This window comes from Lolium rigidum, chromosome 7 (genome assembly GCF_022539505.1).
Source record: "Lolium rigidum isolate FL_2022 chromosome 7, APGP_CSIRO_Lrig_0.1, whole genome shotgun sequence".
Lineage (NCBI taxonomy): Eukaryota > Viridiplantae > Streptophyta > Magnoliopsida > Poales > Poaceae > Lolium > Lolium rigidum.
In genome coordinates, this window is record NC_061514.1 from 322027256 (window position 1) to 322097836 (window position 70581).

Sequence of the window (70581 nt, forward strand, 5' to 3'; positions counted from 1 at the left end):
GTCCATATAAGTTGGTATGTAACTGTAGCATGCATTACTCTTTTAAACTACCATTCAACAACTCAAAACTCGGTACCAACAATATCTACAATCAACATATCAGAATTCAGTACACCAATATCAACAATTAGCAACAAATTTCAGTATATGAAGCGACAACAAAGTCCTGAGGCCTTCATAGCAAAGAATATCCTTAGATCGGAATCCCAAAATCAATAAAAGGTAACTTCGAGGTATCTCGGAATGTCGTGATATTATGGGAAAGTCATTATTTTGTAAATATAAATTGTATAGCAAAAATATTTGGACGAAACAGAGTCTCGAAGATGGAAAGAAGCCATGTGGCGGGGGCACACCCGTAGGATGCGACGACCCCCTCTTTCCACCTTACGGACTCCGTTTCTCCTTTGTTTCGACACCAACTCTTCTTCTTACCCCAAAAACTGTCAATATACACCTCTTTCTATGGATCCAATCTCGCATCGAGTCTTTTCGAGGCAATATTGTTTTTTGTCCCTGTCTTTCAGATCTCTCTCCGTAAAAACATATGCCATGTCTTCAAGGGATTCGTACCAATACTATTCCCAGCAAGATGATGAAGATGAAGATGAGGGGCTCATCCCCACATCGATATGGAAGAAGAGAAAGATGAAGGACTTCTCCGATGAACATGACTACGAGCCATCTGGAGAGGAGGAAGATGAAGTTGAAGAGGATAAAGAAGAAGAGGAGGATCCTGAGTACGTCACCAACGATTTGATACACTTGTTGTAGTGTCATCAAGACATTTTATGGCATCGTTGCCGGGGAGCAAGCAAGCAAAAACACAACTGCAATTCCTATAGCACAGTCAAGCATTTTCTGGCGCCTTGCAAATTCTCAAGCTTGGAGAGGTTGCACTATTGTGAGTTCTTCTTGTCCTTTAGATTTGCAATTTTTTATTTTTATGTGTTTTGGTCTTTATTTTTTATTGTTGTTTTAGTCATTTCCTTGCAAAAATGGATAAAAGACTGCATTGGCCATTTAGTGTTAAGAACTTTCCTCCATCACTCAATCTACCAAAACCATTTGAGATTGATCCTGCTATTATGAAGTTAATTTATGATGATAGGTTCAAAGGAGGTCCTGGAGATGATCCCATGGCCCATTTGAAAAAAAAATTGAGAAAAGATGTGAAACTCTTAAATTAAGCAATATTAGCAACACTGTAATTGAAGTTAAGATGTTTCCTTACTCACTTGCTGGTGGAGCCATGGATTGGGTTTTAAGTTGACCATTGGGAACTTTTAATTCTTGGTGTAGTATTAAAGTTGCTTTGTTAGAAAGATTTGGACCACCTTCTATCATGAGCTATAATAGGGAATTGATATTCTCCTTTAGACGAAGAAATAACGAGTTACTTATACATGCATATGGGAAAGGTTTAGAGGACTTGATTATAAAATAGAACATGTCCTTAAAGATTGGATATTATTGCATTCATTTTATTGTGGCTTGACAATGAGCTCTAAATCTTATTTGAATAGTGAAAGTGGGAAAACTTTTATGGAACTTACCACTGCTAATGCTCATGTTTTACTTTATGGTTTACTACTTGAAAACAAAGTTAAAAATAGTTTGGAAAAAATAGATATACCCGGAGAACCTTTTGATGATTGTTGTGAGCTTTATAATCTTAATGTAGAAGAGAAACACGTAGAGGAAATGAAAAATACGAAGTGATAAAATTACTCGAACCTATACTAGATCTTGATAAACTAGTGTAGTTTGAATGAACTTATTACTCTCTTGCAAAAGTTTGCTAATGATCCATATTTTAATGTTCATCAAACATGGTTTGGTTCATATATAGCTAATCATGTCATCAAAGAAAAGATTGAAAGATATAATAATGAAGCTATGATACCACCAAAGCTTGGGGTTACTTGGATTCCCAAGATACAAGTTACTATTGTAAAATAAACTTATCATGCTATATTATATCTAGGATCAAGTGTTAGTGTTCTATCTAAATAATTGTATGATTTGCTTGATCTTGATAAGAAATGGAAAGGTGTGATATTGATCTCTTACTTGCTGATGATTCTACAAAGCATGTATTAGGTAGAATTGATAATATTATTATTGAATTACATACGACATTTGTCCGTATTGATTTTGATGTTATGGCCATGGGGATCAAAACCTCTAGTCCTATATTCCTTGCTGGACCCTTTTTGAGAACAACAAGTGCTGTCATTCATCCCAAAGAAGGAAATGTCAAATTTTAGTTTCCACACAAAAAAGTATATGGAACATTTTCCAAGAAATAAGATTATGGTACAGAGGCACAAATGTCCTCATGAAACTTGATCATCATGAAGAAATAAGGTATGCATCCTCTCTATATGGGTATAAAGCTTTACGGGAGGCAACCCGGTGTTTTTATTTTGTTTATGTTTTCTTTTGTTCTCTTGCTCTTGTAAGAGAGTTTTTCTTTTGTATTCTGCGGTAGCAAGTAACTTGTTTTGGTTTGTTCTCTTTAGTTAGTAACAAAGTGCCAGGTTTACCCATCTTGGATGTTTTAAAGTTGTAATAAATATGAGGAGTTTTTGAATTATGCACGCTACTGTTTGGTGCACAATTTTTCTAATTTTTCTGGTAGCTTCTAAAATTACGAAAAATACTAAAGCTCCAACTTTACGTCCCTCTTAGCACAAAAATCAGTAAAAAATTCTGACATGTTTAACAGGTCGAAATAAATTTGTTAAATATGTTGCTACTATTTTTTCTTGACATATTCTATCTTTTGTTGTTTTAAGCATTATTTTGAGCTTCAATTTGATACTTTATGAGTCCTTCGATATTTTGTGAATGATAGAAACTTAATGCACTCTCTGTGTGGGAAACATCAAGATCAAACTAACGCTGAAAGGAAACTTCGAACATTGATTGTGTGCAACAAATCTAAAGAAATACGTCCAAAAAAGCTCCAAGTTTGACCATGAATTTGAGAAGATACAATCCATAGACCTCGATGCTGATGGTTAGAACAGAATCCCATCGTCGAAGCACATCTTTTTCGTGTACACCTTATCTTGAATCAGAGCAAGCTTATGCTAATCACAAGATGGGTAGTTAGGGATGAACATGTTTAGGGAAGAGAGAGAAAATCCATGTGTCTGAGGTCTGCACGCCTTTTGCAGCTGCCAACCACTTTTCGCACCATTCTGGTCTACCCCGATGGAAACGACCGATTTGGCCTTTGTCCTCGGCCTCACTTTGGGTTGCTTTAAGGTTCACGCTAGTGAAGCCCAACCTCCCATGCGGGCAACCAATCATGTCAATTTCGTCTCTCCATGTGAGCCAACTAGCATGCAACCAAACACACCCTTAGTTTTCTTGCGATGACTTTTTTCTCTCTTTCCTATGAGTACCCATGCGTGGAACCGCTCCTTTCTAGATCTATGTGCTGGCCGCTCGCCTCTCCATCGCCGGCGACCATGGTGGCCGATGATGGGTTAGTGGGAGGTCTGGCTTCTTCTTTTCTAGTAGTTGGTAGTATTTCTCCTCCATGGCTAATAAAGCATCACACGAATCCGGCCACTCCTTTGATTCCTCTACTTCTTTTCCTCTGGATCATGTTGATGACGATGACGCCCAGAGATGCACGAATTTAGTGGGAGGCGTTCATGCATTCCATGATCTACCAAACCCATGGCAACGTTTTGTCTCGCCTACCGCCGCTCCATGTCTTCCTTTCCCTTTTCTTTCGAATAAATTGAGGCATGGCGTGTGTTTCCCTTCTATGTCCGTTCTGCTGCGTACATGGCGGCCGGAGCAAGATCTATTGGAGGTGATTTCAGAGCTAAGGCTGGTGGATCTCTATGTACTAGTGGTGTTGATCGGTCTGGTCGTCATGGTGGCGGAAAGAGGGATGATACATCAGGACCTGAAGCTCCCTGGGTTGTCAGAGCTCATCCACAAAGGTATTGTCTTGCTGATGTGATCTATGGTTGAAGAGGCGGCCACTCAGTGCTCCGGTGCATGCGTGGCACCTCAGCTCTTTCTTCCTCTAGGCTGGCGTGCGAGGATCTTCGACTTCGACGCGGCGTCGCACGCCTGCCTTGCCCCAAGTGGCGTAGTCCTGGGCGACGAGATGGGTGGCCGTGTTTGGAGGTCTCAACACTTGATCGGTGGAGAAGGACCTGATTGCTTTTTAGATTTTCTTTCTAGGGTTCTGTTTGTAAAAGGCAAGGACTATGTTGTGTTATGTTGTTATCCAAGGGCCCTCTCTGTAATATGTATGCCCACTGTTAAAAAAAAAGTTTTCTTGCGAGGAGGCCAATCGGACCGTCTGAAAAGGAGATGATCGGACGGCGGGGAGCATAGCCCAAACCCGCTGCTCTGCTCCCGTCTCCACCTTCAACTCCGGCGCCCCGTTCCGCCGCCACCGCCGCCGCCGTTGCGGGCCTCCGGGCCGCAACCGCCGACCAGATGGTAAGCTCCTCCACCCCCTCTCACCGTCCCTCACTGGACCGCCCGAATCCGGCGAGTTCGATCTGTCTCGCGAACTAAACCCATCCCGAGAAACCCTAGCGTGTGGTGTGGCCGCTCTTGCTCACGCTTTGCTTTCCGTGACCCCCGCTTCCCCATGGCGCAGGATTACCTCAAGACGGTGGTGCCGTCGCAGCTAATGGCCGAGCGCGGCGCCAACCTCGTCGTCATCAACCCAGGTGCGCTCCCCCCGCCCCCTCCGCACTAATCGCTCGGCCCGTCTTCCCGTTGTGCATTTGTCTTCGCTGTTCCGTTCTGAAAATTCACGCTTGTTTGCCTCTTATTGGTGGTAATCTTCGAGCTATGGCCACTGCCAACTGATCCAGCATCTGTCCTCTGCAGGATCTACAAACGTGCGCATGGGGTTTGCGAGTCAGGACGTGCCGTTCAATGTGCCGCACTGCATTGCCCGGCACAAGAGCGATGCGGGAAAGCTGTCGGTGCGAGACCAGGTGATGCAGATACAGGCCTTGTTCTCCCCTGTTCTTGGCCCCGTAGTTGCGTTGGAATGTCTTAATTAGCTTCGGTATGTGACTGCTGTTTCTGTTTCAGAGGCTCAACTGCCGTGCTGGGTCAACGCACAACGCAGAGCGGGAGAAGGCATATGATATTGTAAAAATAAGCTTCTCATCATCTCTTTGTATTATGTTTGCCACTCGAGCTAATTTGGCGCGACTCGTGCAGATAGCTTCGCTACTGAAGATCCCATTTCTGACGGAAGTGTCGTCTTCAGAGAACCAACCCTTACCTCCTAAGGTACTATGTACTACCTCTGTTCTCAAGGAGTTGCTTGGTCTGTCTTATCTGGTTTCAGTGCTACACTTGAGCAGTGAAATAAGAATTACCTAAATTTACTGAAGAAACATTGGCCATATGCTCCATCTTGTTCTGGTTGCTAAAAATGGCACTTTTGGACCCAAATTATTATTTTTATCTTGTATATAGAATGGGGAAAAAAAACTTATCATGGAGTGGAGCCATTTCATTGATGCTGAGCTTCTGCTCTCGCCTCCTTTTGGTTCTTAGCGACGTAGAGTTTACAAAGCATTGGAACTTAATTAGCTTGAAAATGGGAATTTTAACACGAGAAAGCATTATTGAAGCTGATGTGAAATTTTCATTGCACTTATAGATGAGAAAATACTGCCCTGCTCATTATTCCCACCCAATTGTGCATACAGTCCCGATCACGAGAAACCGATATTTATCCAGTTCGCTCAGGAACATACAGCAGGTGGGAGGAATGGAACTTCGGGACTTATTTGCCCTAAAGCCTAACCTTAAGCTGTATTCCTAATCCTAGTAAGCTGAAGCCAGGGACAGAAGAATATAAAGTATCTTAGGCTTATTTGATAAGCCTGAGGCCATTTCCCCATGGAGAACGAAGGCAACAAAAATGCCGATGCTTATGGGGCATTGTGACTTATATCTGTCGTGTCGTTCTTATAACTTATAAGTTCAACAGGCTACTTGATAGGTAAACTTAGCATCTTGCAATGGTTGCTGTAGCTATTCGTGAAAATATGGGTATTTTGTCAAATGTCTGTATTGGAATGTTGTACAGTAAGGGTGTGACATAGATTTACATATGAATACTCTAAATTGTGTTAAAATGGAATCATCAGTTCATCCACCCTCTTCCGAACTATAGAAAGTTATCTATCAGAGTTTGAGAATTATTGTCATTTCTTGCAACCATAAACTACACCTTCTTGATGCGAGGATATATATATATTAGATGATTTCGTACCAATGTTCTTGGCACATATTTCTTTTTATGTACAAAGGTCACTTCATGCCCTCTGTGTGCTGATCTGGTTATATTCACCGCTTCAGATGGGACGTGTTGATGGTATTTCTTCACAGCAGAACAAAGATGATAACAAACTTAATTGGACAGATGTGTTGGACAGAAGTATCAAATCATCAACGTCGATCGGTACTTTTCTGATCTTTGGTACTTCTATTCTTTTTCAATTTTGGAGTCATCTGTTTGTTTTTTGACCTGGAAGTCATCTGTTGTTAATAAAAGTCAAAAGCATACTTATGTTTTGGAGATATGCTTGAATTTTATTTAGAAGGATGCTGTATTTTTTGCTACCTCTGACGTGTAACATCACTCCTCAATTAGTGGTGGCCTGTGTGATTAATGCGCATGGTTGTGGTTGATTTTGCACCACATTGTTATTTTTCAAGAGTTTGGTCAGCATATATATATTTCCACATTAACCTATTTGTGTAAAACAAGGACAAATCCTAAGTGAGTTGTTATATTTATGTGTGGCCTGTTTTATCTCCTATGTGGTGTTGGTGCTTTAGTGTGGACCTTTGGATGTTACATTGGGACACTATGAATGTCTTTTGTTGGAGCTAGCTAGTTCTGAAGTCTAGGGGACTGAAGTTCAGTTATGTTAGACACTTAGATGTTGCTTTGGTATGAGATCTACATATTTTTTGCTCCTATCTCTTCTTGCATGGCATGTGACTCACAACGAGATCTCATCAGTGACCACTTTTTGTTTAGTTGCTTTGCATAGATTTAATGGAATAATTGAAATTATATTTTTTTTGCGAATTGAAATTATATCATTGATCATTTTCTGGCTAGCTGTTCCTGTAATCAAAGCTACTTAGTTATGCTCAGTTTTTTGTGTTTTGAACAGTAGATTGAAAGAAAAGTTCTGCACCATTGTAAAATAGCTTATATTCACAGAACATCTTTTGATGTCGAAAATATTGATGACCTTGGCCAGAAAGTTCAGATGCTGATGAAGATCCTTTGCAAAGCACATCTGATGGTGGTAACAGGCCTAACTCTGAAGAAATCAAGTACAAGGAAATGATATTTGGAGAGGATGCTTTGAAAATCCCTCCTTCTGCGCCATACTGTTTGAGTCGCCCGATCAGGAGAGGCCATTTTAATATTTCTCAGAATTATCAGTTACATCAGGTATGCCTCTATATTACCGATTATCCTTTTCCTAAAAAAATCAGTTAGTCGTTGTAATGTTTCTCTTGGTATGTGTTAATGCTGCTCTTAAAATGGGAATGGGAAGTTCCATTTCAGTTCAACAGCTGAGGCTTTCAATTTTTACGTTGTTAGTTCTATAAATATTTAAGCTAAAAAATGTTTCTATTAATGCTGAGTAGGGTGTATGTATTGTTTTGGCTTCATAGTAACTATTTCTTGCAAAATTGTGTCCCGGGGATAAAAATGTGAATCAGAACTGTGCTAGGATTTTGGTGAACTCAGTTGCAAATCTTTATTGAAGTTTATAGAAACAGCAGGGTGGTAACCTGCTGCAATGTACTGAAGAAGGCTTTAACCCGATTCACTTCCATCTGAAACAATTAGCAGGAACAAGTTGAATTTTTTACCTATTTCCCGTCACGCCAATGTTTCAGCTGCCAAACCTAAACAAATCTTCATGAAAACATTTCTAGCTCCAGCTGTACATTGAAAGAGTTGAGTCTCTCAACTCCGTAGCTAGCTACTTATACTTCTCTGGTTGTTTCACACAACACACGGGATACACAGTGTTTGGCCTCGGACTGTTTCACACAGCCGAGCTTTTCTTCTCTCTGTATTCTCTTCTCAAAAGGAAACATGCTTACATTGCCTTAAATAGGCCACACACGCACCCACTAACTCCACTAATCTCTCCACTAACTCATGCATGACTTAAACGTCTCCTAGAATCACTCTAGGCAGCACAGGACCCGGTCACAGCTAGCTAACAGACTCCACACGCGCTGATTAAGCATCTACACCGAGTCTCACGGCAGCTCCTTGGCCTCAATACTGATCCATGCAAAACTGCTTCACACGGACTGCATCGTCAGCTTCACGCCGTACTTTGCCTCTCTTCGTGCATGGACTCCTATTTGAAACCATCAGCGACATGTAGCTGCAAACCTATACTGACACGACTCTACATGCAACTACAAAATAAATATGCAGATACATATATCAAGATTAGACCCAACAATCAACCCCTAATCTTGATATCTTTTCTTGACTTCTCTTCAAAGCAGCGCTGTTTCGTCATCGGCGTAGCCTTTAGCCAGCAAGGCTTTCTCTTCCTTCTTCTTTTCAGGACATTCCCAAGCAAAATGCCCAAATTCATCACAGTTATAGCACTGTACCTCACTCTTGTCCCGGCGGCCTCCAGCACGGCCACGACCGCGGCCACGTCCTCCGGACATGCCATGTCCCCTCGCCATGAGGAGTTTCTCTTCTCCACCTTCCTCCTCTTGTCCCTTGAGGAGTTCTTCATGTGCCTTCAGTGACCCAATGGCCTCCTCCATGGACATCTTGTTCACGTCACAGAACAGCCCAATGGATGAAGCGACGTTGATGTACTTCTTGGAGACGACTCGCAGCAGCTTCTTCACGACGTACTTCTCCTCCATCGGATCTCCAAGCTCGCGGATACGCCCCACGAGCGTCGTGAACTTCGCTGCAAAATCATCTACGGACTCTGCATAAGACATCTTGAGGCCATCAAATTCCGAGCGCAAGGATTGGATCCTCGCCTCCCGGACGCGCTCGACGCCGACATGCATGGAGCGCAGCGCCGCCCACACCTCCGCTGCGGTCTCCTTCTCCGCAACTCGCAGCAGCGTCTCATCGTCGATGCCTTGGGAGATGATGGTCATGGCCATCTCCTCCTTGCTCCCGGCAGCCTCCTCCTTGGACGAGCTGTCCGGATCAACGGCACTCCATGCGCCGTGTACTCGCAGGATGTACTTCATCCTCATGGCCCATGCCGCGAAGTTGGTCCTGGTCAGCAGCGGCAGCGACACCTTGCCGGCGGCCGCCGCCGTCGCCGCCGCCGCGCCGCCTACACCGGCCGTCACCATGGCTCCACTCGCCTCCGCTGCGCCACGCGGCATCGTCTTCGTCCGGCTCTGATACCAAATGAAAGAGTTGAGTCTCTCAACTCCGTAGCTAGCTACTTATACTTCTCTGGTTGTTTCACACAACACACGGGATACACAGTGTTTGGCCTCGGACTGTTTCACACAGCCGAGCTTTTCTTCTCTCTGTATTCTCTTCTCAAAAGGAAACATGCTTACATTGCCTTAAATAGGCCACACACGCACCCACTAACTCCACTAATCTCTCCACTAACTCATGGATGACTTAAACGTCTCCTAGAATCACTCTAGGCAGCACAGGACCCGGTCACAGCTAGCTAACAGACTCCACACGCGCTGATTAAGCAGCTACACCGAGTCTCACGGCAGCTCCTTGGCCTCAATACTGATCCATGCAAAACCGCTTCACACGGACTGCATCGTCAGCTTCACGCCGTACTTTGCCTCTCTTCGTGCATGGACTCCTATTTGAAACCATCAGCGACATGTAGCTGCAAACCTATACTGACACGACTCTACATGCAACTACAAAATAAATATGCAGATACATATATCAAGATTAGACCCAACATACATCTTGGTTAGTTTGACTGAACCTTATTTATATGAACTATGGAACATACCTTTCTGCTTTCCAGCTTATACTTCCTGCCTGTTCCTAGTTTTGCTGTTGCTGCACTGGTAAGTGGTAACACATAAAATTGAGCAGTTTATTCTGCCAACAAGGTAGCGGTCAAGTTTAAATATAAAGCCTTCTGGTTTAATAGTGCAGGGTATTTTTTTATTGCATGTGCTTCCTGCCAATGATAAACGAGGAAGAAAGGCTAAGAATTAGGTGCATGACTTGAAACCCTGGCTTTCCAATTTAGGAAAATTGAGTTCAAAACCACTAAGCTGGATTACTTACCTTCGTTGAATTTGATGGTATCTGGCTACAAAAGAGACGAGGCACATGATAACTCCGTGTTTTTGAACTTGTTATGAAACCTATGTGTGTCCACAGTATTTCTCCATCTATATAGCATCTTAACGGTGGATGATTTGAAAAAACAAATATTATGTTGCAGGTTTTAGAAGATTTACGCACTATTTGGAACTGGATGTTGATAGAGAAGTTGCATATCAACCCAAAGGATCGAAATCTATATTCTGTAATTCTTGTTCTCGCGGAGACATTTGACAACCGAGGTATTTCTCCTTTCATGTAAAACTATCTTGATGTGTAGCGGCATAGCGGGATGTCATGTTTGATGCTTTGTTTGTTTAGGTGAAGCTTATAGTGTCGATGTTTAATCCTTTCTTTCTTACCTCTTACCAACTCAAAATCTGTTCATTCAACATGAATTTATAATGCTACGAAGAACACACTTTCTAAGATGAGAAAAATCTACACCTGCATTCTTCCATGAAATACATGCTGTTATAGAATATAATTTAACATGCAGTTATAGAATAGGATTTAACAATCTCAATTATTTGGGCCTTTGACAAACTTGTGGACATGATGTAAATAGCACATGGTGTATTCATGTAGTGATGGTGCATTCTTTTCAGTCCCTGGTTTGGTCTGACAACCTTTGCTGATTGATATTTGGCTGATCTGTGGTGCTACTGTTGTATATTGATGTATCCATGATCCATTATTCCATTAGTGAGTAGCATCGAATTGATGAATCATCATTAGAAAATCATGAACACATAGTTCACAGATGTCTCTTACACTGTTTGCTTTATCTTTTTTCAACACTTTTTACAGTTCGACTGCAAAGTGCAGTCTCAACTGCATAAGGATGATTTTCTTGTTTTTAATTGCAAAAAATTAATATATTCCATCAATGTCAGAAATAAAAGAGATGCTGTCCATTGTACTTGGCGATTTGGGGTTTAGCTCAGCAGTTGTACACCAGGTTCGTCTTTGCTATCAATCATCTATCGTTTAGCATTTACTTCCTCTTACATTCTGACTGCAAGGTTTTTTCCTTCATTTGCAATTGCTAAGCAACTAATTGGATTATTCATCACAAAATGGGACATCTTGATATTTTTTGTAACTATACTTCCAAGGATGCTAGGATAATTTTCTCAACTGCGATATTATTGTACTAGGCTAACCACTAAATGTTTTACTCCTGCATGTCAAAATATAATTACGTCTGAGTTTTTTCCTAATCAAACTTTGTAAAGATCGGTCAAGTTTTCAGGGAAAAAATTCGACATAATACCAAATAAATATAATGTGAAAATATGTTTAATCATGGATCTGATGAAAGATGTACCTTTATTAGTAAGTACTCCCTCCCTTTCTTTATATAAGGCATATGGGGATTATGGAGGACATGAAACCAAGATAACAGTAGAGAGAAATGGTATGGTACGGCTTGACACTGCTTGGCGGTGCTAGCTATTCTGCATTAACACCAGGTCATGTTTTGTTAGCGGTTTGGTGCATAAAATCAGTACTGATTAACCTTTCATTCTAGTTGGTCGACATTAATATTATGCAGCGACAGCAGGGTTTTTTGTTCTTGTGCTTTAAATCTGGTATACTGTACACCTGGAGTTAGCCCATTTCTGGAGTTGCTAATGAGAAACTACAGCTCTATACCTTCATTTTGGTTAACAGTATCTACTTAGCAGACTCCTTGTGGAGACATAACCAAGCTTTTGTATCTAATGATTTACGAATTGAAACATGAAAAATATTGCACACCATTATTTACTCTACATATGCCAATTTTTTATTAGGAAGCTCTAGCTGCAGCATTTGGGAATGGTTTGTCGACAACTTGTGTGGTCAACATTGGTGCTCAAGTTACACAAGTAGTTTGTGTTGAGGTAATAACAATAGCAATTTATATTAATTTTGACCCGTATCCTGAATGTTGGGTACTCCCTCGATCTCTTTTAATTGACTCGGATTTAGTACAAAGTTGTACTAAATCCAAGTCAATTAAAAGGGATCGGAGGGAGTACCTTTCTTTAGTTTCCTAGAAAGCGCCACTTAGATTAGATAGCATCATATCAATGTATTGTCTTCCCTGAATCTTTGCAGGATGGAGTAGCTTTGCCCCATACAGCTTTGGCACTTCCATATGGTGGAGATGTATGTTCTAAAACTAAGTTTCTGACCTAGACAACATATTTCAGTTAGTTGGGTAATCCTGTTGTTCATGAGCATTCTATACGTATAATTTGTTGCATTGGAGAAGCTGTTGTTCTATTTTCACATACTGTTATCTATTGTATCATGCATCCAGTCCCTTTATTTTCCGTAAAAAGGTTCATCTCTTGCCACATTTTTCCCACTAGGAAAGATCAAAGATGCACCTTTTAGTTTCTTCATCTATCATCTTACAAATACGAGCAACAATCTATTCCTTCCAAATATTTTCTCGGTTGAAATTCTACTTTACTTTGGTTTCAAAAAACGGTGCCACTAGCACCGCAAAGGGGAACATCTGGCAAAGTATCATGCCATCAGTGAGCCCTCCATTAGGTTTGGAAACTGACTTTAGTGTTCTTACATTCTTCCTCTTTGGCTGTGCCCATGTGCATTACTCACGTCATGCAAGTTGATGGGCAAGGTAGCACCACAGCCTGACTACATGAGGACCAGCACTGCTACCTTCTGTTTGGACTCAACAGAGTAGCCTACACAAAACTCAACTGAACCGCGAGACTCAACCAGAACTCATTGGCACTCACCACGACAAATCGTTTATTGGGGGCTTGAATCCTTGGCGCCAAGGAGAGGAAGGCCGGAAGAGCGTGTGGATTTTGGGGGTTTTGGCTTTAACATAATAAATCTCTCAACCATTACAGCGACAGTATTTTCGTTGATTTATTTGGCCTTTGTGATGACATGATCTGTCAAAAGATGACTGAAATAGTACATTTGTGTAAATATCATTCATTGTGATGGCACCTGAGCTAGTTAACATGATTGCTGCCGTCTGTTATCAGATGATCTATATACAGAGGATCTTTATATAACTGCATGAGTTGCTTTTATGGCTTTTGAATGTCAATTGCTTGTGTTGTGCACCATTATTTCATAATGTACTGCACTTCTTTTTGCCAAACTTACCAAGTACAGGCTTTTCCTTTTATTTTGTAGGACATATCCAGATGCCTACTTTGGGTTCAACATCGTCATCGCACATGGCCAAGCTTTAAAACTGAACCCATGAAGAGGCCCATGGATATGTTAATGCTCAACAAGATAAAAGAGGCATATAGCCAAATAAGGGTAAGTGATTATTATAATCTTTACTAAATATTGAAAGCTCATGTGTGTAAAGGAATTCATTGTTGGACAGTCTGCTTGTGCTTCAGTGTGTGAGCTCTGTCCTATTTTCTCGAAGCATAGTAAACCGACCTTGGGGAAACATTTAGACATGGGGCTTAGGCAGAATGAATAATCTAAGATGACTTGATAGCATGGGGTTATAATTTGCTGATGACATAGGGCCGCATATCTCTTATTACTACTGTATATGTAAGTCGCTGAATCCTCTAGGAAGACAGATATCTGGTGTGGAGCTATCCTATTTGCTTAAGTGCTGCTCGTGTTGATCATTATTATTAGTTTTGTTACCTTAACATTGTCAGACCTTTCCCTTTCATTCTTTATCTGTACATCTTTCTTCAGTTCAGACTCATATTATGTTGTATGTTCACCTCTTAGTCATGAAATACAAGCATCTATGTATTAGCTATGACGTCATGAAATACAATCATTTTCTTGAGTACAGATACAAATTCATTGTAAACGTAGACTTCATACATTTACATAGTATGTACCACCACACTGTCACTGGGAATTGTTTGAATAAAATGGACAAAACTAGTATACACAGTAAGAACTGTGTCTTTTCAGTGAGGGACAGATGCTCGAAGCCATGACCCCAGTTGCATGAGTGCCTCTAGACCAGAACTTCAATTTTTTATTCTTACACTCGAATGATATTATTTTAGTTGAGGTAGAATTCTTCTGTTAAACTTATTGTGGTCCATTTTTTTCCAGAGTGGGAGTTTCGATGCTGTTGCTCATGTTCATTCATATGAGCATGAAAAATCTGTTGGGCAGCAGAAGACAAGGTTGTCAGCTCTCAGTGTAAGTTTTTCTAATGTGCATCTTCTCCATTTATCTGTTGTGGGCAGAGGGAAAAGAAAGCCATGCAAGGCTCATCCTGCCCCTCTCTCAATGTGTAAACTCTAGTAGTGGTGGATGAGTTGTAGTTGGAAAGTAATTCTACATTTTTCTAATAAATTGATGTATCTACGAATTCAATATTGTTGTGATAAAATAGGTTCCTCCTATGGGTCTTCTTTATCCTCGGCTTCTCATTCCAGAAGAGTACCCTCCTCCTCCTCGGCCTTGGTGAGACTTTTATCTCTGGCGACTGTGCCTTCTGATATGATGATTGCTCCAGACAAGATATGTGTATGTTTACAGGTTCCAAGATTGTGATGACATGCTGGAAGATACTTGGCAAACAAATGACGGTGTTTCTGGGAATGGTGGACTTGGTGCGTGGGACAATTATCAAATGCTTCCCACTAGATTAAAGAAATTTGATAATATTGGCCTCGTAGAAGCGATTGTCAGCAGTATTCTTTCAACAGGTAGTGTCTATCTTAGTATCTTGCTTACTCAGGAAGGGTTTTTTCTAACAACATCTTGCCATAGGACGTGTTGACCTCCAACGGAAGCTATTTTGTAGTATTCAGCTGGTAAAGTATCAGTGTTGTTTTTCTTATCAATACTGCTCTGTGATGCAATAATGGAATAGTTGAGAGCAGTGGTAATTTGCTTTACAGGTTGGTGGCGTAGCTTTAACAGCAGGCCTTGCACCAGTTCTTGAGCAAAGGTTAGTCGTTACCTTGTTCCGACATTGTTTAATGGAAGACTACTGGAATAATTGTTTGAAGGAATAGAAACGTGCCATCCTATGTAGCTAGTGCACAAGTGTGCCAAACAACTGTTCTGATTTGTATTTGCTAGTTTCTTATAAACTATCAACCGGTGTTTGTTGAAAGATCATCTTTTGTAAAATGAACTTCACGGTGCTGCTGCAACAACTATTGCTAACTAACATGGCCATGTTTTCTGGGGAAAATACCACATCGCTTGAAATTTGATCAACATAATGTCCTTGAAATCAACAGTATATTTATTGATCTGACTTTTTCTTTCTGATCAGGGTTCTTAATACTATTCCATCAAATCAACCAGTGGAGAGAGTTGTGGTATGTCTTCCTTCAAGGACTTGAATCTGTAAATTTTATAAATTGGAATACGAACTCCTTCAAAATATCATGCCTAGATGGAATACGTGAGGTTTATGCCTCAGTTTTACATTCAGTGTTGCAGCAAGTCTGTAACTTAGATTCAATGATTATTTTTCTTGGTTTTAACCTCTCATCTTACACTCGTAGGTGTTACAGTCAGGGAGAAATCCATTATTTATTCCATGGAAAGGTGGCGTGGTAAGTAGCATCTGTTTTCAATCTGGCTTAATATCTTGTGTGACACATTATGTAGTAGGAACATGTATTTCTTATTGCTCGCTATTGATAAGCCAGTAAATGTCATCAAGTAAATTTATCTCAAGGACTGCAGATACACACTGGTATCCTTATAAACTACTACCTCCCTTCCAAATGCATGTAGATACATCTGTATTTAGAGTTTTAGACACATTTATTTTGGAACGGAGGGAGCGTATCCATTGTTAGCTGATAAATAATTCCCCCCTCATCATTATAGGAAACAATCCATCATCACGAGCCAAAGTAAGAACTAAGTAATATAGGCAGTGGTGGGTTCACTTTCGCATAGACGCTATGTGATGTAGCCATCAGTGTCCGAACGAGACAATGTAACTGGACTACACATGTCTTTTAGGGAAAATAGAAAAACCAACAGGGAAATGAGAATATTGGAATTAGGCTGCTATGCCATATAGTATTGCTATCTTGCATTTGCATGTCAAGTGTAAATGGTTTCTAACATCATCCCAATGTTCGTGGAAATGTGAGTAGGATATTGTTTTTAATAATATTATTCCTCCGTTTCATAATTCCGCTAACATCATCCCACGACAAGAATTATGGAACAGAGGTTGTATCTTCTAATAACTTAATCGGCATTTGAATACTTCATGTTAGTGGTTCTTAATGTTAATTGTGCAGGCTTGCAAATGAGTGATGTATCTTGCTCCTTCCTTTATATCTACCCTTTCTTGCGCTCCTATATTTCAAATCCTTAAATTGTTTTCAAATCCTTAAATCGTACCCTATGTTCTGACAGATTTTGGGCGTGCTTGATATCAGTCGCGATGCTTGGATCCATAGAGAAGATTGGATAAAAAATGGTGTTCACGTTGGGAGTGGCAGAAAATACAAGGATTCCTATTTTCTTCAATCACAAATCATGTGTTACTACAACGCATAACACGTGCTCTTTCTCATTCTTGGTCAGTTCTCCAAATTATATTGTTGCATGTTCGTGTAGTTTAGTTTCAAGGTGTTAAATTTTAGATATGTATATTTGATGATTTTGCCCCTTTTTTCAATACGATGGTAAGTGAGGGTCTCAAAGGTGGACGAGTTTCTAATTTATGCTATGGTTATTGAAGGATCTGGTGATAGATCCTAGTGCTCAACAAGTCTAAACAGAAGTGCATCGAAAATACGAGATATGAACTGACCTGCTTTTTGTTCAGCAACTTGTAGTTTATAGTTGAAATGGGTCTCGTTCAAGCTATCTATATATATAGTACCAATTCCTAAGATGCAATTTTTTTGATATTTGTAGGTGGTCTGAATAACAATCTTGGAATGTAGTTTGTGCGCTGCAATTGTCGACGTAAACTTGAATACTTCATGAATGGGAACTTCGTCGTCGGCGAGCATATGAAGGTGACGTGGAAAAGATACCTGGATGATGAAGGCCAATCTTTGGTGTCTTCCCTTTCAGCCATGAGTTGTAAGAACGGATTAGCATCTTAGTAATGCTTTGTAAACACATTAGCATCTTAGTAATGCTCTGTAAACACATGTTAATCTGAAAAATAATCATTATCTATGCTCCGTAAGCACGCCCACGAGATGACAAAAGCTTATCCTTTTATCAAGTTAGACAGAAATGGCAAGCTGCCACATGCGTATGCACCCTCGCAATATCCCAATCCAACTTGTTCAAGAACACGCCAAAAATAAGTAACATGGTGGATGGGATGATGAGCGTCCATAGTTTGACCGGTGTGGGATCCCATTAATTCCTAGTATTTAACCTCACTCCTCGATGTAATTGGGCACAAAGACATTGTTGCAGTTGCTGCCACCATGAGCCCAGCCATGCTGCCATGGAGCTTCCTCATATTCACTCTCCTATGGCAAGCTGCCATGCTCCTGGACCGGCTGTGGCTGCGGCCACGGCGGCTCGAGAGGGCGCTGCGTGCCCAGGGCCTCCCTGGGAGACCCTACCGCCCCTTCACCAGCGACGCCCCTGTGAAAAACCAACAGTCACCAATGCCACTAGGCTGCCATGACATTGTTCCCTACGTCGTGCCTCTTCTCCACGGTGCAGGCAGGACGAGCGTCTCCTGGAATGGCCCCGTGCCAACGGTGACCATCGTGGATGCTCAGCTCACCAGGGAGGTGATGTTTGGCAAGTCGGGCCATTTCGAGAAGCTCCCACGGACCCGGGTGCTGTCCAGGCTTCTCACCAACGGCCTCCCGAGGCACGAGGGGGAGAAGTGGGTCAAGCACCGGAAGATCCTCGGCCGGGCATTCCATCTCGAGAAGCTCAAGGTAAGTATTACGTTTCTTTCATGAGCTTGTTACTACTCTTTTTGCTGCTATGTCTTTGTAGATTGTTCACTGAGAGGTTGAATTTCCAGCTCATGCTGCCGGCCTTCTCTTCCTCCTGCCAAGAGCTCCTGACCAGATGGACGGAATCCCTTGCTAGCAATTTGGAGGGCTGGTGCGAGGTCGACGTCTGCCCGGAGTTCCTGATCCTCGCCGCGGACACCATCTCGCGCACTGCATTCGGCAGCAGCTACCTTGAAGGGAGAAGGATCTTGGCGCTGCAGTCCGAGCAAGTTGACCGCATCAAGGCCAGCGGCAAGATGATCTTCATTCCCGGCTACATGTAAGTTACCACCACCAGCTAAAAATATACTACTGTATATAGTACCGGTTCAACTACCCTTTTTCCTCGAGCTGTGTTTATTTATCTCTACAATCGTTATTAATTCAACTTTTTTTCCAGTGGATAGTATATATGTGAAAGTACATTTTATGGTGGTTGCTTCTAATAATATAGACTTTCTGTTGTGAATGTTCATTTTTTCTATGTACTTGGTCAAAACTTAACAAGTTTCACTTTGACCAAAAAATAATACGCACCATACCTTGGCGTAGAGCGGGTATGCAGTTAGCATAGCTGATTCATCCGGAAATAATTTGCAGGTCCTTGCCTACAAAAAACAACAGAAGGATGCGTGAAATTAATAACGAGATCGAATCTGTCCTAGAAGGTATAATTGCAAAGAAAATGCACGCTATGCAAGAAGGGGAGAGCACCGAATGTGATTTGCTCAGCTTAATGCTGGAGCCAAACATGGGGAAAACCGATGGCAACGGACGATCCACCGCAGGAATGACCATTGAAGATGTGATGGAAGAATGCAAGATGTGCTATTTAGCATCGACAGAGACGCCACCAACACTGCTCGCATGGACAATGATCCTACTGAGTATGCACCCCGAGTGGCAGGAGCGTGCAAGGGAGGAGGTCCTTGGCCTATTCGGGAAGAACCGACCTGAGTACGCCGGCTTTAGCGGACTCAGAACCGTGAGTGCATATTGAGATTACATGTTTTTTTATGCAAGCACAGGTATTAAAAGTTTTTACCAATCTACGATGCAGGTAACTATGATTCTTTATGAGGTCCTCCGTTTGTACCCACCGGCGATCGCATTCCACCGGAAAACATACAATGAGACGGAACTCGGGGGCATCACGTACCCCGCTGGAGTGGTCATCGAGATGCCATTGCTTCTCATTCACCATGATCCAAACATCTGGGGAGCCGACGTGCACGAGTTTAGGCCGGATAGGTTTGCTGAGGGGATCTCCAAGGCATCCAACGATCCAAGTGCCTTCCTCCCATTTGGTTGGGGGCCACGGATCTGCATTGGTCAGAATTTTGTGCAGTTTGAGGCTAAGATGGCAGTGTGCATGATCCTTCAACACTTTGAGTTTGAGCTAGCGCCAACGTATACTCATGCACCGCACAACAAGAAAATATTACGTCCTATGCACGGTGCACAGATTAAGCTGAGGGCACTAGTTTGAGCAGGATAGCCCTTACACACGTCCTTAACTGCAGACTTTTACTTGTGCCTAGCTATGCAACGAGTTGTGGACAATAGGCTGAGCTGGAATTGGTAAATATTGTTGGATAATTAGGTACAATTTCTATGATTAATTCCAGAATATTAAGCATGACGACAGTAACTACTAACATGTGAAACTCGAACATACTAGATGCAGTGATCAGCATGAACAGTAGCAGAGCAAACAGTACAACATCCATCGCTAAACAGATCGAGATATGTCGCACGTACCGATCTGGTGGAGGTGGCAGTGAAGGTGTAACAGACGATGTTGCAGCAGTAACGTTGTTGATGACAACGTTGTTGATGACGGGGACGACGGGTCGTAGTAGACGGCGGTAGGCAGCACCGCCCGACTTGGACGGAAGGCGACCCGTGATGAAGAGCTTGAGCAGTCGCGCAGAGCGCTTCCCAAAAACCTAATTCGCCCTCTCCCGTACAGGATCGCAAGGACGAGCGGTTCCGGAGACCTGCTCTGCGGTAGCCGGGCAAGAGATTATATAGGCTCAGAAAACCCTAGGCAACGTGGGTCACGCCCACGTCGCACGAACGTTTTGAGTCGGTTACAGATAGCCCACGATCCGGGAGCGACCCGAACCGACTAACTGCGACGCGTCCGTCTAGGACTCTGTTCGTTTTCAAGTAAGGAAAGTCTCGGCTTGAGGCTCAATCCACTCACCACGAGCGCGGCGCGCGCGTCGCGTCGTGTCGAGTCGAGACGAGCGAGGAGGAGGAGGAGCGCGCGCGTGTAGCACTCCTTTTCTCACTCACTTACTAGTGGTGGAACAACCCACCTTATAAGGTGGTCTAACTTCCTCCCAACTTTCCATGTGGGACTAAACTTCCCACCTCTTGCCACTCCCTAGTGAGCTGCCACCAACTTAGGCTCAAACTCACAAGGCTTCCACTATGTGGGCTTTGAGATTTGTAGGAAAATCTGAAATCTAGTATGGGCCATTTAAGTGTAGGCCCAATATTTCAACAATCCCCCACCAGATCTCAAATCCCCATTTAGAGATTTACCAATACTCACTGCTTGTTTATATACCAGTGTTTCAGCGGAGACTGTTAAGTTGAACTTCCACCTAGAACCTTAAGCTACATCCATTCACACTTGAACAATGGACTAAGCCTTGAATTGCAAGTTTTGCGTGAACGGGGTTTCACTCAAAGTCATGACCGAGTACATGGCTGCCGGTAGCCTACCCCGCGGGTGAAGCATATGCGTCATACTTCGTGGTCTCTTCATGAGTTTACTAGAGATCACCCAAATCTCATAGATTGCGACGTTTAACAATCGGACTCATATAGGTGTGTTATTTCAAGAATGCTCTGTAGGACAGCATCTTTGCTAAAATAGCCAACATAAACACATTAAGGCTTTTGCCAACCTGCCTTACAGCAATTGAGAGTTGTGCATCTTCACATAGAGAGGGTTACATAATACTCTCCTCAATTAAACCACTAGTTTGTTCTTCCCAGGTCCTAATTCACGGGATCTCCGATCACAAAGTTTGGGTTACCACTATGGCGTAACATCAACGGGTCTCAAACCCATCTCCCTCGATGCACTTTCTATCACATTACGTGATAGTCCCTTTGTAAAGGGATCTGCCGGGTTTTTGTCTCGTTTGAATATATGTAACAGCTTATTACTCCGGAGTTTCGCAATTTCCCGACGGACTTCAAACGTCTCTTGACGTGTCTTGATGACTTCGCGTTATCCTTAGAATTGTTCACTTTGACAATTACAGTTTGATTGTCACAATTCAAAAGGATTGCCGGAACAGGTTTTTCAACCACAGGCAAGTCCATCAAGAGCTCACGCAATCATTCTGATTCAACAGTTGTTGTGTCCAACGCAGTAAGTTCTGCTTCCATAGTTGACCTCGTCAATATGGTTTGCTTGCAAGATCTCCATGACACTGCGCCACCTCCAAAGGTAAATACATACCCGCTAGTGGCGTAGAGATCAGCTACATCAGAGATCCAATTTGAATCACTATATCCTTCAAGCATAGCTGGGTGTCCTGAATAGTGAATCCCATAACTCATTGTACCACATAGGTAGCGCATGACCCTATCAAGTTCATGCCAATGATCAGTACCCGGGTTTGACATGAACCTACTCAACTTGCTAACAGCAAAAGAGATGTCCGGTCTAGTCGCGCTCGCTAAGTACATGAGTGAGCCAACGATCTGAGAGTATCTCAGTTGATCTACGGAAATCCTCTGGTTCTTGCGTAATGTCACACTGGGATCATAAGGTGTTGGATAAGACTTGCTATCAATATAGCCGAACCGGCTCAAGATCTTCTCAACATAATGAGATTGTGTTAGAGTAATCCCACTCTCGTTCTTAATAAGCTTGATGTTCAGAATCACATCAGCTTCTCCCAGATCTTTCATATCAAAGCACTTTGACAAGAAGGACTTGACCTCGTGTATTACTTTCATGTTTGTACCAAATATCAGAATATCATCCACATACAAACATAGTATAACACCTTCGCCCCCACCATGGCGATAGTAAACGCACTTGTCGGCCTCATTGACAACAAAGCCTACAGAAGTCAAAGTTCTGTCAAACTTCTCATGCCATTGCTTAGGTGCTTGTTTCAGGCCAAATAAAGATTTCAGCAACTTGCACACCTTTCTTTCTTCATCTTTTACTACAAACCCATCAGGCTGATCCATATAGATTTCCTCTTCCAACTCTCCATTAAGAAAAGCTATCTTTACGTCCATTTGATGGACGATAAGACCATAGGAGGCAGCCATGGACAGTAGTACTCGAATGGTGGTAAGTCTAGCGACAGGTGAATAGGTGTCGAAGTAATCTTCGCCTTCTCTCGTGTGTAGCCTTTAGCTACAAGCCGCGCCTTGTACTTCTCAATAGTACCATCAGGTCTTAGCTTCTTCTTAAACACCCATTTGCAGCCCACGAGGCTTGCATCCATGGGGTCGTTACGATAGCTCCCAAGTTCCATTAGAAAGAATCGAGTCCATCTCATTATGGACAGCTTCTTTCCAGTCATCTGCATCTGGAGATGCATATGCCTCTGCAATGGACGTAGGAGTATCATCCACAAGGTACACAATGAAATCATCACCAAATGATTTTTCAATCCTTCGTCTCTTGCTCCGTTTAGGAGCTTCATTGTCATCCTTCTCAGTAACATTCTCATGTGATTGTTCAAAATACTCATTAGATGTACTAGACTCGGGAATTATCTCGGTAGAAATTCTAGCAATGCTATGCATATCTTTCATAGGAAACATATTCTCAAAAAATGTTGCATCACGAGATTCCATAATAGTATCAACATGCATATCGGGTACCTCGGATTGAACTACTAAAAATCTATATCCTACACTCCGCGGAGCATAACCTAGAAAGATACAATCCACTTGTCTTTGGTCCGAGTTTGCGCTTCTTAGTGATTGGAATATTGACTTTCGCCAAACATCCCCATGTGCGCAAATACGAAAGTGATGGTTTTCTTCCAGCCCACTCCTCGTAAGGGGTTTTATCTTTATTCTTGTTAGAACTCTATTCAGGACATGACATGAAGTCAATAAAGCCTCCCCCACCATGCCTTTGATAAACCAGCGGTGGCTAACATGGAATTCACCAAGTCGGTCGGCGTGCGGTTTTCCTCTCGGCAACCCCGTTTGATTGGGGCGAATAGGGAGGCGTCCTCTCATGAATAATGCCATGTTCCTCACAGAATTCATCAAAGATTTTAGGAAAATATTCACCACCACGATCCGACCTAAGACGCTTGATCTTTCTCTCTAGTTGATTTTCAACTTCGGCCTTATAAATTTTAAAGTAGTCTAAAGCTTCATCTTTAGTTCGCAACAAATAAACATAGCAAAATCTAGTCGCATCATCAATCAATGTCATGAAATATCTCTTTCCACCTTTTGTCAACACACCATTCATCTCGCATAGATCGGAATGTATGAGTTCTAGAGGTGCCAAGTTTCTCTCCTCGGCCGCCTTGTGAGGCTTCCGAGGTTGCTTTGACTGCACACAACTATGGCACTTAGAACCTTTGGCAATGGTGAAATTCGGAATTAAACTTAAACTGGATAGCCGAGACATTAAACCAAAATTAATGTGACATAAACGAGAATGCCAAACACTGGTATCATCACTAACATTGCCACAAATATGGTTCATAGACTTATTACTGAAATCAGAAAGCGAAAAGCGGAACAAGCCTCCGCACTCATAGCCTTTACCAATAAATTGTCCAAACTTGGAAACAACTACTTTATTCGACTCTAAAACAACCTTAAACCCATCTCTCGCATAGAAGGGAGCCGCTAACGAGATTCTTGTTCATAGTAGGGACATGCTGCACGTTCCTCAGCTGCACGATCTTCCCCGAAGTGAACTTCGGATCTACCGTGCCAACACCACGAACGAAGCATGTGACCCATTCCCCATCAAGACGGAAGAATCCCGGGCGACCTGGTAAGAAGTGAACATGGATATGTCAGCACACACATGAACATTAGCACCTGTATCAATCCACCAACATGGAGATTGAAATACCAAAAGAACAGTAAAGAGATTACCGTACCCATCAGCATTGCTAGCGGTCACCGTGTTGACTTGCCTCGCCTTTTTCTTGCGGTCTGCCCTCTCTGGACAACCCTTAGAAAAGTGGCCAGTCTCTCCACATGTAAAGCAGCTCAGATCTGCTTTGTTTATCATCTTCTTCTTCTTGAAGGTTGTAGTCTTCATAGGCTTATTGAAGGAGGGCTTGTTATTCCCTTTGTTCTTGCTTGTAGGGTTTCTTCCGCACCATGTTGGCGCTAGACTCGACCCTCTCCTTTCTCGGTATTATCCTTAGCCCGAGCTTTCTCCTCAACATCAAGAGATGCTATCGGATTTTCAACTCGATATCTCCTCTCTCTTGTGTTTGAGAGTTGTGGCAAAGTTCCTCCATGAAGGGGGCAACTTAGCGATGATGCATCCAGCCACAAACTTGTCGGGTAAGGCACACTTAAGGAGTTCAAGCTCTTTCGCAATGCACTCGTATCTCATGAGCTTGTTCGACTACGAACGATTGTTAACCATCCCGATGTCATGGAAGCTCTCCATGATGTACGAGTTCATCGCCTACATCGGTTGCACCGAACTTAGCATTCGGTGCATCCCGGAGCTCTTTACCATCCGTTATGTGCATGTACACATCACACGGACGGTCAGCAAGAATACTTAGAACGCATCCGACGAAGAGAGTATTGTTTTCCTTGAACTTGTTCCGATCTTGGTCAGATATAGTTCCTTCGGGTAAACCATCGGTAACCTCGAACACTTTCGGATGAGTAAGCCGGAGCATGGCCTTAACTCTGCCACCTCTTAAAGTGCACACCGGTAAACTTATCCGGCCTCGGTGCATCGGAAAAACCAGCCATTGTTAACTCAGGAAATTGCCTACAATTAGGTTTTTGGATTGTTGGATAATTAGGTACACTTTCCATGATTAATTCCGGAATATTAAGCATGACGACGAGTAACTACTAACATGTGAAACTCGAACATACTAGATGCGGTGATCAACATGAACAGTAGCAGAGCAAACAGTACAACATCCATCTCTAAACAGATCGAGATATGTCGCACGTACCGATCTGGTGGAGGTGGCGGTGAAGGTGTAACAGATGATGTTGCAGCAGTAACGTTGTTGATGACAATGTTGTTGATGACGGGGACGACGGGTCGTAGTAGACGGCGGTAGGCAGCACCGCCCGACTTGGACGGAAGGCGACCCATGATGAAGAGCTTGAGCAGTCGCGCAGAGCGCTTCCCAAAAAACTAATTCGCCCTCTCCCGTACAGGATCGCAAGGACGAGCGGTTCCGGAGACCTGCTCTCCTGTTCGCCGATGCACGTCGGCGCGCGGGATGGAGTAGGCTACGATGGCGGCGCAAACCCTAACTCGTGTATTCAGTATGTTTCTACGGTAGCCGGGCAAGATATTATATAGGCTCAGAAAACCCTAGGCAACGTGGGCCACGCCAACGTCGCACGAACGTTTTGAGTCGGTTACAGAAAGTACGGAAAGTCTCGGCTCGAGGCTCAATCCACTCACCAAGAACGCGGCGCGCGTGTCGTGTCGAGTCGAGTCGAGTCGAGACGAGCGAGCGAGGAGGAGGAGGAGCGCGCGCGTGTAGCACTCCTTTTCTCACTCACTTACTAGTGGTGGAACAACCCACCTTATAAGGTGGTCTAACTTCCTCCCAACTTTCCATGTGGGACTAAACTTCCCACCTCTTGCCACTCCCTAGTGAGCTGCCACCAACTTGGGCTCAAACTCACAAGGCTTCCACTATGTGGGCTTTGAGATTTATAGGAAAATCTGAAATCTAGTATGGGCCATTTAAGTGTAGTCCCAATATTTCAACAAATATACACTTCTTAATTGCATGCATACGAGTACATCTCGTTCGCTTGTCCAATGTAGCCCATCAACAACAACGGAGTTTGGAAACCTAGAGCTTAAGATCGAGAAACTAAGCCTTGTTAGAACCTAGGGCCACGCTAGTTACTTGTGTATATAATTCCATCGCCTCCTCCATGGAGAATAACGACCTATTTATGGAGGCACGGCGAGGGATTTTTTTTTATCCAACATGACCGGCGGCGTAATCTTCGGATCAGCCACCAAGGTCCCTAGGCGGGGTTACATTTCATTCTTGTACTGCGCCTTTTATTTTGTCAGATGGTTTGGATGTTTGTATACGGCTGTGTGTATCTTAGTTATGCAGATGCTAGGTGTAATACTTAAACTTAAGTAATAAAACACCATTTATCGGAAAAATAACCTTACGCCGGGACAAAAATTTGATCTTTCCTTTGGGGATGGATGAGTAAAGAGTGCGAAGAAATAAAGTACACTGTTGAATATGTATTACTACAAAGATCTAGCTAATAGTAGAAAGTCTGTGAGCATCAGTTGGCCTACTGCAGCACATGGTGGTCCACTTGAGGAGTGATGTAGCCCTACCTTCGGTCTCCACCGCATCATGTACATCAATGACAAGAACCACACTCAAGGCCGAGGTCACGGATGCATGGAAGAGAGAAGGAAGAAGAGCGCCCGAGGTTGCCAAGAAGAGACGGCGCATGAAGCGCGACTGCTAGGCCGGATTATCCGCCCCACTAAGACCGGACAATTCGCCCCCCTGTGCGTCCAAGTCAACTCGGGTCAAGGCCCATGTACCCCATCGTTTCCCTAAACTACCCCTCCTTTAGTGGCTCCATATATATAGGCTCCCACCTCCCCCTTCATTAGGCAAGGAATGAACTTGAGAGAATTAGGCTCATGCCTCCACCATCCCTTTGGGATTAAGGAAACCCCCTCCTCTGTTAGACATAAATCTATGAGTTGTATCAAGGCACTCCTTATATGATTAGTCTCTCACACTTGTGATTCTACCACCGGTCTCTCACTCGTGTGATTCTACCGATCATATACCGATCTTCCTCTCGGGGATTCTACCGCGTGTCTTTCTCTTGAGAGATTCTATCGAGATAGTGGTTCGGGCTATCGGGATTAAACCAGAATTGTATCGGGTTGTATTGCGTGCGTTCGCCGTGTTCTTCGTGTTCATCTCTCACCCCCTCTTGTTCTTGGTCAATTCATGAGATCGGGCAACCCACGTGGCCTTAGGCCCCATCAAGGAGTCGCTGTGCAGGTTTCCTTTTTTTTTTTGAAATTTGCTGTGCAGGTTTCCTGATCTAGCGTCCCCGATGCAACAAAGCAAAATAACGGTTCGATTTGATGAACTAAGGCCTGCTTCTTAGTTTTTCCTTTTTGTTTCGTCAGAATAAAAGTTGGGCGCCATGAGTTTGTTCACCATCCGATGTAAGCTAGGTTAGTTACAGTTTTTAGTTGCCTAGTTTGTCACTATAACTTGGTGTCGTGGGATGGCACGATGTTGTCCAAGTCATAGCGCTAGTAGTGGATCCCACACACGAACGCCATGGCATGGCCGGTAAGTTCGGGTGTTGATGGTCGTGTTCTTAGCGTTTCTAGTGGATCTTTGAATCCATACAAATAAGAGTAAATTCCAGGTTTTACCCCCTGATGACCCACAAGTATAGGGGGTGTATCGTAGTATCTTCGATAAGTAAGAATGTCGATCCCAACGAGGAGCAGAAGGTGTTGACAGGCAGTTTTGATGAAGGATTTACTGTAAATGCTCACAGACAAGTATTCAGGGGGTTTTGATGTAACAGATGAATAAAGTACAAGTAAATAAAATGCGAGAGAAAAAATTGCAGCGAGTGGCCCAATCCTTTTTAGCACAAAGGACAAGCCGGTTTGTTTACTTATAATGACCAAACGTTCTTGAGGACACACGGGATTTTAGTCTAGTGCTTTCGCTACATACGACTGATTAATCTTCATTGTTTTGATAAGTGTTGTGTGGGTGAACCTATGCTAATGTACCGCCCTTCCTAGGACTAATACATACTTGTGATCATACCCCTTGCAAGCATCCGCAACTACAAGAAAGTAATTAAGATAAATCTAACCACAGCCTTAAACTGCGAGATCCTGCGATCCCTCCTGCATCGATATACCAACGGGGGTTTAGGTTTCGTCACTCCGGCAACCCCGCAATTGGCAAACGAGTACAAGATGCATTCCCCTAGGCCCATAAATGGTGAAGTGTCGTGTAGTCGACGTTCACACGACACCACTAGAAGAATAACACCACAACTTAAATATCATAACATTGAATATTACTCAACCATAATTCACTACTAACATGTAGACTTCACCCATGTCCTCAAGAACTAAACGAACTACTCACGAGACATCATATGGAACATGATCAGAGGTGATATGATGATGAACAACAATCTGAACATAAACCTTGGTTCAATGGTTTCACTCAATAGCATCAATAACAAGTAGAAATCAATACCGGGAGAGTTTCCCCTATCAAACAATCAAGATCAAACCCCAAATTGCTACAGCGGTGACGATGTCCAGCGGTGGAGATGGCGGTGATGATGGTGGAGATGATGATGATGGTGATGGAGATGATGTCCAGCTCGATGGCGGTGACGATGGCGTCGATTTCCCCCTCCGGGAGGGAATTTCCCCGGCGGATTCCCGCCCGCCGGAGAGCTCTTTTCTCTCCGGTGTTCTCCGCCCCGCAGAGGCGGCTGTAACCCTTCGTGAGGATTCCTCTGTGGCTTAGGTCTTCGGTACGAAGGGTTTCGCGAAGAAAAGGAGGCGAAAGAGGCTGTGGGGGCCCCACACCACATGGTGGCGCGGCCAGGCCATGGGCCGCGCCGCCCTATGGTGTGGGCCCACCATGGGTCCAGCTGGCTCTCCCTTCTGGCTTCCTTCGTCATCTGGAAAAATAGGATTTTTGGTAAAACTTCCTTCCACAGTTGATCTTCCGAAATATTGCATCCTGACGGTGCTTTTTCCAGCAGAATCCCGGCTCCGGTGCTCGATCTCCAAATAATCATGAAACATGCAAAATAGATGAAATAACATAAGTATTGTGTCCCAATATGAAATATATCAATGAATAACAGACAAATTATGATATAAAATAGTGATGCAAATTGGACGTATCAACTCCCCCAAGCTTAGACTTCGCTTGTCCCCAAGCGAAGCCGAACTCGGTAAACGAGGACCGCATGTTTATGGAGTGAAGAGTCGATAAACAAAATACGGACAAGAAGCATCATATTCATTCACACAAGACATTATAGTAAACAACTCCCTCATATAACTCAACTTGAAACAAGTATAAGGTAGTCACAAATAAAGGTGCATAAGAAATCATAATTGGTGATGGCAAACTTTGTTCTTGGTCAGAGAACAGTTAACAGATTATACTTATCTATTGAGCAGCGCTCTCATATTAAAGCTTATGGTAAACTTGCATACTCAATCGTATTAATCATTGATGACTTTCAAAGCTATATTCATTCAGGTAAAACTTGTACTTAAACAAGAAAGAGTAAATAAATGATGAAGCAAATCACAATATAATAGTTTGATCACAACAAGTCAAATGCTTGCTTGAGATGGAGGGAAATAGGTTTACTGACTCAGCATAAAGTAAAAGACAGGCCCTTCGCAGAGGGAAGCAGGGATTAAATCATGTGCTAGAGATATTTCAGTTTTGAAATCATATAAAGAGAATAAAAGTAAAATTTTGAGAGGTGTTTGTCGTTGTCAACGACTGGTAGCGGGTACTCTAACCCCCTTGCCAAACAGACCTCCAAAGAGCGGCTCCCATGAAGGACGTTATCCCTACCAGCAAGGTAGATCATCCCTCTTCTCTTTTGTTTACACATGTACTTTAGTTTATTTAAGGATGACACTCCCCCAACCTTTGCTTACACAAGCCATGGCTAACCGAATCCTCGGGTGCCTTCCAACAATCTCATACCCTGGAGGAGTGTCTATTGCAAAATTAAGTTGCTTACTGATGAATCAGGGCAAAACATGTGAAGAGAATTATTAATGAAAGTTGATTAATTGGGGCTGGGAACCCCGTTGCCAGCTCTTATCGCAAAATTATAGGATAAGTGGATGAAGCCACTAGTCCATTAGTGGAGGCTGCCTAACAAGGTCGAAAGATAAAACACCACATACTTCCTCATGAGCTATAAAACATTGACACAAATAAGAAGTAATAAGTTTTGAATTGTTTAAAGGTAGCACATGAAATATTTACTTGGAATGGCGAGAAAATACCATGCGGTAGGTAGATATGGTGGACACAAATGGCATAGGTTTGGGTTCGAGGTTTGGATGCACGAAAGTATTCCTTCTCGATACAGGTCTTTGGCTAGCAAGGTTAAATAGCAAGCATAGGAGTTGAGGGAAACAAACAAATATACATGTGATAGAAACAATCATGCATCTTACTTGTAAGCACAAACGGTTTTAACTTTAGAATACTAATGCTAAGGACTGATAAGAAAGATAATAATATCTTCTACATGTATTTCCTCTATTCTTCTTAGACTCAAAGTGTTGTTGCTATTGACCATTGCTAAGTTTGCCAAAACCAAATAGATTTACTCAATACTCCCAAAGTGGTACCAATACTAAATTCAAGATCAATCATATAGTAGAAATTGCAAACTAAAATAAGGTGTGCAATATGTAAATGATAAGACTTCTCATTAATATTCCATAACGATAACTCACACCAAGGGATACATAGACAAACTAAAGGAGAGATACTTCCACGAGTGCAACCCATCTTATACGATAACTTCCCTACTCATGATATGACACTACTTGATAGTAAAAAGTAAAAGGTAATGATAATGTGATACCGCGGCACTCCCCCAAGCTTGGAACAAACCAAGGGGATGCCAATACCGATGATGGATTACTCCTTTGGCGATGGTGGTGATGAATCCCTCATGCGCTTCTTACGGATCTCCTTCGGCTTCGGCTTCTCAGCTTGGCAAATCTGCACTAAGTCTCGAAGAGATTCATTGTTATCTGAAGTCGGCGACGGCGAACCTGTGACGGGCATCAAGTAATATCCCAACAGTCTACGGAGTCGGTGATTCTCCTCCCTGAGTATCTCCACTTCTCTTCTTAGAGCCCGGTATTGACCACAAAACTCATCGGTGGTCCGTAGAGCTTCTTCCAGCACAGGTAAAGAGTCGAGGCCAAGAGCAGGAGGTAAAGGTCCCTGCAAGTTATGAGAGAAAGAACGTCGAGTATCAACAGATCCCACCAAGACTTGCTTACTCCCCACAGCTTGTTGCTCTTGTTTTGACGACACCCTTTTCACTTCTTCCTTCGGAGGCCCCTTGCCCTTGTTGTCGGAGGCCATGGTGCTCCTAGATTGAAATAGATCCTGGCAGAAACAGCTCGAAACAAAACACGTCGAGAAAACGATATACGGACCTCCAGGGGTCCGGGGGATTTTATAATAAAAAATTTCAGAACAAACGGAAAGTACCAGGTCGAACCCGAGTCGGAAAGGGGCGACGAGGCGGTGCCACCATAGGTCGGCGCGGCCGGGCGGGGCCGTGCCGGCCCGTGGTGGCACGCCCTCGTGCGTCCTTTCCACTCCGTTTCGATCTCGTAATTTTTCTTATTTTCCAAAAACAGCAAAAATATTGTTCGGAAAGTAAATCGCGAACTTTTCATTACCGATCATTGTTACCTATTCAAAGTCGAGTTCGCGGACTGTCAATTTGTCCTTTGATGAAAGCCTCCGGTGTTTCCACTTGAATAATATCAATATCAACATTATAAGAGTCACCTGAGATATAATGCTTGAGTCTTTGTCCATTCACCACTTGCGTAGCATTGCCTTGGAGAGCTCCTGAACGATACACCTCCTCAACAACATATGGTCCTTCCCATTTCGAGAGTAATTTCCCTGCAAAGAATCTGAGACGAGACCGATACAATAGGACTTTATCCCCAATATTAAACTCTCTTTTGATGATCCTTCTATCATGCCATTTCTTAACTTTTTCTTTAAAGAGTTTAGCATTTTCATAAGCTTCACTTCTCCATTCATCTAGAGAACTTAATTGTAGCAACCTCTTACTACCGGCAAGTTTAGGATCTTTATTTAATTCTCTAACAGCTCGATAAGCTTTGTGTTCTAGTTCTAAAGGTAAATGACAAGCTTTTCCGTAAACCATTTTATAAGGTGACATTCCCATGGGGTTTTTATAAGCAGTTCTATAAGCCCATAGTGCTTCTTTCAATTTACTAGCCCAATTCTTTCTAGATTTATTAACGGTCTTCTGTAAGATAGATTTAATTTCTCTATTTGATAGTTCTACTTGACCACTACTTTGAGGGTGATAAGCGGAAGCAATTCTATGATTAATACCATATCTAGCAAGAGTTTTTCTAAAACCTCCATGAATAAAATGAGAGCCTCCATCAGTCATAATATATCTAGGTACTCCAAATCTAGGAAAAATAATATCTAAAAGCATTTTTAAAGAGGTCTCACCATCAGCACTTTTTGTAGGTATGGCTTCCACCCATTTAGTAACATAATCAACAGCAATAAGTATATGAGTGTTACCTTTTGAAGAGGGAAAAGGTCCCATGAAGTCAAATCCCCAACAATCAAACGGTTCAATAACAAGAGTATAATTCATAGGCATTTCATTGCGTCTGGAGATATTACCAACCCTTTGACATTCATCACAAGATAGAATAAACTTCCTTGCATCTTTGAAGAGAGTTGGCCAATAAAAACCTGATTGTAGAACCTTTTGCGCGGTTCTATCTCCGGCGTGATGTCCTCCATAAGCACTACCATGAAATTTACTCAATATCTCTTGTTGTTCATATTCGGGAACACACCTTCGCAGAATACCATCCACTCCTTCTTTATATAAGTGTGGGTCATCCCAGAAATAATGCCTCAAGTCATAAAAGAATTTCCTCCTCTCGCCTGAGCTGAAAAGGTTGGAGGCAAGTACTTGGAAACAATAAAGTTAGCATAATCAGCATACCAAGGACTGTCTCGCGAGCTCACCTTTATTACAGCCAATTGTTCATTTGGAAAACTATCATTAACAGGAACGGGATCATAAGCAATATTTTCCAATCTAGACAAATTATCAGCAACATGATTATCAGCACCTTTCCTATCTACAATATGTAAATAAAATTCTTGCAAAAGAAGTACCCATCTAATAAGCCTCGGCTTAGCATCTTTCTTTTTTATCATAAGGTATCTAATTGCAGCATGATCAGTATGAATTGTAACTTTTGAATCAACAATATAAGATCTAAATTTATCACAAGCAAAGACTACAGCTAACAATTCTTTTTCAGTAGTAGCATAATTTCTTTGAGCAGCATCAAGAGTTTTACTAGCATAATGAATAACATTTAATTTTTTATCTACTCGATGTCCAAGAACAGCGCCTACAGCAAAATCACTAGCATCACACATAATTTCAAATGGCAAGTTCCAATCAGGAGGTTCAACTATAGGAGCAGTTGTTAAGGCTTTCTTTAGAGTTTCAAAAGCTTCCTTACAATCATCATCAAAAACAAAAGGTACATCTTTTTGAAGAAGATTAGTAAGAGGCTTTGAAATCTTGGAGAAATCTTTAATAAATCTCCTATAAAACCCAGCATGACAAAGAACACTACGAATACCTTTAACATCCCTCGGATAGGGCATCTTCTCAATGGCTTCAACTTTAGCTCTATCAACTTCAATACCTCTCTCAAAAATTTTATGTCCCAATACAATTCCTTCATTAACCATAAAGTGGCATTTCTCCCAATTAAGAACAAGGTTAGTTTCTTCACATCTCTGCAAAACTTTATCAAGGTTTCGCAAGCAACTATCAAAAGAATTCCCGTAGACGGAAAAATCATCCATGAATACTTCCAAAATACTCTCACAAAAACCATGAAAAATAGCAGACATGCATCTTTGAAAAGTAGCAGGAGCATTACATAAACCAAAAGGCATACTCCTATAAGCATAAGTTCCATAGGGACAAGTAAAAGTGGTTTTCTCTTGATCTTTAGCTTTAACAGCAATTTGCGAAAACCCAGAACAACCATCAAGAAAGCAAAATTGAGTATTTTTAGATAACCTTTCTAACATTTGATCAATAAATGGTAAAGGGTAATGATCTTTCTTAGTAACTTTATTAACTTTTCGATAATCAATGCACATTCTATACCCTACAACTACTCTTTGAGGTATGAGCTCGTCATTATCATTAGGCACAACAGTTATTCCTCCTTTCTTATGAACGCAATGCACAGGACTAACCCATCTACTATCAGCAATAGGATATATAATACCAGCTTCAAGAAGTCGTAATACCTCATTTCTTACCACATCCTTCATCTTAGGAATTAGACGACGCTGAGGTTCAACAACGAGCTTCGCATCATCTTCCATATTAATGGCATGTTGGCAAATAGAGGGAGAAATCCCCTTCAAGTCATCAAGAGTATAGCCAATAGCACCTCGGTGTTTCTTCAATATTTGCAATAATCTTTCTTCTTCAAACTATGTAAGTTTAGAACTAATAATAACAGGATATATTTTCTTATCATCAATATGAGCATATTTAAGATTATCAGGCAAAGGCTTTAAATCAAAAACAGGATCTTCCTTTGGTGGCGGTGTTGTACCCAAGTCTTCCACCGGTAAATCATGCTTGAGAATAGGTTGGCGAAGAAAAATCTCCTCAAGCTCATCTCTTTCTTTCCTAAAAACTTCACTCTCGCTATTCTCCAAATGTTGCTGCAAAGGATTATTAGGAACAAGAACAATAGACGCACACTGCTCCATTTTAAAATCATTACTAGGCAAATCAGCTTTATAAGGAGTTTTGGTAAATTTAGAGAAGTTCAACTCATAAGATTCACCAGCAAATTTAGTCAAAATTTTCTCTTTCTTGCAATCTATAATAGCTCCACAAGTATTTAGAAAAGGTCTACCAAAAATGATAGGACAATAATCACTAGCAGCAGAACCAAGTACCAAAAAGTCAGCAGGATATTTAATCTTACCACATAGGACTTCCACATCTCGAACAATACCAATTGGAGAAATAGTTTCTCTATTAGCCAGCTGAATAACCACATCAATATCTTCAAGTTCACAAGAATCAATTTCGTGCATAATCTCCGTGTAAAGCTCATAAGGTATAGCACTAACACTTGCACCAATATCACATAAACCATAATAACAATGATCACCAATTCTAACAGATAGCATATGAACACTAGCTTGTTTGGGTTTATTAGGACGTGAAACAATATTAGAAGCATCTTCACAGAAAATAATATGACCATCCTCCACATTTTCAGTCACAAGATCTTTAACTATTGCAACAACAGGTTCAACTTTTATTTGTTCTTCAGGTTCTATAGGTTTCTTTTCACTTTTATGAACCGCACTATTTATAACAGAGTACTCCTTCATTTTAGCAGGAAAAGGAGTTTTTTCAATATAAGCTTCAGGAATAACTCGATCAGCAGTTTCAACTACAACACATTTATTGATAGATGAATCAATTTTATCTTTATACGGTTCATGATACTTGTCAAAATTCTTCTTAGGCAATTCATAATGAGAGGCAAAAGCTTTATAAAGATTTGCAGCAACTTGAGAATCAAGACCATATGTAGCACTCATATTACGAAATTTATCGAGTATCCATAAAAGCTTCAATGCATTTATAATCATAAATTATACCGATTCTCTATCCTTGTCGTTCTCCCAACCTTCGGTATTTTCTTGGATCCGATCAAGAAGGTCCCTTTTAAACTCTTCTTTGTTGCGTGTAAATGATACGGAACAAGAAGTATCCAGACAAAGTCTTGTCTTGAAAAGAAAGTCTTGCATAGAAATTATCAATAATAACATTACCAGGAAGCTCATGAATGGGGCATTTGAGCATTAAAGACTTCAATCTCCCCCAAGCTTGGGCAATACTTTCTCCATCATGAGGCCAGAAATTATATATGCGGTTCCGATCCTTGTGAATCTCACTTGGAGGATAGAACTTAGAATAAAACCGGGGCACAATATCATTCCATTCAAGAGAATCCCCATTATCCAGTAATCTATACCAATGCGCCGCTTTACCAGACAGCGATATAGAGAATAGTTTCTTTCTAACTTCATTCATATCAATACCTGCACATTTGAATAACCCGCATAATTCATGCAAAAACAGTAAATGATCACCATGATGGACAGTGCCATCCCCTTCATAGCGGTTATCCATAACACGTTCAATAATTTTCATAGGTATTTTATATGGTATCACTTCCTCACCTGGCGCCTCATCCACTACCGTTGCAGTAGTAGTAGATTTCCCAAATAGAAATTGAAGAGAAGATCTCTCCATAATGACTTATAGCAGCAGGCAGAAATAAATCAGCACAAACAGTAATGGTTTTCCTTACCAATTCCACTTACCAATAGCGCTTCACTCCCCGGCAACGGCGCCAGAAAATAGTCTTGATGACCCACAAGTATAGGGGGTGTATCGTAGTATCTTCGATAAGTAAGAATGTCGATCCCAACGAGGAGCAGAAGGTGTTGACAGGTAGTTTTGATGAAGGATTTACTGTAAATGCTCACAGACAAGTATTCGTAACAGATGAATAAAGTACAAGTAAATAAAATGCGAGAGAAATAATTGCAGCGAGTGGCCCAATCCTTTTTAGCACAAAGGACAAGCCGGTTTGTTTACTTATAATGACCAAACGTTCTTGAGGACACACGGGATTTTAGTCTAGTGCTTTCGCTACATACGGCTGATTAATCTTCATTGTTTTGATAAGTGTTGTGTGGGTGAACCTATGCTAATGTACCGCCCTTCCTAGGACTAATACATACTTGTGATTATACCCCTTGCAAGCATCCGCAACTACAAGAAAGTAATTAAGATAAATCTAACCACAACCTTAAACTACGAGATCCTGCGATCCCTCCCGCATCGATATACCAACGGGGGTTTAGGTTTTCGTCACTCCGGCAACCCCGCAATTGGCAAACGAGTACAAGATGCATTCCCCTAGGCCCATAAATGGTGAAGTTTCGTGTAGTCGACGTTCACACGACACCACTAGAAGAATAACACCACAACTTAAATATCATAACATTGAATATTACTCAACCATAATTCACTACTAACATGTAGACTTCACCCATATCCTCAAGAACTAAACGAACTACTCACGAGACATCATATGGAACATGATCAGAGAGGTGATATGATGATGAACAACAATCTGAACATAAACCTTGGTTCAATGGTTTCACTCAATAGCATCAATAACAAGTAGAAATCAATACCGGGAGAGTTTCCCCTATCAAACAATCAAGATCAAACCCCAAATTGCTACAGCGGTGACGATGTCCAGCGGTGGAGATGGCGGTGATGATGGTGGAGATGATGATGATGGTGATGGAGATGATGTCCAGCTCGATGGCGGTGACGATGGCGTCGATTTCCCCCTCCGGGAGGGAATTTCCCCGGCGGATTCCTGCCCGCCGGAGAGCTCTTTTCTCTACGGTGTTCTCCGCCCCGCGAGGCGGGCTGTAACCCTTCGTGAGGATTCCTCTCGTGGCTTAGGTCTTCGGGACGAAGGGTTTCGCGAAGAAAAGGAGGCGAAAGAGGCTGTGGGGGCCCCACACCACATGGTGGCGCGGCCAGGCAATGGGCCGCGCCGCCCTATGGTGTGGGCCCACCATGGGTCCAGCTGGCTCCCCCTTCTGGCTTCCTTCGTCATCTGGAAAAATAGGATTTTTGGTAAAACTTCCTTCCACAGTTGATCTTCCGAAATATTGCATCCTGACGGTGCTTTTTCCAGAGAATCCTGGCTCCGGTGCTCGATCTCCAAATAATCATGAAACATGCAAAATAGATGAAATAACATAAGTATTGTGTCCCAATATGAAATATATCAATGAATAACAGCAAATTATGATATAAAATAGTGATGCAAATTGGACGTATCACCCCCTACTTTTAAAATTTTGACACTAGTTACCCCATGTAGAAAATTTTCATCCTAATTACACCATTTAGCAAAACTTTGTGATTGATCTTTCCCTAATGACTCCCGTAGGTCGTCTTACATAGTCACACAATCCTAGGGTTAAAAGGAGAGTCCAAGCCAGATCGGTAACGGAGTCCTAGACTAATATCAAAACTATGTTGTCTTGTCCTCCAAGATGTCGGATTACGTAAAGCGGTGGCCACAATCTTCGCTAGACAACCTGTGTCTTGTGTATCAACAACTAGGTCGCCTTGTTAGGCCTCCATCTATGGGCCACCCGAGATCGCCGATATGAGACCACATCGATGGTGTACTTGTTTGGTATATCCCCAACTACTGCATCCTGCTAGACTCTGGCACCATGAAACCAGCCACAAGATCTTCAACGAACTAGAATGAGTTGGCCAGCTTGAACATGGACATCCCATCAATGACCATGCTTGTGGTGGTGCAACTTGACACATTTTGATTCCTGGCTGGCGAGGTTGTTGATATGCGGAGTTATTGTGTGCTTTTGGCGAATGTTTTGCTTTTATTTCTCTTAGAAACGGAGTAATATTCAGTTTTTATGAGACACCAAACCATTAAACAAGTTTTTTAATCTCTAATGGGCTGTAGGTACCACTCCCTCATAACCATCCAACCACGGATTGTTTTTTGGATGTTTTGTTCTCTGGGTGAAGCCTGGCCCGTGTTTGCAGAAACAAAAACCACCTGTTGTAGTAGGATTGTATAGAAGGTTGTGCACTGATGTGATGGTTTTCCAATTCAATGGTTAATTCATCAGTTCAGCGTGTGAATGTGCAAGTCATTAACTTTTATTTTATTTGGGGGCACTTAATAATCTTCGGTTCTCCAAAAACTAAATAATTGTCCTCAATGTCGCATGTTGTACGCTAGTAGCTTCTGATCCCACCTATCATGGCTGGTTAGTCAAGTTAAGATTTAATCCAATCATAGAGGCGAACATGGAGCTAGTGCTAATGCACAACATACTAATTGCCCAAGTCAAAGCACCCCAAGTGACTCAATTGTACCCATTCTTGATCTCATTAGGACAAGTTCTTCCTTTCCGTCTGATTCATTATGCTTTGTAATAAGGTGACATCCCATGCACAAGTCAAAGGGTGGTAATTGATATTTTCCGGTAAGGTGTGTCTACCCTAGATAAAAATGTTAATTGGCTGAGGCAATGTTTAGAAATCAACTCCATATTTCTACCTTTCTGTATCGATGGACGCATGCATCCATGGCTATTTCAGCTGATTAATAATAAACAATAACATCAGAATGTTGCATTTAATTTTTTTTAATGGACTATTACATCGTCGTGATGACGGAATTGGAAGTGAATTTCAAATAAAGAGAAGCGATGGCGTAAAAATAAACAAGAACATAATTCTGAACAGCCGTGAGTTAGCCAATGTAAACGTATTTGTTTGACACTAAACTAAATATCATGATGCAGAAGCAGCTACTAGCTACTCCCTACTTGAATGGGCACAAAGACTTGTATGGATGCACATCCCGAGAGCAGACAAATGGCTCCCACGCTCCATGGAACTTTTTAAAATTTATTTTAAAAATGCCATTTGAATATTTTAAAATCAGAAAAAAAATCATAGATGTCGATAATGATGATATCTAAAAGTGTGCAAATAACCATTCCGAAATTTGTTGTATTTTAGGCTGATAAAAATAACAAATGTGTGCATATGGGTGCGTTGAACAATGCACATTTGCAAAACTTGAAAATTTATCAGATTTTTCATTAAGAGAATTTAGAAATGAGACTTTGCACACTGGTTGAGTTCAACATTATCCGCGCCTAGAATTTTTGTTATGAAAGTTTTGAAACTTCCAACTGTTGATTTAGATTTTTTTTCAAAAAAAAAACAGCAACCGTTGAGTTTGGGCTACATTTATGGTTACCGTGCACATCTTTTCCTTATTTGTTTGGACACAAATCATGCTGTTGCCAAACTGTCCACGACATGGAAGGTGGGAGCCATGTCTACCACATACATGTATACACACTAGCCACTCCAGCTACCACCAAAGTATGAAAGAAAATTCCACACAAAAATATGATGAGAATCTATCTTGTGATCGCATATGAGATCATGCGAAAATTCCATTTCAGGGCACAGAGAGAGATGGATGTTAGTCAGAGAAAGATTTTTGGTTAGTTAGAGAGTGATATTAGGGGAGCAGTTGAGTACACCGTCTCCACTACTAGGCTACTACTGCAACTGCAAGCACACACAAAGTATACATAGCTGCAACTTACAGGAAAGGCAACACCGCAACAGCCATCCAACCAACTAACCTCTGACTATTGGACAAGTTTCCTTTTCACTTTCTTTATGTTCAGATTAAGATGCTAATCACTTGCCACCAACGTGTCGAGTGTGCAGTGATTCTGCTAAATAGAAGGACCAGACCGACAAACCGTGGCAGAGTTTTGGAGGCAGTTGTACTTACTTAACACTAACACTTGACTGGCCCAGAGACTAGAGCGAAACGAGTGGGTGATTTAGCCCTAGGTAGAGGTCAGTCTCTTATGATGTATAGATTGTAAATTCCATGTAAATTGTTTTTAAAAAATAAAGAGGACGACATTATCACTATTTTCTTCGTAATGTGTAGCAGTTCATAATTTTAGTATCCTGTTCCACACACTAATTTTCTCAACTCCATCGACACTTAAATGATGAAAAGTGTAACTAATATTAGTTGACAAAATAATTTATCTCAGTACGGAGCTGGCATTTTGGCTCATAGGTGCATATGCACCTATTATAAAAAATAATTAAAAACAAATTTAAAAATATAAAAAATTCTAAAATAAAATTTCAGGTGTACATCCTAACATTCTATGTTCGTACATAACTTTTTGTGGGAAAATAAAATTTTGTGTGGCATTTATAAAAAAGACAAAAAATGTCCTATACGTAATCGTGTTGGAGCATCAAAATTTATCTTTTTTACATGAGACACAAAAAATATTCTTTTTTTTCGAAAACTAGTGTGAGAACATAGAATGTCTAGATATACATGCAAAAATTTATTTTAGGATTTTTTGACACTCTAAAATATATTTTCACACAACGAGTTCATATCCACCCGTGAACCGAATGGGATTTCCCCTCTCAGTACGCGCTATATAAGATTTGGTTCTAAAGCTGGTATATTTTCGATGTCTGCGAGAATTACTGGAATTCAGTAAATTTCTTGCATGATCTAGATCAATCACACACACTATTACAATATCTTGTCTACCCTTTCCCAAATTTACAGATGTCCCAAAATAACAGACTTGGCTAGCTTGCTTTCAGCACCAAGTATAGTTTGTTGCCAGTTCTCCACGGTGCCAGGCATTCACAGTAAGCTGGCTCAGCCTGGCCTTGTTGACATCTCCCACTTAATCTATTGTTAGCACCAATCACGCGCGCCACTTCACCACTTCCTTCCTCTCAACCCACTCTCTCTTCTTCTATATGCTCCAGTTAAGCAAACTCCAGCAGATCGTCACCAACCTTCCCTCCATCGCCTCGTGTCCTCCTCCCGCCCCTCCTTGTTTCTCACGCTCACTCGGCTGACCGTGCTGGGAGCTAGCGATGGGTGTGGAGGCCGGCGCCGGCGACCACTATGACCCGGCCGCGGTCGTCGTCTGCAAGGGGAAGCGCAGCAAGCGCCAGCGCGTGCACGCGGCGCCACCCCCGCCACCGGCGGATGTGGCGATCGCGGCGATCGTTGAGGCCGAGTCGTGGTCGTCCTCCGTGGCCGAGGACGATGACGGGTGGCTATCCTCCGGCGTCGATCAGGAGGCAGCCTCGGGGTGCGTCACCGAGGAGGAGGAGGACATGGCGCTCTGCCTCATGCTCCTCGCCCGGGGCGGCCGCGCCGGATCGTCGTCGTCATCTACGCTGCTTGCGGTGGCTCCCGACGCCGCTGACTCCACTGCGACGGCGGCCAAGGAGGGCAAGTTCCGGAGCCGGCGCCCGGCGGACGGGGCTGGCGCTGGGGCGGGGGAGTTCGTGTACGAGTGCAAGACTTGCGGCAGGTGCTTCCCGTCCTTCCAGGCGCTCGGCGGCCACCGCACCAGCCACAAGAAGCCCCGCCCACTCCTCCCGCCGACGCCGCAGCTCACGACTACAGTCACCGCGACGACGAGTAGTACAGCGACGACGACCAATGAGAAGAAGCGACCACGGCCGCCTGCAGCCGAGGTGAAGGCGCCATCGCCGGCCGCGAATGCCACCGCTGATCCGCCGGTGCTGGGGATCCCGGCGACGCCGCCCAAGCACGAACCGGCCGTGATCACGGCCACCGGTGTCACGAGCGGCGCGTCGAGGCAGCAGCATGGGAGCAGGGTGCACGAGTGCAGCATGTGCGGCGCCGAGTTCGCGTCCGGGCAGGCGCTCGGCGGGCACATGCGCCGGCACCGCCCGCTCCTGCCAGCCTCGTCCTTGTCCATGGCGGCAAAGGAGGACGACGAGGTGGGAGCGACGAGGAAGGAGAAGAGCTTCCTGGAGCTGGATCTCAACATGCCCGCGCCCTGCGATGATGCCAGCGTCGACACGACGTCGACGGTGTCTTTCACGTCCGCGACGGTGGTGGACTGCCATTACTAGCGAGCAGGCAATCATCAGGGAACAAAAAAGCACAATTAAAGGGTAATTAGCTTCTCCGTTTAGCATTGATCCTATACATACATACATACTCCGTACTTGATACTACCATTCATACATACCTTGCTTTTCTACAAAAGCACATTCTTTTTCCTCCCCCATTATTTCTTTCGGTCCCCTTCTTTTGTTCAAATTATTGGGGACCTGGTGATGTAAGTGTGTTGGCCAAAATATGTTTGAGAGTTGACATTATGTGATTAAATCCTATTGATTAGTTCGTTGAAATTGATTGACCAAGCAATGTACGTTGCCTTTTCTTATGGTTAGTTTCCTTGCAAGAGTTGAATTGCTGAATACTAGTACTCCCTCCGATGCATAATAAGCGTCAGAGCTTCAGTTCAAATACATATTTTCTTTCGATGAAGGGCTACTAGGTACTGAATATATAAGCAGGCATCATTCCATTTTCTTGTGAAGTGTGTGATGATCAGCTAGCTAGCCTAGCGAGTGTGGTGAGCTGACGATAATTGCAGACGAGTGTAAAGTGTCCAGCAAGCAATGCAAGAAAGAGAGCTGAAAAAAGGTGTGCTCACAACTCACATAAAGGGAGTGAGTGATCTTCTACAAGAGAGTACGTATAGATAGTTAGCTTTGGTGTTGATCTGGCCATTGCTCTACCACCAAGAAAGGAAGGCCTTACTCTCCACTGATTCTTTCCTCCACTTGTTCCCCTTGGCATGTTGCCCAACTCCAACCAAACCCAGCTCAACTTCGATGCCACATTACTCTACCTAGCACACGTTTTTTTTTTCCAATCAGATAATGGAAGAGCTTTATTGTTGTCGCCTCCTCTGCCTCGATCAATATGCACACAGTTGCAACAGCCAGTGCGTATGTGGAGTAGCACGTGATCATGGACTTGCTAATTTGTGTGTTGTACTGGAAAAAATGTGTATGAGTGAAGAAACATAGACGGCTACTTTAGAGGGTGATTAGTTGGGAGGTTAGTAGGAGTGTGGTGGAGGTGCTGAGAATCAAGGTGAGCTCGTGCGGTGGGGTATAGCTAGTTGTGGACAACCAACGAACTCATGAGGCAACATGGTAACTAACTTGGCAGGCTCAGTGAGGCTGACAGGCCGGCCCCACAACTAAGACGCCACAAAGGCACACCTGTAATGTACTGGCTCCCCACTTAGCTACTCACTCCACTCCCCTGGCTGGCCTTTCCACCATGCTATCTATCATTGTCAACGGATGAGATACTATTCTTCTCTGGAGAGTTTTTTTTTTTGGAACATGGGTACTTATGGACCCTTGTCTCCATTGGAACTTGATGTATCTGGAAGTTTATAGAGTTTGTGAGAAACAATTCATTCTTTTATCTAGCGATTGTTTAACTTATGATCGATTTCAAAAGGTAAAAATGTATACTACTCCATCCGATTCATATTACATGACAATACTATGGATGTATCTAGATATATTTTAGTTGTAGACACATCCATTTTAGTGGCAAGTAATATGGATCAGAGTAGTTAAGTTTCAAAAGGAGTCATAAATAGCCATGTCGCGAAAGACATTTTACTTCTTTGCCAAGATTCGTCACATGAGAACTGATCTTTTCCATGATTTGTATTCAAATGAGGGGGTATAAATTCATTTCTACCATGGGAGGAGCTTTTCTTTACATTGAACCGTGATATGAAAATACACATGGCTCGGTTCTCATGTCCTCAATGATCGAAGTTTGCAATTACTGAATTGGTCCAGGTGAAATCCGTTTTCACCATTAGGCCTCTCGCGACGAGATCTTCGAAATCAGGTCCCATTTGTACATGTTTCCACATTTTATGTTAAAAAAAGCAACTCTGTTGCTATGGAAAATCAAATCTTGTGTTGTAGCAAAACAAGTTCATACAAAAATTGCTTAGACTTTTTTTGGTATATTTTATAGCCAACTTAGTTTCTGATTATGCCATGGACCCAATGGGACCTAGGAGAATGCCAGAGCCTTTTGAGAGATAACTCATGACGGTGTCTTGGCTTTGAAGATACCGGGAGAAACACTTTGGTGGAGGAAGTAGTAGTGAGGATTTGTGATGCTTATTGTGAGTAATGTTAGGCGTTCATTTTATTTAGATGATGATGAAGTATTTGGGATGATTTGAGGCATATTCTGGTTCATTTATTAGATGATGATGAAGGATTTGTGATGCTCATTGTGAGTAGTGTTAGGTGTTCTTTGATTGTAGCAAAAGAATTTCCATGAGGACCTAATTTTTTGTCCATAGAATTTGCACTACAAGATTTCTATAGCATTAACTCTATGAGAGATGTCCCTGTGAATCAAACAGTTTATGTAGAAAATTCTAACAGGAACCAAATCCTACATAATTCCTATTCAAATATAAATCAAAGGAGCCCTAAATAAAATCAACAAGAATTATTTACTCATATATATCAGTAGTATTCATCTTCTTTTGAAAAGTTGCTCGAAATGGGCATTTGTATATAAGTTTGTCCTTTTGGAACTACAAAATATTGCATGTGAAAAATCATGAAAAATATTGACGCCTTTTGAAGTATGGATAGCAACTACCTTATTATTCTACAGAGAATAAACAACTAGAATTGTATGCAATGGGTTTGGTCAACATCGCCTCACCTTCCAATAACAACACAACCCACCGCACCGCTCAGTTCGCGATGCTACAGCTGCGCTGGAAACTGATGGAACATGTGCCTTCAAGGTTTCCACGTTCAAGCAGCACCTCGTTTTCACTAACCAGCAGGCTTAGGTTGGCCTCATGAGATAATCCACTGCTAGCAGCTAGCTAGACACTCATCAGGAAAAAAAAATTCAGTTAAGAAGATATGTTAGTTACTAGGAAGTAATTGTTCAAAACAAGTACCGACAATCTGACAATAAATTTTTGAAAACGATAACTCATATATTATGTGCTCCAAGAGGTAGAGACATGAATGATCGATCATGTAACGTTCATCGCATCATGTTGTTGGCGGCTCAAGAGAGATTCATAATACATTACATAATGTCTTCCATTTAGGAGATTAGCCTCAGGTTTGAAGAGATCTTCAAACAGGGGTAGGCTTCGTGCTAAGACAAGTCTCAGTTAAAGAAAACTCATCAGTAGCTACATTTTTTTTTCCAAAAGGGTCGAAAAGTAATCAAGATGTTGCATGCAATCTTTTATTGCATTTTTTTTTGAAATCAGAGTCTCATAAAGTTTACAGATGGCCCGGCCCGAAAATTCTGGGCCGGGCCAGGTTCGGGCCCGATTTTGGAGCCTGAACGTCGGGCCGGGCCGGGCTCGGGCTTGCATAGAACACAGTTTAAGCCTAGTTCGGGTCGGGCTTGTTGGGCCGGGCCAGGATTTTGGCAGTTCGGGCTGGGTTCAGGCCTAATTTGTAAGCCCGAAGGTCAGGCCGGGCCGGGCTCGGGCCTAGGAATTTCAGTTCGGGCTTTTTCGGACCCGGCCCGAAACCCGGCCCGGCCCGAGAAATGCCCAGGTGTACATCTCACTATCACAAAGGATACATCTACATGTATCATCCATCTAGTAGCATATCCCCCTCACCCTCTCATACGTAGTTTGCCAACGGCCCTAGATTAGACGATTGTTTGTTTGGTGGATGGGGGTGGGGTGGGGTGGGAGGGGGGTCATGAACGCCTGTGTACTATGGGGCCGCCTCTTCCTATACACGCCCCAAAGGATTTTTGACCCATTTTTTCACATTAACTTGTTTGAAGCAGTTTTGTAAAGTTTCAAGCAGGGATTGCCAAGTCCTCATTTTCAGCGGCGGCGGTATTGGCTTCCTCTTCCAGGAAATGATGCATCGTCACCACAAACAATTCGTAAGTCCATAACGATTTTAGTTCATCGGCGAATGATCAGAAACCGTCGACGGCGGGAAGGCTCAAGGAGAATATGGTGCGCCACTGTGGCATTTGGTGTGCCTCGCGCCTCCACACTGCTCCAACGGAGAGTAGCGCCCGCAAGGTCGAACTTCGGAGTACACCGTCGTCTCCGTGTGCCTCGGTTATTCATTGACCTGTGTTCCTTTACTTATGTGTTTTAATTTTTTGGTAGCCTTCGTGCTTAAAGTTCTATATCTTGCTATCAATCGATTGCTTGAAAGTCCACCGTATCTCTCTTCTTGGCGTTGAATCATGTAGCTTGTTATCGTTTCCTCCTTCTTGACAAGTTGGTCGGTACTTCCACATGTACATCTTCAACTGTATGCATGTTAGACATAAAGGAGGCACACTTTTTCTTTTTTTGCATAAAAAAGTGTCAAAAATCAGAAGTTAAAATGTATCCCAATTTGAAAAAATCCGACAATTTGTGAGATTCGTAGATCTTCCAAAAGAAAATAGAGTTTTCAAATTCATTCGAATTTTCAGCGCTGTGGAAGGATGACATGTGGGGCAGGTTGCATCAGTTGGTCGGCTCCAACCACCCCACGCCCACGCCGTCCGCGGTTTGATCTCATCCTCTCTCCCTCTCTTCCCCACCGCCGCACGCCACCGCTCTCCTCCCGCCGGACTCGGCCCCGCTCCGCTCCGCCGGAGATCTCGTCGCCCCTTCTCCGTGGTAAGCCCCCGACTCGCTCGCCCGCCCGCTAGGATCGCTCGATCGATTCCCCCGCTCGGATCAACCTGCCCCCTCCCGTTCCGCGCCGTCTCCCACCCCTAGCAGGGAGCCCGATTCCAAATCCGATCCAGGTCGGAGGGTCTCCGCTCCTCTCGCGCCCTGATCCCAAGGGTCGCGAGATCCACGCCGCTCCTGTACACGCGTGTTCGGCCATCTTCTTTGGTCGGGCTGCCTAGATTTGGACGAGTGCGATAAGACCTATGCCGTGACCATATCCTGCCCGAGGTCCTGTATACGCTTGTGCCGAGGTCCTTGCTGCCTGGCCGTTGTCTTCACCTTGTGCTCATTGATTAATTATCTAGAGCACTTAAGTCACTCTAGCTTGTGTGTGTAATTCTGCCGTTTCTTCTTCCTCCTGTGTACTACCCTACTACTTTGTTTCTTCCTGTACGAGGAGTAGATTCTTTGCCCCCTTTGCTTCGCTGTACAATGGCAGTACGACTTGTGCCCTATAATGTAAGCAGATTACTTACTTGTGTTTATACCATGGCCGCAAGTCCAAAATCGCTCTTCTTGGACGGTACCATTACACCGGGGCTTGGAAGCTCTTTGGATTTGGATGGATAAGATTTACCCAATGACAATATACTGCTTGTGCCGAGGTTGTATCGTTGCTGCCTGGTCGTGTTCGCTTGTGTGTCTTTACCTGCTGCAAATTAGTAATAATAACTTCGATAGCTATGGTTGGTCCATACTTGTGTGTTCCATTCCTCATACAAGTATGAGTGAATTCCATCTAGTCATTTGCTTCATAATCACCGGACTGGCCTAATAGACCTTAGTGTACTAGTACTTGCTGTGTAATGTAACCGGTTAATTACCTGATGTTTACACAATGGCACCGCCACACAGGTTACCTGCAAGTCTGATACGCTTTGGTCCCTCTTACTTGCAGTGACCAGGTTTTGTGGGCATGTCTGACAGCGAGAAGGATGCGGCGGAGGGGGGCAGCGCCGCCCGGGGCGCGGACTGGGAGGTGGTGACGCTCACGGCGTCAGCATACGCTGCGGCGCCAGGGCCTGGTGGGGGTCCTGTGGCAGAGGCGGAAGGCAAGGGCCACGGCGCAGGGTCCTCATCGGATGCGCTGCTCATGTCTGACCACTTCGTGTTCCCCCCGAGCGAGCACGAGAACCTGCCCATTGAGACCGCCCTCGAGGAGGCCCCTGCTGGAGAGGACGTCCTGCAGGAAGAGAGTACCAGCGTGGAGGACACTGGTTTCAGGACTGTTGTGGGTGGCGCTGGGTCTGAGAGAGTCCTGTACTACGATGAGGGGAGGAACCTGTCGGCTGATGAGGCGGAGATGTTGGGCGAGCATGGTTCGTTCCGCGCCGAAGACGGCGGGCATGGCTCTGCTGTTCGTGACGACGATGATGATGATTCCCAGGACAGGGCTAAGGTGGCTCCAGACAGCAAGAGCTGTTGCTCTGGTGGTGCCTCTGGCAAGTACTGGCTGAAGAAGCACATGGCGTGCCTTTATGACCAGGCCAAGGAGACCAACGCTCTCTGGTCTGTGGTGGTCGCGGCTGCCTTCGTCGGCCTTGTTATCTTGTGGCGCAAAGACAAGCTGCACATTGGCTGCCTTAAATGGCGCTCTAGCTCGACAGTGAGGTATGCTGATTCTTGAGACATTGTTTATTTTGAAATATAATACATGTTAAAACATAGGCATGAGTCAATATCCTGTTGCATGTTTTTTAAAAGAATGCACAGAGTCTAGCTTTTCCCCCATCATGTGTGCAGTTTGGCCTGGGATTTTCTTTACGCGTAGCTAACTGTTTCTTCGAGCAGTAAATCCATTTTGTGCAGTAGGGCGTAGGCCACTCCTTCTGTTATTCCGTACTCGATTTTGTCCCTGAAGACCTACATGGTTCAGTATATGCATCAATATCTTTTCTTTTTTAAGAAGCTAGTGGGGCATAGTTTTATTGGAGGTTTTTTAGAGATATACTGGGACATCGTTAGATTAGCCAGCTGAAGAACTGTTGGGATAGTTCATTTCTTACGCATTTTGGGTGATCACTTTTGTTTCGAACTTTCAGTATGAACTTCGATGTAGTGATAACTAGGGATCATGAAATAGTTAAATCCAATGATATGCAGTTTACATGTTAAAAGGAAAGTGGGCATGCTGTTTCTGAGAAGTGGGCATGTTAACCCATATTTGTCATGTGTTAGTCTGCCGCAGAGTGGTGGTGGATCCTATTTAAACATGTTTGCGAAACTTACATGCAGTCACTAGATTGGTCATCCTAGTGGCATCCATCCTTGTCTCAACATTTTAACATCTCATTGCTTCATTTTCTTTCAATTCGTATAACCTTGAAAGACCTGCCTCAAAGTGCATCGATATCTTATCTTTGTTAAGAAGTTAGTGTGATGGAGCTTTGGTTGAATGTTTTTTTACGGATAGTGGGGCATGGTTAAGATTGTGAGATTTCACTTTGGTATCATTATGAACTATGAAAATAGTGATAATTATGGATAATGAAGGAGTTATTATCCAATATTAGTGGCACCCTATTATTTAAAAAAGGAGATGCCCTGATAGTGGTGGGTGCAATTTCAGCTCTTTAAATATTAAGTTAGTTTACCACGGTAACATGCCTAATTTCGTTTGTTTTGCAATATTATGATACCCATGTGTTGTCTTTATGTCATTCAACATGTTTGCTGTTGCATTCATGGTCACAGTGTAATACTTTGTATCATTCACTAAACTTATGTGCAGTCACATGATTGGTCTTCCTAGTATCCTATGAGGACCTTCTTGTCTTTATCTTTTTACATCTCATCATTTATTTTTTAAAGTCTACCTTGGAAAGATACATTTTCATCCTGTAACAGTGATTGTTAGACTGTTTGCTTTGATGCAATGCTGGTTCAAAAAAAAAGCAACATGATAGGTATATTACCTTGTTTCTTATCTTCTAAATTATAATAGTTCGCAACATGCATTTGCAATTTTGCACCTGTGTATCCAGGAATGATCAATGTATTTTTATGTTCTGTTGCTAATTGAATATTTGTTCTGGCAGATGATGCTTCCCTGTGCTGCTTGGTCCGTTCGCCACTCTCATCTTTATCGATACACCTCTGATGTGTTTCGTGCATCGCCCTGGAGTTATAACCAAGAAGATGGCCGTGGGCCATGCCAGATTGTGACAATGACGAAATGGATATATATCTAGTGTAATAATATGAAGTTTGACGGGATTTGCTTCTGGGATGCCAAAAGTTTCTTGCTCTGTTGTGCCATCATACGGTTGCACTTTTCGATGTGGCACACTTTTTAATTTTGACAAATGGCTGTTGGAATGTGCAACTGCAAGCTGTGAAATCCAAGATAACCTTTCTTGTGCTCGAGAAATGAAACCTGGGAGTCTATTTAGTTTTATGATCCTTCCAAAGCACTCATCTTATTTGTGTTAATTGTTTAGAGTGAGAATTTATACATAACCAAATATTGTTTTTTCAGCCAGTTCTAGCTGTTGGGTGAGTGGGTGACCGATTTGGTGGAGTAATTGGTCGCCCAGCTGGACCATCTGATATTTGTGCTTTAGCACGTTGTGGACCCAGTCAACAAGAGTTGATAAAAAAAAAACTACACATGTAGCGTCGTAACTGAAACTTATAAGAAGAGTAATTATAAATTCTGTACTTTTACATATACTAGTATGTAGCATTGCAACATCACTGCGAAAAAAAGTATGTAGCGTTGCAACATCACTGAAAAAAAAGTATGTAGCATTGCAACAAAGTTAACAACAAGAACCATGATAGATCCAACTTTGTTGTATGTTTACACAACATAATATTTGTACTTATACTATGCAACCAAAAAAAAATGTATGCAGCATTGTAGCAAAAGGCCACAATGAACTATCGAAACGACTGAAGCAAAATTGTTAGATCAACACCAAATTCAACAAAAGAGTAGTAAATTTCAATATTAACCATTTTTTCATGCAAAATCTCTTTCTAACAATCATGAGTCATTTACAAAAAATACAACAATTTAACAAACAAATGTAACAATTCAACATCAACAATTTCTCGTACAAAACCTATTTGCATCATAATCTGCAAAAACGACACCAGCAATTCCAACATCATCAATGTTTGCAACATTCGTTTTGACAAATCAAACATGGCAAATTCCCCTGTGGAAAACCCTTTGCAACTTACATCCAGTGGGCAACACCGCTGGCTTGTAGCAGCTCCTCGTCCCCTGTGGAAAACCCTTTGCAACTTACATCCAGTGGGCAACACCGATGGCTTGCAGCATTGGCTCAACGCCCCTTGAAGCATTGGTGGCACCTGTTACACTCGGCTATTGACCTCGTAACATCATCACCAATGATGCAACAAGACCACCAATGGCGATTGCTTTGAGCAGCACCGCCTCAAGTTTGATGTAGCAGTGGCAGTCGAGAGAGAGGATGGTGGGACAACAGCGGCGTGTGCTGCTTGGCTGCAGCAGTGCAAAGGTGACACATGCCCTTGGTGGCGGCACCGGCAATAAGGGTACATCGGCGACCATGGAAGGAGAAATAAGGAAGAGATAAGAAAAAAAGATATAAGGTTGGTGTAGATAAAGGCAGGAAGGAAGTAACGGGAGGGACACATGTTGCGTGGCCCTAGTGGGAGGCATTGCGACAGCAAGAAGTGACCGATCTTTTTCTTGGATTGTCGCCTGAGGGTTATCTTTTTTTGTTTTTGTTTTTCTTGTTAAGCAACTATCTTTTTGTCCTTTGAGCCACAGTGCCAAGTATCAAGTATCTCAACCCTCCATATTTATAGTAAATCTATTGCTGATAATTACACAAGACATACATGCTTTATTGAGAATAGATCCAATCACGTTGCTGCCAAAAAATGAAGATCCATATAACATTCCAAATAATAATCAATTGATGTAAACTTAATCACTGTAAAATCAACATTTGTATTTACATTGGGAAGGCAGAATTTTTTATATATACTCCAGGCTATTCCAACAAACATACTTACTACAAGATTGACTACCTCCAAAATTCAGAACTTACATCTCAAAAAAAAAAAATCAGAACTTTACATAACCAGTCTCAAGCCTGTCAATAAACATATGTGATGCTATTGAATGCACCTAAAAGTAACTATCCTACGCGCCTATGTTGCCGAGCCAGAAGAACAAGGGGAACTGCACGATCGCCATAAATAGCAGGAAGTAGTGCTGCCGCGTCGAGTGCCTCTCACTGCCCCTTGTCTCCGCAAAGAGCACCCGCTTCATCGTCCTCACCAGGAATACCCCCATGCACAGGCTCATCCACGGTACCATCACGTAGTACGAGTACGCCCACAGGAGCCTCGCGGCGATGGCGAGGGAGAGTCCCGCAAACAGGTACCCACTGTAGGCCACCAGGTCAAGCAGCGGCACCTCGCCTCCGCCCATCGAGTAGAGCAGCCCTTTCAGGAACACGATCTGTAGGCCCCACCCTATCAGCCCCCTTGTGAACTGAAGGTTTATTGCTTCTGGAGTGAATCTGCATGGATGGATATCAATCAAAGTGCTTTAGGAACACCGGGTTTTTGAAGTGTGGGTGCTTTGCTGCCTAAGGAAGTAGGAGAAAGGAAACTCACTTTCCCATGAAGCCTAATGTGAAGCCCGCGAGGACGATGAAGGTACCAAATGCCATGAAAGGGATGTACAGGTCTGGCGCATTTATGTCATACATTGGAGGCTTGTACGACAAGCGGCCACCCACAGGCTCACTTATCCGAGTCCAGTGCCCCTGAAATGGCATCGCAAACACTTCTATTTCAGTATACTACAACAGATAGAAGAACCAGATAGATACCCAGTGAAGCTGGGAAGAAAATATACCCTGTGAAGGAACGGAAACAGTATGACTTTCAACTTGTTCCTGACATACTGATCATTGACATGGAAGTAATACTGTGGGTTGGAGAAGTATCTACTGATCTGCAAGAGCACAGTCCACAGCTTAGAGATGGTACACGAGCGATTCAAACACACAGGACAGGATACAAGGTTCTTAGGGAGGCTCCTTACATTGCTTTGCATGAATTCTGAGCTGGAGCCGAGGAACTTCTCCCCGTATAGTCCTAACCCAGTTTTAATTAGACCCGAGCCCGGGCCATAAAGTGTATTGTCGAACTGGCCAGGCTGAGGATTTGGCGGGGGCATCTGCATCCCAGGAGGATGGGGGTTCCTGTAGTTATCATACATGACTGCAAAGAAGAAGCAGAGTTAAAATAGAAGCCATGCCAAGTGGATAAGTAGATATATAGATATTAATGTGCAGAAGATTGTGAACATATAGATATTAGCATGCAGTGAGGTCACAACAGACTGTGTGAGCATAACATAAAGTTTTCTGGTACACTACTACCGTGGTAAATTTCATTTGCTTAAGCACTAGGCAGCTGATTGCTGGAGACTATTTAGGACCGCAAACATCCCATTCTACAGTGCAATGTAAACAAGACAAATTACAAGGAAAACAGAGAAATGACACACCATCCGGTATGTTTGCCATACCGCTACATTACAGCTCGAAATCCACCATCAGAAACGGCAATATCTGGTACGACACCCTCGATTTGTTTGCTCAACGATGGTATGAACAATAAGCAGACCCAGAACTGCTCAGCTCGGATGTCGATTAGAGCATCAACGGTCTGGTCGCCACCATGTCGTTGTTTTCCCTGTCTAACTCGCCTTGCATTCCATTTCCACCTAGGCGCTTCGCGTCTCGTCTGACCAATCAACCGAGTGTCCGGTATCTAATCACGCGGACAGAATCAGTAACCGCATTTCATCATCGACCAACAGTCGAGTATGGAAAAAAAATGCCATCCTCCAGTTAAACTTCCTACGGCCAGTCGCACCGGGCTAAGGGCATGTACATTAGTTCCGTCGGCTGATGACTATAGCAATTCTCCACGTCATGTACAGACAGCAGTACAGACACCTCTTCCAGATACGAGCAATGAAGCGGTTAGCATTTGTATCCGTGATTTGTGGAAACCGGTGTATGGGGATTTCCTTTGTGGCCACAGGTACACCGACGCCATCTCATGCAACGGGTAAACAGGCGTACTATGTCAGTAGCAAATTTTTAGGCTATCGACCGTCTGTAGAATTACAGAAACCTTGGTTCTCTCTCTTCAACCTCGCAAAAATTCAACAAATTATTTGACGAGAATAATAAGCAGCAATTTCCCTAATATTCTGCGTGTCCATGGGCAGGGAGATCCTTTGCCTCTCCGTTAGGAGGGAGGTTTGTCGTTCAGGTGTGGATTTGCCCACAGAAATTGGGCACAGCACTTGGGTGGTTCCCGCAACAAAACCGTCGGTGGAATTCGATGGGACCTACGACTCGAGTACCCGAATCCTTGACGAGCTAGCGGCGGAAGGCGGCGGGCGGGAGACGGGAATCGACAAACCTCCGATTGGCCGCTCGTCCCGCAGGAACGGACCTAGCCGATCGATAAGGGAGAGGTATCCGACAGGCAGGGGCCGCCGAGCGGATGGCGGAACGGGGTTGAGATCTGGTAATAGTAATCCGGCCCGTTCACCGCAAGCGATCGAGAAAAGGAGGGGGAGGAGGAGGCCGGCGAGGCTCACCGGTGGTTCGGGCGGACGGCGCGCGCGGCTGGGGCGGGCGGGGGCGGCCGGGAGCGGAGAGTTCCCTGGGCGGGCGGGCGGTGAGGAGGGTGTGGGTGCCGGCGAGGCGAGGATGGCGGAAAAAAGGGACAAAGGGGACACGCGGTGTTTGTCGGGTTGGAAGCCACGCGCTCCGGCCAATAGGAAGGCCGCCGGGATACTTCTGCTGAGATGTTTGATTCGAACCCAAGGTTTTTTTTTTTTTTTTTTTTTTCGAAACATAGTACATACTCACATATATATACACATATATATGTACATTCAGCCCTATGAACCACCTTCGAAAGGTTGCGTCCAAAAAAAATTTATCCGATGGGTCTTGAGATTGACGGGAATGTCTCTTCTCACCAAAGAATGTTCTGGCTTTAACGAGACAGAACGAGGTTTGAACTCTGGTGGGCTGAAGGTGCCACTACCATCCTAGCCACCCAACCACAGGTTGGTTCTCATTCGAACCAAAATCGAATTGTGCACAAGGGCATCTCTTTTTTCTTCTTCTTCCGAACAGGACTTGACATTGAAGAAAAAAAAAACCAATGTAAGAAAAAAGAATTTTTTTCTCTGGCCGGAGGCGATATAAGATATCTCAGTTGGAGCCTTTCTCCGTGCCACGCATCTCCAGAGGCAATGGTACAAACGAGGGATGCAAATTCAAACTACTTTTTTTTTGTAAGGAGGGGCCCAGAGAAACCATCCATCAGAGTGCTAGGAATACAATTTGCAGCAAGCCCCTCTCTGTAAGAACCTAGTATTCGAAGAAAGAGGCTTACACTTATATAATTGAATTTGCTTTAATATTTGTGCTGGCATATGAGTTGCACATGAGCTAAAACTTGTTTGTAACTGAAACTTAATAAAGTTACATTGACTCTGAGATTTAGTTAAGTCTAATAAGTTGATTGAGATCTACATGTGCCTTTTTTTATTCCAAAATCTAAAAAAGGCAAAATCTGAATAACACCTTGCTTTTTTTTTCTGAAGGCCAATAAAACGCGGCATTATACTTGCATACCAGACCACCTGGAAGTTGCGATGTGCCAACCTTACATCTGGCAGTTTCCAACCGCCGCCGCTGTTGCTTGGAAGATCAGCAGTTTGCCAATTCGTCCGCTCCAACTGGGCTCACATTCGCTCAGTATATTTTTCCTATGGAGTCTTTTTTTTTCTGTTGGTAGGGTTGGCTCTCATGCTAAGGATGTGATTCACAACATTAATGACGGAAGTTTGTGTCATTATACTTCTATCCTTAGAGAAATGGATAGTAGAAAGAGAGTTTTTCTTTTCCTTTAGTTACTTTTGTTTTTGAAGGTAGAGAGAACAACCAAGACGCTCATAACCTAGTTCGTAATGCTCTGTATTTCTCGCATGACCGGATCAAGAGAGATAAGTTGCGTCGGTTGCCAACATGTTTGACTCGTTGAGCCATGGATCGACTCCAATGTACCTGTGATGATTATTGAATAAAGGTCGTGTTTACTTCTAAAATAAACATCTCTAACAAAGGATTGAACTTCTATGTTTTTTCTGGATAAATTGAATGTTTTAAATCAAGTTGATATGAAGAACACCTGGCATCTGCAATGGCGCAATGTTAAGAGTAGTTAAGAGATTAATATGTACCTGACCAATTTATTTAAGAAACAAGAAGGGAAAAGAGTACGAATGTTGTGTTCAAGAAGGAAACAGCATCAACAACTAACCTAAGAACACACAAATTGTGACAAAGGTTTCCCAAAAGCAGTGCCTCCATGAAAGGGAATGGCGCTCAAGCACTGCAATCACCAGTTCTAACCACTAAAGCTCAGATCAAGAGTTTTCACCCTTGAGAAGTAAGCTCGAGAAATCTCCAAGAAATTTATTTTAGAAGGGAATGACATAGGAGTTTTCACAAAATCATGACAAGACATATAGGTTTTTTCACCCTAAAGCTTGAGACCCATTATTCAAAGAGCATCGTCATACTAAAAGACACCCATGTTGACTACGGAAATGCGTAGCAGCACCTAGGCGCTAGTGATCCCTAATCACTGTAGCATTGCGTATTTCGTACTTCCGTACCTCCAAAAATTCCAAATAACTTTTTTACATGTAGAGGATGCACGTATGTATGTGCGTGCCAAATTTCGTACGCAAATTCAAAATTATGTACCTTAGGGAAAAATTGACAAGTTTCAGATAAATAGTATGAAGGAATTTGACCCCTCCCAAAATTTCTATAACTTAAGGGTTGGACATCATGTAACTTAATGAAATTTCTAAATATAGTCGAATTCGGGATTGTTCTAACAGGTTCAACAGGACCCAGGTTTTGAAAAATCGCTTAATATTGACTAGTGTAAGAACAAGCCAAGCTAACTAGTCTCTCTCGGATGGAAATCGTGCTGAAATCAAGTAGACTAAAATTTTCTTGTTTAGTTGTGTGTGAGACTTCTTTTTTCAAAATTTGTTGGGAGCACTTGCATACACCAGTTGATACCAAGCATATTGCATGCAAAGATAACCATTAATCAAATTTTGTATATTAATGTAATTATATTTAGGCATTTTTTCATCAATGGGTATTTTGCGCTATAATTGAATCCAATGTAAGAAGACATATTTGACCACATTTTTTTTTATATAATCATTATAAAGTTATATAAATATATTTACCTAATAATACACAATACACGAGAAAATGCTACTCCCTCCATTCCAAATTACTTTACTTAGATGCATCTAGACTCGGATGTATCTACACACTAAAATGCGTGTAGATAAATCTGAATCGATTAGTTTGGGACGGAGGAAGTATTAAGGTATTTATTAAATAGTATGCCTTAGAGATATTTTCATAAATACATATACACTATAGAGAATGTGCAATTGGCAAAACATGATTGAAGAAGGAAACTTTTGTTTAAATTTAGCACAAGGCAAGAGTATTTTAAAATTCTTCATTGCAAATTGTACACAAAGTAACACTATAGCTAATATTTAGTAACATTTCAAGTTCTTTCGTTAAGTATCCCAAATAGGTAACATAGAATTATACTCGTTAAGAATGTACAATAATAACTCTAAGTTATGTAAAAGTACAAAAGTATAGTATAAATTTTGGTCCCTCTTAAATCCACTCGAAGCCTTTGGCCCATTCGGTAGGACGGTTTTGGACGGGATCAATCCCGATACATTGCAAATAATGTATGTGTGTTTTTTAAATGGTACAAGCAACAGGGAGACATCTCGAGATCAGAATGAGATAGATATACTATGCAAGTCATTTCCAGACGACATCGTCGCGTCCACACATTGGGAGCCCGGTTCAACACTAATATACGATGCATGGTGGATTCACATTGCGGCTCCATCTTTTCGTTTCAAATCTATTAAATGAGTTCAGAATCTCACCGGCGCAGCTTATGAAGCACGGATGGCTAGCAATCCAAACTTTTCTCACTCAATGTGACGAAAAGCAACTAAAACCATCAATAGATAGTTTTTTGTACTTTTTTAGAATTTTTAAGGCACCTCCTAAGGACCCCGATAGAGATCGCTATTCTTTCAGAGCCTTAGAACATGATATTATGAAAGTCCCTGAAGCTAAAGAAAGACGTGATGTTAGACATGGAAACTGTGTACTGGGCTTATCTGGTTTAAGTGTATGCTCAAATAGCTCGAGCTTTGTATTGTATTGAGCATGTACCAAAACTGTGCAGAACTATGAAAAATCTCTGAACTTTGTATATATATCACCTTTTCGATTTTCCAACTCAACAAATGAATGCAAGTCACGACATGTACAATTACATGGCAAAGAGCCAAGAGCTGCGAAACTAGTTCTCCATCCTACAAAATATCTCCCAGAAATGGACTGAAATGTGTAGCAGGCAGGGGAAGGGGAAGACGGGGTGGGGACTCACGCCATTGGGTTCGCCCGACGCCCGCCTAACCTCATGGCGGTCCAAGCATACTCCACCGCCACAACCAGCGGAAATCCAATCAATGTGGAATTATCCCTAGAAATATCCTAGTTTTTTAGGAGTACCAGATAGATCGAGTACCTACTAAGCGAACCATGCATGTAGATTATCATCCACTATCTTGAACCTCCTATTTGGCGCTTCAGTGTAAATTACAGAGCCGACGCCTCTAAAGATTATGACTTGGGCTGCATTTAGTGGAGCCCATTCGCGCAGGGACAAATTTATAATCTCGGAATTTACAGTTTAAATTTGAGAGCTAAAAATATGAATATTATTTTAATGAAATGTATATAAAAAACAAGGTGAGATCCGCCGTCATCTCTCGGACGTACTGGCTAATCCAGTCTAAGATATCTTGTCCATGTATACACGTGTGTTGGTTGAGTCCTCCCCAACCCCTCTCCTCTCCCGACCCCCACCCCAACCCTAACCGCCGCCTCCGCCGCCGATAGCGCCGCCGGGGCAAAGACCCACGGGGCGTGGCGGGGGCCCTTCCTGTTGCTTCGTGCATCCCTGCATCCCGATCATCTCAGCCGCAAAACCAAATCCTGCGCCTCATGTCAAGTGGAAAACCAATTTGCAATTACATGCCCGCGTCCAGATTAAACCAATGATTCTTTTTGCAAATCCCCCCCTATCTCCCTAATCCCCGAAACCGCAGCCGTGCTCCCGTGAATCAAATCTGGCCTCGTTTTCCCCTGCTGCCGACCAGGGCGAGAGACCACGGCCGCCGTCCTCCTCAAGTTCTTCCGCACGCGTGACTTTCAGGTTGGCCCGTCCTTCGGCATGCAGTACAAGACCCTCCGCTGGAGCCTCCTTCGACATGATCCGCAATAGCCTCGGCTTCACCGCCAGCGACGGCGAGCTGCTGCTAGAGGAGTCGCTGAGGGGCTCCACCGGCATGGAAGGCGACAAGCAGAGATATCCGGTGGATAGTGCACGCCATGGAGCGACATGTAGCCCGGCGGCGTCCCGGTGGTGCTACAGGTGACTGACCTCAAATAGAGTATCAAATTGGTTTTGTATGTGTGCGGCTGAACTGATTTTTGTTTATACTAATTCAACTGCAGATTGCACCGATTGGTATTGGTCAGGTGTTCTTCTATGCTAACTAATTCAGTTCTGGAAGATTGTTCTGATGCCAAGGAAGTGGAGGCGATTGATTGCTGAATAATTCTACTTCTCCCTACATAGTTCAGACGGTGCAAATAACCCAGTGATTCTTGATTCAGACGGTGCTTTGGTGGTGTCATCAATCCAGAAAGGGGCCTCAATGTCTCTAGAAAATGTACCATTTATATAGAAACAGGAGGGGTGATATATGCTGTTGTACCTGAAATTTCCCTTGTTCTGGTGTACTGTATGGATCTAGTACTGATAGAGTAGCCTCCTGATGCGTGTACAGCTTGTGAGCTTACAGTGCGAATGTACAACATTGATTTTTTTAGAAGGAGTGTAAGTTGTTGCGAATGGAAATAACAGAAAGAAAATATTGTTTATACTTTGATGTACTTGCAATTTGAGATAGTCTGTCATGAACTTAGTAGAATCAGGCCATATTCTGTATTGAACTTAGTAGAGTTAGGCCATAGTATGTTGGACATATGCGCAGATTCAGTTTAGGAGTATCAAATAAGTGTTACTGAATGGACAATATATGAAGGCGTGTATGATAGAGCAAACAACACTAGACCATCTTGATTACCAGAGAGGCTGGCGAAGGCAGTATCCAATCATTTGCCCTCTGACATATAGTCATTTGTAACTCAACTAACAAAGAGGAAAGCTCAAATCTGCTCACTAGTAAGACAAACACTTGGACAAAAAATGTTATGATCCATTACACGATGTCATTTCAAAAATAAAATAGTGCTACTAGTAAGCTATGTTTTTTTCTTGCAAGAGATGCAACTTTCATGATGCACCATCAGTATGCATGTCTTGCACATTTATTTCTTTTTCTTGAACATTTTTGCTTGGGCATTTGCGACTATCATGAAATCCTAGCGTGTTGCACGTTCTGCACATGCGTGCGACCTTGGGCTTGACTTCTTTCTTCTTCTTTTTCTGTTCTTCAACATACATCTCATTTCCTCTCTTTATTCTTTTACTTCTCCCTACCGAACGGACATCGTTTGGCGGGTGTATGTTGATTTCATTAGGAATGTTGCAACCAATAAAAGCCTCGTATTCCTCTTGCCTAGTGTGCTTGACCGCAGCAGGAACCTTTTGCCTTAGAGGCTCCTCAATGCTCAACACACTTGATAATAAAAAGTCCATGCCTTCATCCGATTGTTTGGCTGTTTGGATAAAATCTTCCAACTTGTTGCGTAGTGTTGAAATCTTCTTCCTTGCAGCCGCATCCAAACAGTCCGCGGGCTTCTCTTCTAGAAGATTACCCTGAACATCGTAAACACTTTCTCTACAAAACAAATTAAACGTTAGTCATATGATTTTCAACAAAGTAAGAGTAATGATGGTTATGATTTTTCTTGTACCTTTTACACCTTTTCTGCCATCTTTCCATAATATAGAAGGTGGGAAGCTCCTCTTGATTTTCCATCCTCATCACCTGGATAATATGGCGGCATGGAATTCCATGGGACTCAAATAACTTGCATGAACAATTAGCTATCATGTTTGCTATGTCACAACGGACCTCCCTTATCTTGCTAGCACCGGTCCTGAAGGTTACTATTTTTATTCCCTCATCTTGTGTAATGCTTTGAACACAACAATGGTCCCTGGCAGCAATAATTTGTTTCTGAAATTTCTCAAATACCTCATATGTGAATACTTCACTACCTTGTTTCTCAATTTCCCATGGTGTCACTAATTGAGGGGTCCTATGGATGCTTGAGTTGTCCGCTATCAACTCCTCTTGGCGTTGGCATTCTAAAGCTGTGTCAAACCTTAGCCAGAACTCAACAAGGGTGAGCTTGCGATGAATGAAACGGTTAAAAAATGAATTTGCACTTTCCGACCTTGAAGTTGTTCGGAGAATGCCTGCCAGTGATATGTCCATAAAGTAGGCCGGTATCCATGACTCACGAAGGCTGAACCTTTTTGTAAACCACTCATTATCCTTCAAACCAAAGTCTGAAATTACGGAATTCCACTCTGACTCAAACTCGGCTGGAGTTTCTGAACCCCATACACATGCGTTCATCCTCTTCCAGAATTCAGGTTCTTCTCTGATCACCGGCCCGACTTTCTCTGGAAGTTTATCCATTATATGCCACATGCACAATCTGTGTATTATGCCTGGAAAAACTATATCAATTGCATTTTTAATGCTACGAGCTTCATCGGTTATGATGAGTCCTGGCGCTTCGCCTCCCATTGCCTTCAGGAAGGTCTTAAACAACCAAACATATGACTCCTCCTGCTCATTTAGTAAGAATGCAGCACCAAAAAACACACTTTGTAAATGATGGTTAACCCCTGTAAATGGTGCAAATATCATGTCATAACGGTTTGTAGTGTAGGTAGAGTCGAACGAGACCACGCGACCAAAGTGTTTGTAGTTCTTCCTACTTGTGGCATCTGCCCAAAACACGTACATCAAGTTTCCTTCATCACTCACTTCAAAATCATAGAAGAATGCTGAATTAACTTCTTTCTTTCTAGCTAGTTGGGCAACAAACATTTGCGCATCTGCATTCCTGATTTTATATCTGAGATCACGATAGTAGTTTTGGAAGTCTCTCTTTGTGCATCCAACACCATCAATCCCGCCTTCACTGACTTGGAGGAGCCTGTAAGCCTGGCAGGTGCCTATGCTTGCTTTGTGACATGTGTACAATGCATTCTTTGCCCTCTCACTAACTTGACGATTTGATCTAATCAAATGACGCTTATCAGGTGACACAAGACCATGATTGTGCTGCTCAACCCATGACTCTATCTTGTAGGTATCATTACCACACAACTTCACAAAGATATGTGCATCACAACCACATCTTGTCGCCGTGTTCTTACGCATTTTCTTTGATGGCCCAGCAACCTCTTTACCTTTCTCAGACTTGAATCCTTCCCTATTACACATGTATCGTTTAGTGCGAATTACCTCTTTGTCTAACTTCTTTTGCTGTCCAACACGAACTCCAAAACCAGATCCATGTGCATAGTTCTTGTAGAACTTCTCCACGGCCTCTAGTCCTTCAAATGTCATCCCCAATTTAGGCTTCAAATTATCTTCGCATTCAGGTGTAAAAGACAAACACTTCAACATAAAACAATGAATCGGTAAGAACCTTCATGTGTAAATAATTGAGCTGAATATACACATGGTCAGTGAAACCAATTTACTTACGGAGAGAGGAACACTTGCTTTCTTAATGGGTGTGCCAAATCCTTCCCCGTTCATCTGCATTTGCATGATATTGCTAGAATCCATTGCTGCACAAATACGTATATATTCACTATGTTTTATCTATGTTGGTAAATACTGTACAATATTCATAAAGTTTTTGTTGATAACATACTGCTAAAGAAATTCATAAAGTTTTATTTTCAGTTGATAAAATATTTTTGAAGTAATTCAATCTGCTTATGCCGCTTAGCGTGCTGCTGTTTCAATTAAGCATACGATAGTCCTGGTACAATATATAGGGAATTCTAATCTAGCCTTTAGCAATCCAGAACCATGATGCGTAAGTGTGTTTTTGCATGTTGTGAGTACAGAAATCCAGATGAATAAGGTTCCCGTAACTAGTTAGCTAGCTTTTGCTAGTCGCTACAGAAGCTAGCTCTTTGAAGTGGAGATACCTCGTCCACTTTGTATCACAACAAGATTGAATCGGCTTGACGTACAAACCTTTCCGAAAATTCCAGGCGAGAGCCGTGCTGGACGATCGGGCTGAAGCCAACAACTCTCGGGATCCTGTGCCCGTTAGAGTTCCGGCCGCCCGACGGCTTCTCCGTCTAGCTGCTGGTCGCCGCCATGGAGATCGCAACCTGCAACTGCAGTCGATCGATCGTGGGGTACAACCAGGGTGCGGGCGTATTGTGCGGTCCACGGTGGTGTAGGGGTGCCGATGCAAATTTACAAGCCTAATTAGGGAGGCAGGGCGGGTGTGTTTTTAGAATATTGCATCGAAGCAACTCTAAGCGCTACGATTTGATCAGCCGGTCATAATTGATCGGGATGCACGGATGCACGAAGCAGTAGGATGCATAAGATACGACGCCATCATCCACTATCTTGAACCTCCTATTTGGCGCTTCAGTGTAAATTACAGAGCCGACGCCTCTAAAGATTATGACTTGGGCTGCATTTAGTGGAGCCCATTCGCGCAGGGACAAATTTATAATCTCGGAATTTACAGTTTAAATTTGAGAGCTAAAAATATGAATATTATTTTAATGAAATGTATATAAAAAACAAGGTGAGATCCGCCGTCATCTCTCGGACGTACTGGCTAATCCAGTCTAAGATATCTTGTCCATGTATACACGTGTGTTGGTTGAGTCCTCCCCAACCCCTCTCCTCTCCCGACCCCCACCCCAACCCTAACCGCCGCCTCCGCCGCCGATAGCGCCGCCGGGGCAAAGACCCACGGGGCGTGGCGGGGGCCCTTCCTCGTCAACGTGGGTGACGGTGGACGGGATCTCCTCCTCGACGCAAACGGCAGATCGGCCGGCGCGCGGGTGATGGGCGGCGGCGGCTCTGCGCTGCGGACCCTCTCCCGTAGGCTCTCCCCCGCAGCACACTGGCAGGGGCTGGTGGTGGGCGGCGGCCAGGCCCATGGTCTGCGCCATCCCCTCCCCCCCCCGCCTTTCGCCGATGAGTAGAGGCGATCTCGGGCTTCTTCCGCGACATGAGGTCGCCCGGGGCAGCAACCTTGGGTACGGCGGTGGAGGTGGCTCTCTTCTTCGCCGGAGAGGGTCGGCCTGCGGTTGGTGGGGGTGGATCTATTGATCTATCACCACGTTTCGGCGGCGTGATGGAGGAGCATGGAAGCCGGCGACGGTGTCGCCGGTGGAGGGTTGGAGTGGCCAGCCCGGGATGGTCGCCGACGTGGGGGTCCGACCTGTTTAAAGGCGGCGGTCCTAGGGCCTCTCTTGCGTGAAGAGGAAGATCTACCGGAGGCCTGGACTCGTGATCTGGTTGGTGTGTTGAGTTCCGGAAGGCTCCATCGGCGAAGGTATTCGGTCGTGCGCACCCATGCTTTTATTCCAACCGATTGGTTCTGGAGGGAGTGGCGCGGAGCTCTTTTTCTGTGTTGACATCAAGTGACTATGGATCCATGATGAAAGTCGGAAGAAGAGAAGTTCATGAAGGCCAGAGGGGAGGACTAGCTAAGGGAGGTTCAAGTCTCCGCGCTGTTGAGAGACTTGCTTGGTGTTCCGGGCTTCACAACAGTGGTATGAAAGTGGGGATGACAACACAGGTGAAGTTCAGAATCCTACCTTTCAGGGTGAAAACCCAAGATCTGGCCTTAACTGGTTGTGCCTGGCAATGACCTTGTTGGAGGCATTGTTTTGAGAGCGGGGACTATCTTCAGGGTGAAAACCTAAGATCTATGATCGGGCGACGACGGTGTTAGAGCACTGTTCCCTTCTTAGGGGCGTCGTTTTTGGAGAGTCTGTATTTCAGGTGTTGTCTTGGCGGTGGATGTATTGCTGTTGTTAGGCCCAAGCTGCTGTAGCGGGACTTTTGTTTCTTAGTTTTCTTTTCCTTTTTTTTTTTTGCTGTGTGCATCCGTAGTGCCATTAGGGTGGTGCGTTGTTGCAGAGGCTGGGTGAAATTGGTATCTTTTTATATTAATATATTCCCTTTATCGAAAAATATAAAAAACAAGGTTTCAAAATTGAAATATAACTTTAGTGAAAATGTATTCTTTTGTACGCATAGTTTATATGAATTATTGTTCCGGTGTTTCTAAATTTATGTTCATATATGTAGAAACCACTGTTCAAAAACTAGGCTGATTCAGCGATTACTAGGCCGATTAATCGCTACTAGGGGCCTGACCGTGTCGATTACCATTAATCTCTTGTGTTAATCCTTTAGCCCGATTAATCGTACCGAAAATCCGATTACTAGGTATGTTCCCAATTAAATATTACACTTGGTCAAAAAAGTTATAAACTTCTCAATGCATATAGCTAGTACAGGCACTACCCCTCCCCAATAAACTAGGTTTTGCAAAGCTCCCGCTTGAGCCTCCAACAACTCGAATTCCGCTGTCGCCAACTAGTTCCTTGCCCTCCCAGACTAGTTACTCTCAGTTGCCTAGATACAGGAGCTCGACCACCTTGATTAGCTCGTGCAGGAGCTCAAGGGTGCCTTCGATAGGTTAGGTGGTTGAGGTGTAAGAGGGGTCGTACCCTAGCTAGGTAGGTGGTGGGAGAAGATAAACTTCAGAGGTGAGCGGATAAGAAGTGCAATGAAGAAACGCGGCTTCGACTAGTGGATCCTTATTCGCTCGTGACCTTGAAGATTAAGTCACCGAGGAGAAGAAAACATGTTTATTTGGAATTTTAGGCTCTAGAGAAGTAGGGCCAGACATATAGAGGCTCATATACTATTATTTTTCTTATATAAACTGTTTTTACGTGCTAATTTGTGTAGGTTACACCGATTAATAGCCGACCGATTAAATCAGTTAATCGTCCGAATTCCGATTAATCGCTACTCCCAAGCCGACCGAGCAGTTAACGATTACCGATTTCCTTACCATTGGTAGAAACTATTTTTTATTTATCTCTAGACTAATGTTCATATGCATTAAAGAAATATTCGTGTACTCCTATGTATAAAAAACAAGTTCATGTATCTACGGAAAAGAAACTAAAATTGAAACTGAAGAAAATGATGATACTACAAAAAATTATGAATTTAAAGAGAACAAAATAAAGAATCGTGGATTTTAAAAATCTACCACTCTTGACAAAACGAAAAATAGAAATTATAAATGTGCACTTATGGATAAAAATAAGAAGTAAAAAAAAGCAACCAAAAAAAAGGCAATCCTTGAAAATAAAAATAATAGGAAAAAAACCTTACATTTAACGACATCTAGATTTGTTAGAATTTGTCATTTTAAAACACCCAAAACATCGGTAGAACACTCCTTTCACTGCATCCAGATTTCTGTTCAGAATTTTCTTATAACTTATAAAACCTGAGTTTCCATAAGAATTCGTAGGTCGCGAATCTCTTGCTAATGCTCAATTATTAGTATGACAGAAAAATACAACTGAAAATTATTCAACATTCTTGAAATACCAGCCCGGCACAACAGCATTAAGAGTCTAACAAGAAATCTCAATCTTCTGGATAAGTACGGTCTGAGATTGCAGGATGCTCTTGAAAGACACTCACTGATGATTCATATGCCGATAGTTACACATGTTGTTAGGTATTTGTTTAACATTTGCGTGTTTGGATCTTGGATAATACAATAATAAGCCAGATCTGTTGTAATCTCCTGTGATCTAGGTCTCGGTTCGGTTGATGTGATTTGTTCGGTTGATAACCTCCTGTTGTAAAGTCCAGAACCCACCCAATGTACGTAGCAGCAAACTCTCCATGTTGCAGGTTCCTGATGACTGTCATGTCGAGGACTGCGCTGCATATTTTGAGTTTGCGGCAGCCAACAGTGCTGCGCCGATGCCAGACCCATCTTTTGTGTGCTCAACGACTACGTGCTCCGAGTCCTGGGGCCCGAGAAGCTCCACCATAGCCTCGGTCATATACGACCTGTACTGAGGGTAATTCTCGTAAAGTCCACCATCCATCGCGACCGCTGTTCGTCTCCCTAAGACCAGCCCATTGGAGTCGCTCTCCATCTTCTGAAGAATGCCAGCAATACCGGCACCAGCCAACCGACCGCCTCTCTTGACGATGCAATCAGAAACATCTACGATAGCCCTCCGTTCCGCTAGAGAAGATTCATTGACCTGCAACCGTGGTTATGGGAGAAAATCGCAAGTTCAGTTACTGGTTGGCGAGATGGCTATACATGACTGAAAGAAGTGAGGAAACTTACACCGATGACATCGCGTAAGATTAATTGAACTTCTCCCAGGTCATTGGAGCTATCTTGTTGCATAGCACACAAATGTGGGGTTCTGCAATTTTTGTTTTTGGGTTCAGCTTAGACCAGCACGGAATTTTGAAAGGGGAGGATAATTTGGATTTTGGAAGCTGGAACATGAAGAGCTTGCCTTAGGACAAACGGCTGAGCAAGTTTGTCAGCGAAAGAATGGCCAAACAGATCATGCTCTTGAGCCATTTTGGCCAGCACTCTTCGCACAATTTCTCCAAGGTACATACCAGAAATCGTCTTCTCAAATATCTGCCAGCACAAAGAGCACATTAAGACATCCAAAACAAGCAAATTAACAAATGTGCAAGCAAAACAAAGATATTTTACCTGTTCACCGGGATTTATGCTCTCAGCATCCATGTCCCTGTCAAATTCAGTTAGTGGAAGACCATCTGAAAACGCTCCCCATTCAGTGTTGATAATCTGCAGTTACAACTTTGAATAAATTCAGTTTGATGATATTTATTCCCCAATTTGGAAAAATGATTTTTTTTTTGGAAAAGCAGCAACGAAATGGCAGCATACCGTGTTTCCTGCTACAGGCCCAAGGTGTAGGAGCTTTGGGATAAAATCGTTTTTCTCAATGTAGCAAGCATTTGTGCCAGTGCCCAATATTACTGCAACCATCACGTCCTCATCCCAATAATGCGCTCCAGCTAAGGTTCCAACGGTATCGTTTACCTGTTAAGGGATTCATTTGCTTAAATTGTATCTGAATTTTTTAGTGGAAACAATGTCATTTTGAAAGCATTTCAGCCCATGACAAAGCAGAAAATCCCATTTGCTTTGCCCACTAAGAGCACTTCTGATGCAGAGGACGGAAGGCAATATAGTTCTTCCCTTATCTGAACAACTATAAGTTTTGACGATTGCTTATTTGCTTACCAAAGCAGATACACGCATGTCAAGCCCTTGTCTCTCCATTGCAGCATTTAGACAGGCAACTACATCCTTCCCAGCCTGTGAAGACAATTATATTGCTTTATTGTTAGCATTAACCCGACTGGAAAAGTCCATAAACTATATTGTGTGACTAGGAAGAGACATTATTTGCTCACGCAGGGAACTTTCGATCATACAACTCTTGGGAGTTAGAAATGAACAAGGAATATACAAATATGAGGAAATGCATTTGGAAAGAAAGGAAACCTTACAGTTCCAGAGACGGCAAAACCCTTTGTCCACTTGATCAGAATGCCGGAATCAATAGAAGTTTGCTTTACCGGAAAGGAGAAGGTAAAACCAATCTCTCTCTTCCTACCTTTCTGAAGACGAAAGTTGCCGCCCTCCTTGGCCACAAAATTCGATAGTCGGGCCGCGATGAAATCGAACAGTTCCTGTAAAGCAGCAGTTGCGGCGCCAAGTATCAAATTGCTAACCAATGTAGAACCCAGTTGTATTTCCGCAAAGAGAACCAGCTTAAGGAAAAAAAAAACAACGAAGCAGTTACCTCAGTTGTACCATGCATGATTTGTTTTGGGATGGACACTTGCTCGGACTCGCTGTCGATGACACGCCTATCTTTTCCCCCCAGCTGCACCCTGAGGACTCTGAAGTTGGTGCCTCCAAGATCCAGGGCATAGAACAGCCCGGTCTCATCCCTACAGTATAACAATCATGATGACTAATCTAAAGAATGAACTGAATGAAGTCACAATCTTAACAAACGGCTACATTTATTAATTCTAGGAATGAGACTACTATGCCAAAAAACATTACAAATCTCTTTGGTAATTGGTTAAGCGGTATTGCCAAGAAGGATTTGGTTCAAATTAGGGTGGGAGTCTGCGCTGTTCTTTGGGCTATTTGGAATATGCGCAATGATACTGTTTTTAACAAACCGACAAAACAACCTTTCTTGCAGGTTCTCCCTATGGTTATTCACTGGATCCGTACGTGGTCTTATCTCCAGTCCGAGGAGCAGCGGGATGTCATGGAGTATGGGTGCAACCGACTGGAGACGGTAGCATGGGATTTCTTCAGCCGGTGTGGGTGGCGGCTTGACCATAGGATCACTTTGTGATGCCGCTTTGTCTTTTGCTTTATTTTTCTTGCGGTTGTTGATTTTCAGATCAACTTGACATGAGACTTGAGTTGTAATAAGGTTAAAACTGGACTTGAATAAGGTAATAAAGCAGCGGTATGCATCTTTTTGATGTAGAGGCGGGGCACATCCCCCATTTCGATTTTTTATT

General features: G+C 43.0%; 6 protein-coding genes across 7 annotated transcripts in view; 3 read left to right on the forward strand and 3 right to left on the reverse strand.

The window, feature by feature from the left end:
• Positions 1–4432: 4432 nt before the first annotated feature.
• On the forward strand, positions 4433–17570 carry LOC124676552 (actin-related protein 9-like). 2 transcript variants are annotated; one of them, XM_047212593.1, is made up of 21 exons: positions 4433–4479; positions 4643–4715; positions 4879–4988; positions 5089–5148; positions 5221–5292; positions 6373–6475; positions 7290–7486; positions 10485–10605; positions 11260–11324; positions 12163–12252; positions 12470–12520; positions 13535–13666; positions 14444–14533; positions 14730–14800; positions 14876–15045; positions 15110–15153; positions 15241–15290; positions 15624–15669; positions 15859–15909; positions 16733–16898; positions 17240–17570. In XM_047212593.1, exons 1-20 carry the CDS (start codon positions 4477–4479, stop codon positions 16874–16876), a joined length of 1743 nt encoding a protein of 580 aa, XP_047068549.1. In that variant the 5' UTR covers positions 4433–4476; the 3' UTR covers positions 16877–16898; positions 17240–17570. The 2 variants fall into 2 exon arrangements, with proteins under 2 accessions (XP_047068549.1, XP_047068550.1); XM_047212594.1 differs by having other exon boundaries at positions 17269–17570.
• Positions 17571–17769: 199 nt separating this feature from the next.
• Positions 17770–19786, forward strand: LOC124673287 (cytochrome P450 72A15-like). The gene is made up of 4 exons (XM_047209400.1): positions 17770–18237; positions 18327–18577; positions 18898–19282; positions 19358–19786. Exons 1-4 carry the CDS (start codon positions 17770–17772, stop codon positions 19784–19786), a joined length of 1533 nt encoding a protein of 510 aa, XP_047065356.1.
• Positions 19787–48595: 28809 nt separating this feature from the next.
• LOC124676551 (ATG8-interacting protein 1-like) lies at positions 48596–51087 on the forward strand. The gene is made up of 2 exons (XM_047212592.1): positions 48596–49301; positions 50729–51087. Exons 1-2 carry the CDS (start codon positions 48607–48609, stop codon positions 50730–50732), a joined length of 699 nt encoding a protein of 232 aa, XP_047068548.1. The 5' UTR covers positions 48596–48606; the 3' UTR covers positions 50733–51087.
• Positions 51088–52581: 1494 nt separating this feature from the next.
• LOC124673897 (protein YIF1B-like) lies at positions 52582–55352 on the reverse strand. The gene is made up of 5 exons (XM_047209947.1): positions 55324–55352; positions 53746–53924; positions 53557–53655; positions 53313–53464; positions 52582–53215 (listed from the first exon to the last, which is right to left on the reverse strand). Exons 2-5 carry the CDS (start codon positions 53920–53922, stop codon positions 52834–52836), a joined length of 810 nt encoding a protein of 269 aa, XP_047065903.1. The 5' UTR covers positions 53923–53924; positions 55324–55352; the 3' UTR covers positions 52582–52833.
• A 5889-nt stretch (positions 55353–61241) lies between these two features.
• LOC124673288 (protein FAR1-RELATED SEQUENCE 5-like) lies at positions 61242–63726 on the reverse strand. The gene is made up of 3 exons (XM_047209401.1): positions 63643–63726; positions 61826–63552; positions 61242–61749 (listed from the first exon to the last, which is right to left on the reverse strand). The coding sequence occupies exons 1-3, from the start codon at positions 63724–63726 to the stop codon at positions 61242–61244; spliced, it is 2319 nt and encodes a 772-aa protein (XP_047065357.1).
• Positions 63727–67704: 3978 nt separating this feature from the next.
• The window catches only part of LOC124673289 (hexokinase-4, chloroplastic-like), a 3273-nt gene continuing 396 nt past the window's right edge, over positions 67705–70581 (reverse strand). Inside the window, exons 2-9 of the mRNA XM_047209402.1 lie at positions 69837–69987; positions 69541–69723; positions 69272–69346; positions 68912–69067; positions 68714–68809; positions 68505–68635; positions 68327–68408; positions 67705–68237 (exon numbers count right to left, since the gene is read on the reverse strand). Of these exons, the coding sequence (XP_047065358.1) occupies positions 67890–68237; positions 68327–68408; positions 68505–68635; positions 68714–68809; positions 68912–69067; positions 69272–69346; positions 69541–69723; positions 69837–69987 (1222 nt within the window). The 3' untranslated portion in view covers positions 67705–67889. The remainder of the gene's footprint in view (positions 68238–68326; positions 68409–68504; positions 68636–68713; positions 68810–68911; positions 69068–69271; positions 69347–69540; positions 69724–69836; positions 69988–70581) is intronic.

What these genes read in the sequence shown, in the direction of transcription:
- LOC124673287 (XM_047209400.1), top strand. Translation starts at nt 17,770, where the DNA reads ATGAGCCCAGCCATGCTGCCATGGAGCTTCCTCATATTCACTCTCCTA. An exon ending in TCCATCTCGAGAAGCTCAAG is followed by an intron (nt 18,238 to 18,326) that starts GTAAGTATTACG and finishes TTGAATTTCCAG; the next exon opens with CTCATGCTGCCGGCCTTCTC. An exon ending in GCTTTAGCGGACTCAGAACC is followed by an intron (nt 19,283 to 19,357) that starts GTGAGTGCATAT and finishes TCTACGATGCAG; the next exon opens with GTAACTATGATTCTTTATGA.
- LOC124673288 (XM_047209401.1), bottom strand. Translation starts at nt 63,726, where the DNA reads ATGGATTCTAGCAATATCATGCAAATGCAGATGAACGGGGAAGGATTT. An exon ending in AAGCAAGTGTTCCTCTCTCC is followed by an intron (nt 63,553 to 63,642) that starts GTAAGTAAATTG and finishes TTTATGTTGAAG; the next exon opens with TGTTTGTCTTTTACACCTGA. An exon ending in TGGCAGAAAAGGTGTAAAAG is followed by an intron (nt 61,750 to 61,825) that starts GTACAAGAAAAA and finishes TTTGTTTTGTAG; the next exon opens with AGAAAGTGTTTACGATGTTC.
- LOC124673897 (XM_047209947.1), bottom strand. Translation starts at nt 53,922, where the DNA reads ATGTATGATAACTACAGGAACCCCCATCCTCCTGGGATGCAGATGCCC. An exon ending in CAGAATTCATGCAAAGCAAT is followed by an intron (nt 53,656 to 53,745) that starts GTAAGGAGCCTC and finishes GTGCTCTTGCAG; the next exon opens with ATCAGTAGATACTTCTCCAA. An exon ending in ACATTAGGCTTCATGGGAAA is followed by an intron (nt 53,216 to 53,312) that starts GTGAGTTTCCTT and finishes CCATCCATGCAG; the next exon opens with ATTCACTCCAGAAGCAATAA.
- LOC124676551 (XM_047212592.1), top strand. Translation starts at nt 48,607, where the DNA reads ATGTCTGACAGCGAGAAGGATGCGGCGGAGGGGGGCAGCGCCGCCCGG.
- LOC124676552 (XM_047212593.1), top strand. An exon ending in GGGAGAAGGCATATGATATT is followed by an intron (nt 5,149 to 5,220) that starts GTAAAAATAAGC and finishes CGACTCGTGCAG; the next exon opens with ATAGCTTCGCTACTGAAGAT. An exon ending in ACCAACCCTTACCTCCTAAG is followed by an intron (nt 5,293 to 6,372) that starts GTACTATGTACT and finishes TCACCGCTTCAG; the next exon opens with ATGGGACGTGTTGATGGTAT.